The following is a 68253-nucleotide window of genomic DNA, read 5'->3' on the forward strand; positions in this document are numbered from 1 at the left end:
CTAATTCAGGCTGAGTCTTGATTCTCAGTAATTCAAGAATCTCTACTTCATCCCTATGCTGGGTTTTTCTGAACTGGTAGCATGTTCAAATTTTGTTTCATAAGATGCAAAATGGTTTAAAGATCTACAAGGCAGCCTATGGCTACTGTTAAAATCTTAGTATCTGCATTTATCAAGGCAACAGGTCTACAACAGGCACTTAAATAAGGATCATCTCATGGCGTGGAAAAAACCCCCTGTAATATACAAGTAACCTTTCTTGATACTAGAAGTTTAAGAGGTTTTTTTTTAAAGCCTAAGTCTACACTTCCAGTAAAATAGGAGACAATAAACTAACATATATTTTATCTCAGTGAAAATTCATTGAAGCTATAAGCCTCCCCAGTTTTATACATTTCATAGGTGGAAGAGTACTTATGACTGCTTGAAAAGAGAGGAAGATAGTCAGTAAATCCTGGAGTAGCAATGAGCATCACAAAATCTGCAAAAATAGATCCATCTCATCCTCCATAGATGAGAAATTGGTGTGATCCCACTTAGAATGCAAATTAGAAGGGATTAGAAACTTGACCAGACAAAATTGCCTTCCATAAAAGAGGGTTGTGAAATTTGAAATACAATGGGCATTCTCCGGATAAATTATTTACAGCCCTAGTTGTATCTCTACCTACTTAAAGTAAGTTTGGTCTTGGACTCTGGGAACCTGCAGAGGTTAAAAATCCAGAATACTGAAATGATAAATTAGTGCAAGGAATCCTGGTTTTTTTTTTTTTTTTTTTTTTTTTTTACTGAGAGCACAAGTGATTTGTTTTCCCCTGGCCAAACAGGTGTTGAACAAACTGATAGCATTATCAAAATCCAGGGGAAGATGGAGAACCAACAGAATATGTTCTATTAGCCACATTTCTTCTGCCTGTAGTTTTGACAGAAGATCGTGAAACCTGGGCACCCAAAAACTGAAGAATCCCCCACATGTGGATGTTCTTAACTGTTACCTTTAATTATTTAAGAATGTTCTGAAAGATCATTGTTGAAACTCATTACAAATTCATTATTAATCATTATCTACCACCTCTATCTATTCTCAACTCTGGCAAGCTATTTTTTTGTAAGGCCACATACCCAGCCTCCCAGATATCTCCACCACCTTTTCCTAAACAATGAGGCACTGGGCTCTCTCGGGCGTGGGAAGATCTTTTGACCCCGCTGGCCATTTTTGGCCACGTGGCCTCAACATCAGGCTTTCTCCAGCTGCAGCACTGCAGGGAAGTCCTTGGCCTCTTCCGCACCCGTGCCCCGTGGAGGAAGCTGCTCCTGCTATAAATGCCACAGGAAGATCTTAATTTAGGTAATTTACAGCTGGGATTGTCCCAAGGGAATATGATCTTCCTGGTTTATATCTCTAGGATGTCCTGGGCATGTTGTCAAAGGCCTCGTAACAAGAGGCGGTTCAAAAGAGGCCCCTTTGATACAGGTGAAGTGAACCAGGTGGTTTGGCCTGCGGCTGAGATCCAGGTAGGTAGCCGTGGCTTTTGTTGAAGCCACAATAAAAGATGCAGCTCTTTGTCTTTACTTGCAGATTCGCCTGGGTGCGAGATATGCTCCTGCCGGTGGGGAGCGGGGAGGGGGGGGGTTGCTACGCTTTGAGGAATTTATCGGCGCTGCTCGGGATGGATCACCTGGGACGGGAGGAAGAGGAGCCACAATAAAGCAGCAAGGTTTGCATTTTTAATGCTTGGAGGGAGATCCTCCTTGCCTGCAAAAAGAGACAGGCCATCATTCACCTGGGAGGGGACGCGCGACAGCAGGGACAGGAGGACGGCTGCCTGATCCGATTTCTCTGTCCTGAAACGGCCGCCGTTATCCAGGCGCTGCTGGAAACATAACGCTCTGCTCTTGTTCCCTGGAGCATTTGCCTGTTGACAACCTGATCCTCTGCATCCCATCAGGAACAAGCCTTCCGTTGCGAGGGCTTCACTTGGGCTGCAGGCGAGCTGGAGGCCTACCTGCCCTTGACCCCGGGGCCCCTTCAGACACACCCAGAGAGAGAGGGAGAGAGAGGGGGGGGAGAGGGAGAGAGATCAGCCTGCCTGCTCCTAAGGCCGGCAGGGCAAGAGAGGGAGGCTTTGGAACCAAGTATAAAAGAACCCGTAACTGGGAGCCGGTTTTCAGATGTGGCTGAAATACGGCTTCCAGATTCCCTCCTGCTGAGCTACGGAGGGCCAGATGTGGAATCCCGTGGAACATCTGGGAAGCCAGACACCGTTCAGATCAGCTCCAGCTGCCAGGGATAGTATCTTCAAGGACGAGCACAGACCCAGCTCCGGCTGGCTGAGGAGAGTCAGAGGCCGACCCACCTGCCTCCTTCCTTCCCCCCGCCCTGCCTCCTTCCTGTCGCAGGAGGACTGGGGGGCTGCCAGGGAAAACAGGCCCTGGCTGTGCGGATGTCCCCCAATTAATGGAAAGCGAATCCTTCCTCCTGTGATGAGGCCAATCTAAGAATAGCAACACCTGAAAACACGGAGTAGCAAAGATGGGGGGGACCCCGGAGGTCTTCTAGTCCAACCCTCTGCTGAAACAGGAGGCCCTACAGCATTTTAGACAAATGGCTCTCCTATCTCTTCTAAAAACAAAACCCCCAGTAATGGAGCAGCCACAACCTCTGGAGGCACTTCGGCCCACTGATTGATTGTTCTCACTATCAGGAACTTCCTCCTCCGTTCCAGGGTGTTTCCCCCCCACTTGATTACTTTCCATCCACTGCTCCTCGTTCTGCCTCCAGGTGTTTGAGAGCAGTGTTTCTCAACCTTGGCGACTTTCAGTCCTGTGGACTTCAACTCCCAGAATTCCCCCAGCCAGCTATGCTGGCTGGGGGATTCTGGGAGTTGAAGTCCACAGGACTGAAAGTCGCCAAGGTTGAGAAACACTGTTTTAGAGAATAGGTCGGCCCCCTCCTCTTTGTGGCAGCCCCTCAGATATTGGCAGACGGCCATCCTGTCCTGTCCTAGCCTTAATTCTAGCCCAGCATTCTATAAACATCGGATTATTATTATTCTTCAGTGACTGGGCTGCCTCTGGGGTTTCTGTCTGAGTAATTTTGACTGGGAACAAGTTAAAAGTTCTGCCATGTTGTCTTTGGGAAGGGGTGGCCTTGACCTGAAACTCTGAAAGTCCCTGGAAAGGAGGTGGGGGTGAAATGGGCCAGCAGCCCAGCGGCCGAGGACTCCAAGCGGCCTGTTTGTCTCTGAGCTTCCTCGGAACAATGAGCCCCACGCTGAGATTTCCATCAATGCCAAAATCCAAGGAAAAGTCGTGGATTTTGCAATTCGCATGCAGACCAAGGGCCACTGCTGCCCTCTAGTGCCCAACTCTAGTGCTGTTTCTTTTAGTCCAATCTTACTGGACATTGCAAGAACTATGAAGGGATATCCTTGCCTCGCATCTGTGTTACCTCCGAAGGTCAGCACAGCTTTTGAGGGCTAGCAAAGCAGGAGAACTTAGAGGACCCAGGGCAAAAGGCTCCCAGCTTTTCTTGGAAGCCTCCAGCAATGAAGCACCCCCAGCTCCAGGAGGAAGGCTGAGCCATTGCTCCCCCTCTGCGAAAATTCCTCCAGGGTTCCAGGTTGGATCCCTCTTTTTCCACCTGTTTCTCCCTCTCCTGCCCTCTTTGATGCTTTGGAGAATGAATGAATGAGCCTCCCTCCTCCCCTTTCCTGGAAAGCAAGGGAGAGTCGCCCTCTGGGTGCAGATATAAGTCCCAGCTCAGTCGTACAAAGGAAGGAGGCGGGCAATGCCCTGGAGAGCATGGGATTCCAGGAGGAACTCTCCCGCGGAAGCCCCCTCCCTCCCTCCCACAGCAGCCTCCAGCCAGGCCTTCCCAAGGGGTCGTGTGGACTGAGAGTGGCGAGAGATTCCGACTATCCGGACACAAGAGGGGAGGTGGTCCTGCTAGATAATCCCCAAATTATTCGCTTAGCCTGCCGGACCCTTCTAGGAAGTTCCAGACTTCTTTGCGCAAGGACTTTCTCCCTCAGAGGAGCAGCCACTGCCCTGGACACGAGGCCGAGCCACGGGAAAGGCTGAGCAGAGGACACGGGAGGAAGAGGAGGAGGAGGAGGAGGGACGTCCGGCAGGTGACCCTGAATTACCGGAGCTCCTGATTTTGGAGGACAGTCGATGGATCATTCATTTCTCCTCCTCTTTCCTGGAAGTTCCCAAGCAAACTCAGAGAAAGGAGAATTCTCTACTCTTATTTTATCCTAGAAAGCCACACTGATGGATAACATTTGAGGCAGCAAAGATATAGGATGGGAATTGCTTTCTAGAAATGTCCCCCTGCCACCTTCCTTGTCCAAGCAGAATCCTCCTGGGCCGTGTTACCCGTTGCTCCGGCTGCCCAGTTTCTCTCTCTCCCGTGGCTGTCAGAGACGGTACCTGCATGGCTACCATGGAATAGAGAAACACCACGGAAGAAGAACCTCCTTTTGGGAGTGAAGGGGACGCAGGGCGAAGGCAGCGGCCAGCTGGGATCCTTGGCTGTTGGCCGTTGCAGAGGCCTCTCGGCCTCAAGAGAAAGGAGAGCTGCTCCTTCTTCTTCAGCCACCTGGGGCGTCACTCCTGGGCAGAAAGGATGAGGGCCGTTTCTGACGTGCTTTCCTTGGCCAAGCCCTCCGGCCCTCCTCGGAGGGGAAGCACCATCTCCTCTGCCTCCTCCTCCTCCTCCTCCTCGGTGTCAAGGGGCTTCTGCACAGACACAACGCCTGAGGAAGCCAGGAAGGCCATTATCGGCCTTTGGCAAGCGTGGAAGAAGCTCCTCAGAGAGCCAGCGGGGGGACAGAGTCTCCGGCGGGAAGAGGTTGTTTGTCTGCTCCCGTCCTCGGCCATTTCATCGATGGCTCCATCGCCGCCAGGGTCCCCGCTCTGTCCTGGGGGCCCATTTCCTGGGTTTTCTTTGCGTCGTTTGCTCAGCAGGAAATAGGCCAGACTGGTGAGGATCAGCAAGGTCCCTGGAAAAGGAGGGAGGGGAGGGAGGGGATCTTCCTTAGGATAAAATACACAGCAAAATAAGGGAGGAGACCCATCGCCCCTTCTAGCAGCTCAAACGACTTGCTTCTCCAGACAATCGTTCTGATCTTGGATTCCCTCCAACAATGTTCACATATTCCCCTTTTTAAATCAAGACTTCCTGGTGTTTAATCAGCTAATTCCTTCCATCTGTTTGCAGGACACGTGGGGAGAAAGCCACGGTCAGGGTTTCTCCGCCGTGGCAGTCAGAAGACGCCTGGACTTCAACTGCCAAGAATCCATCTCTGGGCCTGGCTCAAGCCCCTCTGGCCACCTAGGCCATCTGGGCTTCCTCCCTGTGCGCCAAGGCCCTTCCCTCCACCCCCCCTGATGAGGCTGAATTTGGGCGCCTTCCTTTGAATCCCCTCCCCCCAATTGCAGCAGCCCTTCCTGGTTTCCGCCCTTCCTTCCCCACTTACCTGGGAGCACCACCTGCCAGATGTGGACGGGGCTGAGGAAGCAGGCGACGGAGAGCAGGGCGTAAGCCAGGAACTTCTGGAAAGCTCCTTGGCGTTTGGCTCGGAGCCAGCAGGCGTCCATCGTGGATCCCCTCTGGGGGCTGCCAAGAGGGAGAGGGGCTGAAGCTGGGAAGGGTCCCCCCCATCCCGCTATCCTCCCTCAGCAAAAAAATATTGTGCATTATCAGGGGAGGGCATCTCCCTTCTCCTCCTTCCCCCCACTCATTCTTTCCTTAGCCTTTTCTCCACTGTCCTAATCACCCCCCACATGCCGCCCTGAATTTCTCGAAAGATGAATGGCTGAAACAGCCCCTGTCCTTGCACTGAAGTGCCTCCAGTGCCTAAGACTGACCCGTCTGGTCCGACACTGAATGACCCTTTGCCTCCCCCCCCCCCACCAGGCCCTGCACCTGGTTGGAAGGACAGGAAGGAAACTCACCTGAAGCAGGAGGTGAAAAGGAGGCTGGCCAAGAACGCCACTTCCCAGAGAAAAACGGCCATCCCTGAAATACTAAAGCATGGAGACCCCTTAAGGGAGGCGTCCTGGGGGCGAGCGAAAGCCCCCTCCCACAACAGCCTCGGCTTCTGCAGAAACACCGGCCCTCCTGCTGGCCGCTTTGGGCTCTGCCAAGGCAAAGCAGGCCAGATGGCAGGACAGGAGGCTCCGGGCTCCCCGTCTCCGCTCACCTCCTAGGGGGGAAAGTTCACATCAAGGGTCAGGAATTAAGCACGGGTAGTCCTCAACCTACGGCCATAATGGAATCTGCACGAACAGGACAGTCATTAAGTGGGTGCCCCTACTTCAGCTTCACAACCTTGAGTGGTTGTAAGTTCAAAGGGCTGCTGAGTTCTTTAAAGAGAGAAGCAACATGGAACTACGGAGGAATTTCACGGCAGGGGGGACCATCAGCCAGCGGAAGAAGAAGAAGCTTCCCTCCAGAGGCCTCAGGAGCTCCATCCCTGGAGATTTCCAAGAAGAGTTGGGGCAGCCACTTGTCCGGCATGGCATAGGATCTCCTGCTTGAGCAGGGGGTGGGACTAGAAGACCTCCAAGGTCCCTTCCAACCTTATTATTCTATGCTCTGCCTATGGTCACTAAGTGAGGACTATCTGTTGCCTTTATCCACAGAGGGGAAGAGGATCATGAAGCTTTCTTCCTGTCCCTGTGTTGCACAACATGAACCTTTGCTCCTCCTCCTCCTCCTCCTCCTCCTGAGGACAGATCTAAAGGAGACAGAGAGAGAGAGATGGGGGGGAGAGAGAGGGGTCTTCCCTTCTTCCCATTAATCGAAGGCTGCTTTTACAGTCTGGATAACATCACAACACAAACTTTTCAAATATGCTTTCACGTTAAATCCACAAATGGATTCCCACAGCCATTTTTGAGATGGGGGTCTAATGTAGCACCATTAATATAGCTAATGGGGAGGGGGAGTTAATGCATTGTGTCCAAGATGTATAAGTTCCACATTTAATCAATCTTGGAAGTCACGGTGGACCCCTCTCCTGCCCCCCTCCGGTGATTTGGCCACCCCCCACCCCTCACCCTTTAGTCTTTCAGGAGACCCTCAAGGCCTGGATTATTACAAAGCCCCCCCCCCAGGGTAGGGTAGGGTAGGGTGCATGGAATGGGGGCATTTGAGTTTGCCGTGGGACATCCTGAGGGGAAGATTACAAAAAGTTTCCTTTTGTTTGATTGTTTTATGTTTATGTTTTACAGTTATGGTTTTACTGCCCTTGTGAGCCGCCTGGAGTTGTTTAAAGTGGGTAGCCACACAAACCTTTTAAATAAATAAACCAGAGCTAGACTTGTTTAGTGACAAGGCTGCTTCCGAGGTTTTTTCTTTTGGGGGTGGTGGGGGAGCCATGGCAAAGTCAGCCATTCCTTTTCCACAGATCACAGAACGTGGGAACCGAAAAGGGCCTCCTTGGCTCTGGGAGTGGAGCAGCATATAAGCTTCACCAATAGAATGAAAATAAAATACTTTTGGTCCAATCTGTGGACATTCCAGGATTAAAAGAGCTGGCTGAAATGGACGTTATTTACATAATCTTATGAAAAATGACATTTCATGTAAATCAATACAGGTTTCTTAAGTAACGTGAGATTTCAGCTCACAATGAGGTTAATGCAACATAATTTTTATTTTGCTTGTCTCGTTTTATTTTAATTACTACATTTTGGGCTCGAACCCACAAGAATATTAACTTAATATGAGTTCATTTGAGATGCATATGTTCCACTTGGCTACACCTCCAATGTTTTCAAACTTTCAAGACGTCAAATACTTTTCATGCCTGGAGGAACGATCAGTAACATTTAGTTAGCATCGGGAGGATAAATCTGTATCACATTCACAGCAAGGGATATTTTCCTCGTCAATATTTACATCAGAGCTTTTGCTTTGCACAACACCAAGGGGGCATCGGGAGGTGGCTTTGTTAGTGATCTCATTTTTTTCTTTGCATCTTTTAGTTTTGATGTTTAGTTATATTAGTTTTACTTTTCTCTTTTGATAGTACTTTTAAAGAGACAAAGAATGTGGAACGATCATGGCTGAAAGCTTTAGAACAAAACTCTCTGTTCTTATGTAGCAATCGGCTTATATTTGATTAAAAATAAGAAAGCACGGAGCAGTTGGAAAGATCCTGGGGGGGGAGAGGTGTTTCCAGAAGGAGGGGGAGACACAGCCAGTCCAGCCTAGTGGTTAAAGGGCTGGCCTCAAAACCAGGCGAATGTGAGTTGTAGTTCTGCCGCTTCATCCCGTTGTGAGGTTGGTGAGCTGTCTAACAAGGAAGGGATGATGGCGAAAGAAGGCAGGAAGGAGGGGAAAAAAACCTCATGTGTTAGAAACACAGTTGGCTTTTGAAGAAAAGAAAGAGACCCAGAAGTCTCGGGTGAGAGGAAATGGCAGCCTTCCTCTTGTGAGATAAAAACCCAATTATCAAGTCCTCTCATATCATTTCCTTCACTCTTGCTGGGCCCCAAATGATTTGCAGAACTTGTGTAAAATCCTTGCAAGTAAGTTCTGCTCCCTTGGCTGTGTAAAGAACCTTGGGAGATGATATTATTATTATTATTATTATTCACGGACATAAAACGTGAAGAAGGCCCTGGATGCTGTCAAGGGAAGCCAGATAGATTCATGGTGTGAAGCCCACCAATGCCCATCGCAGGAGCTGCGTGGAACCTCTGCCTTCAGAAGCTCCCCATTCCTTTCCAGAAGGCCAGGAGGAGATGATGGGCCTCCTTCTCACCTTCTGGCCTTTTGATGGAGGCTCTGCTGTTAACAAGCATCCAGAAGATAAACCCTGAGCTAATTCAGGAGGGACCCTTTTATTCTCCATGCCCTTTTGGTTTTCACTGGATCATAATTTGGAAAGGCAAAGGGCACAGTTGGGCCACTCTTCCCAGGAGATGCAGCCAAGCCAAGAGATGGAGGGGGCCGCAGCCCCCCCCCCCCGATCCGGCAGCCATACTCACAGGAGATAAAGGGCCAGGCTCTGGAACTGCCCCTGCAGAAGCGTCTCGATGCCCACACCGAGGAGCACTGGAAGGCAAAAGAGAGACAGCCGGTGGGAGCAGCCTGGGAAAGGAGTCACCTTAGCCATGGAGTCATCCATGCTTCCGTGGAGAACGAGGGGAGCCACCTGTGGCATGGCACCATGGGGCAAATAACACACATCGCACAACCCGGATTGCTTTTGCGGTATGTCGCAGCACACATATAGAACGTCACTGCACCTCACACCAAACTTTGCACATCACATTTCAGCTGCAGCCATATTAGCCTTTAAACTCCCCGGAGAAGCATTTCCAGAGAAAGGAACGCTCCTGTGATGTCACATTGTCCCCCAGATAATTGTGGCTGCTTCAGAGACTGCAGCGTTCTTGGCAAGGTTTTTCCGAGGGGGTTTGCCATTGCCTCTTCCCCAGGGCTGAGAGAAAGTGACTGGCCCAAGGTCACCAGCAAATGCCACAGTCCTTAAGCGAATCCATTGCCCGGAAGGGATGTGTTTTATAACCACATAAGCACAGGAGGCTGCAAACAGCTGTAAATGCAGGCTGGCTGCTGAACAGCCGAAATCCTTCCCTTCCCCCCTCCCCTTCCCTTCTTTCCTGAATGCTTATGCCTCTTTCTAACCTCAGCCCCAAAAGTCCCTTTGGGAAGCCCCAGGGAAGAGAAGGGGGCAATTCCACCCCGTCCTGCCAATCCCGACTTCCCAAGATTGCCTGGGTGTCTGGTGGAATCCTTCCCAGTTTGCAGAGGGACCTCCTGACGGGTCAGGGTGAAATCAGCTCATTTCAATTACTGAGCAAGTCCAGGAAGGATCAAGTTTAACAACAAACCTCATTATGCAGCCACATTCTTCTTCACTCAACACCTGCAAAAATGTCATGAATTAAGCCGCCAGATCTGGGAGTGACGTCCTTGGCCTTCCAGCCGCATTCCTTTTTGCACTCTTGGTGCTCACGGTTCATGGACCTTCCCATAAAAAGGCTGCCATGGAGGGTGCACAAATCACTAACTTACAAGGAGAGAAATGGCTGAGGTCCCTCCCTGCCATTCTCCCCAGATCCCTCAGCCAGATGTTCTCAACTACCCCCCTCTCCTTTGCTCTCTTTCCTGAGCAGATGGGCACATTTCCAAGCAAGGCCTTCGAGGTAAGCCACAGGTCACCTCTCCTGTCTGAAAAGGCCTCTGGAGCCGGTGTGGAACCCAGAGGCTATTATGGAAATAAAGTGCAACTTAGCTCTGTAAAGGCAGGTTCCATTTATCATTGTTTCAAAGAATAGGAGGGGAGGGGAGGGAATATAGAAGAGAACAGAATAGAATAAAATAATAGAATAGAATAGGAATAGAACAGAACAGAATAGAATATAGCAATAGCAATAGCAATAGCAGTAGACTTATATACCGCTTCATAGGCCTTTCAGGCCTCTCTAAGCGGTTTACAGAGAGTCAGCATATTGCCCCCAACAATCTGGGTCCTCATTTTACCCACCTCGGAAGGATGGAAGGCTGAGTCAACCCTGAGCCGGTGAGATTTGAACCGCTGACCTGCTGATCTAGCAGTAGCCTGCAGTGCTGCTTTTAACCACTGTGCCACCTTGTAGAACAGAATAGAATAGGAATAGAACAGAATAGAATAGGAATAGAACAGAAGAATAGAATAGAATAGAATAGAATAGAATAATAAAACAGAATGGAATAGAATAGAATAGAACAGAACAGAAGAATAGAATAGGAATAGGAATAGGAATAGGAATAGGAATAGGAATAGGAATAGAACAGAACAGAACAGAACAGAAGAATAGAACAGAATAGTATAGAACAGAATAGAATACAGTAGAACAGAACAGAAGAATAGAATAGAATAGAATAGAATAGAATAGGAATAGGAATAGAACAGAACAGAACAGAGTAGAGTAGAACAGAACAGGACAGAACAGAATAGGGTAGGTTATATTTCCTTCACTTTCTTTCTAGTAATTCTTTGGGTCTAAAGATATGGTTCTGTACAGTTTTACATTCAGTGACATTTCTTTTCTTTTCATTAATGATGGGTATTTCCCCCTCTCCATTTCTGAGGATGAAAGGGCAGAAGAATTTAATTAATTAACTTAGGAAATCCCATAGAGCCGTGATTCCCCAGAAGGTTCCTGGTGAATAAAGTGGGCCTCAGACAGGACAGGGAGCGGCCATCAACCTTCTCTCCCAAGACATCCGTTCCAGCTACTGTAGATGACCGTTTATGATGCTTTATTTCGCTCTGTCACCTTGTTTGCCATGGGTTAAGCCATGTTTAAAGATGCTCACTTAATACATGGCAACCCCGCAGCGCCATAACTCCCGCTCCAAGCAACACAATCTGCCGTATTGGGGGCACTGAGTTTTTACCTCCATCGGCCAGAGAGGCTGCCTGTCAATTCTCTCTTCCAGGATGACGAGGGAGGCACTTTCGACTCTCCTGCTTCCCATTTTTTATCCCCTTCCAAATTTGATCCAAATTTCTTAAGGACAACTTAAGCACAAAAACCTCAAGAGGGCAAAGTTAATTGCTGCTCTTTTGTCCCTTCCCCAGAGGCCCCAGAGAAAGGCTGGCCAGTTGCACGAGGAGGAGGAGGAGGAAGCTGCCCCCAGCCCCACTTCTCACCTGCTCCGGTCGAGAGGCCCAGCAGCCGGCAAAGATATTCCAGCACATCCCAAAGCAGCAGGGTTCGCTTCATGCTAGGGAGGCCCTTGGAGGTCCCGGGGTGACCCCTCCGTTTGGGGAACCCCAGGAGCAGCAGCTGGCGTTGGGCTGAGCCTCCTCTTTCAAGCAACTAAAACCACATGGATCCCGAAGATCCCCAACCCAGAAAACACCCTCGAACCTCCTGGGACCGGCTGGAACCGCACCTGGGGTGGGGGGCCCTGCCGACCTCTTCATGCTGCCATTTACTCCGCTTTATTCCAGAGGGCAATTAATAATTACCGAGCAGAACAAACGCACCCATTAATGCCTAAGGCTCTTTGGGTGGCATTGCAGTGCAGGGCAAATCTACCCAGCGTGCCAGCGCCTGGTGGCTGTGGAGCCCAGAGCCAGGCAGATTAATTGCTATGGGAGGAAATCAGAGGCTTAAGCTTTCTCCCCCTCGGGCCCAATACGTGGCTATGGGGCTGGAAAAGCTCCTGTGTTTTTAGCAGGCCACCCGCTCCCCTAATTAATTCTCCTCCTCGGTTTCCAGGCTGGGTCTCTCTTTAATGATCTCCCGTCCCTTATTTCTCCTCCTCCCTCCGGTGCTTTGGAAAACAGGCCGTCCCCGTCTTCTTGCAGCAGCCCCTCAAATGTCAGAGCGCTGCTTTCCTGTCACCCCATCCTTCTCTTCCTTTGGCTGGACGGGCCGAGTTCTGAACCGGAAGGGGGGCTGTTCTGCCTGGGTGACCAATGGCAACTGTTGTTGCACAGGTTACCAGATGGCAATTCGGTCAATGCCGACTGGCGACTACCCGGAGGAGAGCCTTCTCTGTGGCTGCTCCGACCCTCTGGAAGATTCGTACCCTCACCACCCTCCAGGCCTTCCGCAAAGCCCTTAAAACCTGGCTGTCCCGACAGGCCTGGGGTTAAAGATATTGACCCCACCCGAATTGTATGAATGTTGTGCTTTTAACGATGTATTGTTTTATGTGTTTAACATGGTTTGTCCTCCCTCCCCCTGAACTGTGAGCCGCCCTGAGTCCCCCCAGGGAAAAGGGCGGCATACAAATAAAATATCTATCTATCTAATTCCAGCTGCTGCTTGTGGTTTGAAAGACTTAACACAGCTCAGGAGTTGCGTATCCTGGAGACCCCTGGAAGGCAGGGAATACCTACCTCTCCAGTGGGTCCGGGAAGGGACTCCCTTCAGGGTCCAGCTCCAAAGGGGGGGGTCCTCCTCCCCAGCCACCTAAGACAGGATTTCTCCACCTTTGGCCCACGCCTTCCCAGCCTGCCCAACTGCCCCCAAGTCAGACTAGGGTAAACCTCTGTTGAGGTTTAGCAAACGCCTGAGGTCCTTCCAGAAGAGCCCCTGGTGTGATTGGAGCCTCTCCCGCCCTCAGCTAACAGGATTTGCATTGATTTTGGATCTGCACTTCTTTGGCAAGCTGTGATGAGAGAGAATGTTGTGGTTGCGTTTTGCCGGATTTACTGTTTTAATCCTTTCCCCGGTAAACCGGGCGCGAGCGTCTCTTAGAACCGATCGCATTGGCATTTAGGGCTGCAATCCTAAATAAATAAGGATAATTTGATATCCATGAAGTCGCTCAAAGTCAAGCTTGACTTGAAGGAAGCTTTACTTTTGCCCAACACGAAAGCAGTGTTTCTCAACCTTGGTGACTTTAAGTCCTGTGGACTTCAACTCCCAGAATCCCCCAGCCAGCGTAGCTACGCTGGCTGGGGGATTCTGGGAGTTGAAGTCCACAGGACTTAAAGTCACCAAGGTTGAGAAACACTGCACTAAGGGTCTTCTTCTAGCTTCCTTCCTTCAGTCTGTGCACTGGTGTAGATAACTAGGAGGTGGAGTTTACGTGCACCTCCCTGGGTTTTGTTTTTGTTATTAGACCCCTTGAAAGTCCATCTTTCTTCTAAAGCTCACAAGCCTTTATCTGCCCCTCTCACCCGGGCAGGACTCAGCTCCAGGCCCTCCTCATTCGGCTTGCCAAGCTCCAGCCAAGCAGCTTTTCAAGATGGGCCGCCGTCCTTCAGAGGCATGTCGGCCATTATTCCTCATGGAGAATTTGCAACCTCTGCTCTCAAACGCTCTTTCTGCAGCCATAAATATCTTAGCCAGGCTTTGCCAGGTTATATTGTTAGCTGATTCCCACATGCTTCACCCGTATTTTATGCCCTTCCCCTGTTTCCTTCTCCCTTTTTCAAAACCTCTCTCCCCAGACTATAATGCCTCCTCCTAATAGATTTATTATTCTTTGAGATAACCCAGGATTATTTTTACTGCAAAGACAAACACTGGCGACTCCCTGGGAAATTATTTATGGCCGGCATTTAAAGGAATACCGTCTCTCCCTCTGCCACCTCTCTCCTCCTCGCCCCCTTTCCTTCCCCCCCAACGCCCCAATAACTGCGTGTCTGTAAAATGCTCCTTTGCACCTCGGATGAACCAGAGCAGTGTTTCTCAACCTTGGCGACTTTAAGTCCTGTGGACTTCAACTCCCAGAATCCCAGATAACTTGATATCCATGAAGTCGCTCAAAGTCAAGCTTGACTTGAAGGAAGCTTTACTTTTGCCAAACACTAAAGCAGTGTTTCTCAACCTTGGTGACTTTAAGTCCTATGGACTTCAACTCCCAGAATCCCCCAGCCAGCTATGCTGGCTGGGGGATTCTGGATGTTGAAGTCCGCAGGACTTAAAGTCGCCAAGGTTGAGAAACACTGAACCAGAGTATCGGCTACCAAAGTTTAAGTGCCAGCAAAATCGGGCCATGTTTAAGATGCCGCCGCATTTTTTTTATTTGTGCCTCTTGGAAAGCAGGAGGACGTTAACTTCGTGCTTTGCAGGCTGGGGTTGGAAGTCCAGAAGGCAGAACCATTAACCAGGCAAGGCCCAAGGTCAGGAAAAGAGGCTGGCAACGAACAAGACCAAAGTCAAAGACTGCAAAGAGAGTCCAGAGGGGAGCAGCGTCGAAGGGCATCTGGGCCCCAGGACAGAGTCCAGGGAACCGGCGCACCCGGCCTGCGTTGCCCCGGGCAGCCTGGACTCCGGCCAGTCCCTTGGCGCCAGAGACTCCTTACTTATCAGCTGCAGTTATTCACTTAAGAACTGTGGCCAGAAAGGGGGTATAATGGGCTTAGTGACCAAAGTTACAATGGCATTGAAAAAAGTGACTGATGACCATTTTTCACACTTAGCGACCATTTTCACACTTAGCGACCGTTGCAGCATCCTCATGGTCACGCGATCAAAATTTTGATGCTTGGCAACAGATATTTATGATGGTTTCAGTGTCCTGGGGTCATATAATCACCTTTTGACAAAGTCAAATGGGGAAACCAGATTCACTTATGTTACTAACTTATCAGCTGCATTTATTCACTTAAGAACTGTGGCCAGAAAGGTGGTATAGTGGGCTTAGTGACCAAAGTTACAATGGCATTGAAAAAAGTGACTGATGACCATTTTTCACACTTAGCGACCATTTTCACACAGCAGCATTCTCATGGTCACGTGATCAAAATTTTGATGTTTGGCAACAGTTACAATTTATATTTGTAAATTGTAGCTATGTTGAAATAAAAAAAAATATTACAATACTATTTTTGCATTGTATGAAAATTGTTGTTGCTCCGTATAAATTTTTTTAATTAAGACCCCCCCCCCCCCCCCAGTCAAAGGTCTCCCTCTTTACTGAAAATCCGGCCTCCTTCTCCTAAGAGCAGCCCAGGAAAACTGCCTGGCGGCGGGGCCTGCTTTTCTCCCTTGCAAAACCCACCCGGAGACGCGGCAGAAAACCGGCTCTTTTTATCATTTAGATTTTATTTCATTTCCCAAGAGGAGGGGCAGGGGGAGCGGGGAGCCTCGAGCCCATTTCTCTCCCGTCTCTCGGGCGGGGAACCCGCGGGGCCTCGGTGCGAACTTTGCCCGGAGCCACCGGGCGGCTGGAGCGCCTCCCCTCGGCTCTTCTGGCCGCCTCCCGCTCCGCCTCCCTCTGCGCGGCGCCCGAGCGGAGCCGGGACTCGCCCTCGGCCGGCCGTGCAGCGGCAGCAGGGAGGCTCTCCGGGGCGGCTGCATGGCGGGGGCCGGGGGCGCGGCGGGCGGGCCGCGGGTGGTGGTGGTGGGCGCGGGGCTGGCGGGGCTGGCGGCGGCGCAGCGGCTCCTCCTCGGGGGCTCCGGCCGCTTCGCCCACCTGCGCCTGCTGGAAGCCTCGGGGCGCGCCGGGGGACGCATCCGCAGCGCCCGCTTCGGTGAGCGGGGACGGAGGGAGGGACGGAGGGAGGGAGAGGCGCGTGGCTGGCTCCGCTCCGGCGGGGCTTCCTGCCGAGGCGGCTCCGCTCCAGGAGGAAGGCGGCCCCGGCAGAGGCGCCTCCCAAGAGCCGGATCCCTCGGCTGCCCAGCAGGGCTCCCAAGGGGGGGGGGGCGGAGGGGGGGGGTCTTGCTTGCAGGGTCTCAACCAAGGGGGGAGGGGGAGGAGGGGGGCCAAGCCCTGCTAAGGACCCTCATGGCATCCCCTCCCCTGGGTGGGAGAAGAGCCAGCCAGCTCCTCTGCAGGCCTCCTGGGGGGGAGCTGGGATGAAAGAGGGGCTACTTCTCTCTCCCCCCCCCAGGAAAGGGCGTGGTGGAGGTGGGGGCGCAGTGGATCCACGGCCCCTCCAAGGAGAACCCCGTCTTCCAGCTGGCATCCGAGGCCGGCTTGCTGGATGAAGAGGCTCTGTTGGAAGAGAACCAGCAGGTGGAAGTCTATGGGCATCCGCCAGGGCCCTTCGCCTGGTTCTCCAGCCGGGGCCGGGAGCTGGACTCCCAGCTGGTGGACTCCATGGGCAGCTTCTTCTGGGGCCTTCTGGAAGAAGCACGGGCCTTCACGCACCTGGATCAACCGCCGGTGCCCAGCGTGGGGGAGTTCCTGAAAACGGCCATCGCCCGGAAGCTGCAGGAATCCCCGGAGGAGGAGGAAGAGACCAGGCGGCTCAAGCTGGCCGCCCTCTACTCTTACTTCAACATGGAGTGTTGTGTGAATGCCACCAACAGCCTGGACGAGTTGGCTCTGGGGCCCTTCGGGGAGTACACCATGCTTCCTGGCCTGGACTGCACCTTTCCCAAGTGAGTCCCCCCCCCCACTCCCACCCCCAGCCCTGCTTTTCAAAAGAATTCAGGGACTTCCTGTTCTCATTTCAACCCCAACTTCTTCCTGGCTGTCCTGGAGGCTCCATTGCTCAGACGTAGCTTTGGACCTTCCCAGCCAAGAGACGTGTGACTTTCTGTTAAAGTAGAGGCACTTCAGCCATTCCTTTACCTGCCTCGGGCCTTCTGTAACCTCTGGGTGGAATTTTAGGCTTTATTCCCCTGCCCTGTTCTGATGTTTCTCCTCCTTTCTTATAGAGGGCATCTTCTGAGCCTCCAATGTGATAAGAACAGATGGGCTCCGGGGTCCATTTCAGGCTGCTCACTTTTGGGTGTGTTCCTCCTAGCGGTTTCCAAGGCCTCACAGACCACATCATGGCGTCTCTACCCGAAGGCATTGTGCTGTTTGACAAGCCGGTGAAGACCATCCATTGGGGGAGGTCTGACTTGGAGGAGGGCTCGCCAGGCCGGCTCTTTGGCGTGCAGGTGGAATGTGAAGACGGGGAGAAGATCTTGGCCGACCACGTCATCATCACGGTGCCTTTAGGTAAATCTCCGTGGCTCCCTCTCCACCTGGGCTTCTGGCTGGTTTGGGTCCACCTTTTCCCACCCTACGACACAACAGGTTGACTTTTGTTACCTGGCCAATGTTGCCTGGTTAGCAAGCAATCAGCTGGAGAAGGCCACGGCAGAAGCCCCTGAAGGGGAAACACTTGGGACCCTCTTACTTTAGCTCTCGAATTGTAGGATTGTAGACTTGTAGGTTTTTACAGTTTTTTTTGTGTGTATCTTGCCTCAAAATGTCAGGGACGGATGCCATCCATATTAAAACTGAGAGTCAGTGGCCCACATGAAATGGAATTGGTGCAAAGTTAGTCCCTGACATGTAAATTTTATTTAAAAAGAAAATTTAAAAAGAGCGGAGGTGGCGCAGTGGTTAAATGCAGCACTGCAGGCTACTTCAGCTGACTGCAGTTCAGCGGTTCTAACCTCACCCGCTCAGGGTTGACTCAGCCTTCCATCCTTCCGAGGTGGGTGAAATGAGGACCCGGATTGTTGTTGGGGGCGATATGCTGACTCTGTAAACCGCTTAGAGAGGGCTGAAAGCCCTATGAAGCGGTATATAAGTCTAACTATTGCTATTGCTTTAAAAAATTCAGAGTTTATTTAATGTCCCTTTGTTGCTTTATTTTTTTTTTAAATGTGCCTAAGTCGTTTGCTTATAAAAAAGCATGTTCAGTGTATAACGCTGGAACATCTCTGTAGGAACAATAATTGTAAATGTATTTGTTGAATTTATTTTTAAATGGCTGCATGTATGCTTCTGTTTGGGGGGCCTCGGGCTCTAAGCTGCTGATCTCTTAAAGTTTCCTCTGTGAAATCAGGCAGAAAAGAAGTTAATGTTGAAGCAGAAGCCGCCATCATCCCTGGAAATGGAACTTTGTATTCCATTTCATCAAATGAGCTCTTCATTCCCTCTCTTTTCTATTTTGTTTTTAGATTAGAAGACAGAGAAAAAGAAGGCAGGCGAATCAAAACACTTATTTTTCCGCACAAAATAGTGTTTAAGTCACTCTTATTTTTGATATCCAAAGTATTTCTCTGGCCTTCATAATCAATGGATCCTAAAACGCTATCAGGGAAACATTAGATCAGTGTTTCTCAACCTTGGCAACTTGAAGATGTCCGGACTTCAACTCCCAGAATTCCCCAGTGAATGCGAATGCTGGCTGGGGAATTCTGGGAGTTGAAGTCCGGACATCTTCAAGTTGCCAAGGTTGAGAAACACTGCATTAGATCAACACATTTCCTGGACTTCAGCTCCTGTGTTGTTCTTGAATGTTTGCTCAATAAATTCCAACGCGCCCTAAAAAGTTGGCTTTTCCAGCAAGCCGGCCTGGCCTGAATAGAATAAAATACAGGATTAATTTGGTTGTTAATTTTAATTTTAAAATTTTTTATTGTAAATATCAATTGGGGTTTTTTTGGATACTTTATTTAATGTCCCTTTTAATTTTTGTGATATGTGTTTTCTTTTATGTTGTACGCCGCCCCGAGTCCTTGGGAGGAGGGCGGCATATAAACCCACTAAACCTAAATTTATTCAATAAGGTTTGGAGGCATTTTCCTGGTTTGTTCTAATCTGTGCTCTTGTCATTTCCCTCTTGGTAGGTTTCCTCAAAGGATGCCAGGAGTCCTTCTTTTGCCCTCCTCTCCCATCCCAGAAGCGGGAAGCAATACGACGTTTGGGTTTTGGGACTTCCAATAAAATTATTTTGGAATTTGACCAACCATTCTGGAAGCCGGACACTGAAATAGTTGAGGTGCTGTGGGAAAACGAGTCGCCTCTGGAGGAGCGCCCAGCTGATTTGAGAAAGACCTGGTTCCAGAAGATCGCTGGCTACGTAGTTCTCCAGCCACCTGAGAGGTGAGGGGAGGGGGGGGTTGAAATGGGCTTCTTGGGGAGGGAAACTCTCGGAGGAGCAAAGGTCGGATCATGCCTTGAAGCTCAGAGCAGAGGGAGCGGCTGGGCTGAAGCAGGAAGAGCAAACAAGTTACAGTACTCCGTAACCCATAATGACGCTTGCAAGCTTTGTAGAGTTGCTTTTCACCTACTGATGCTGTGTTATTTTTACTATAGATCTTACAACTTGGAGGAGGAATTTAATTTATTATTTATTTATTCTGAAATTTATTTGTCGCCCGCCAGTCAGGTGAAACTAAAGGACCTTCTTGGATGAGAAGTGAAATGTTTCCCCCCCCAAAAAACCAACCCAAAAATCCAGTTTCTTTTTGGAAAAAGCACCTTTGGGACTTGCTTTGCATTGTTTTTCCTCCTGCCTTTGAATTTACAGGCACGGCCATGTCCTTTGCGGCTTCATCCCTGGGAGAGAATCTGAGTTTATGGAAACCCTGTCAGATTCCGAAGTTCTTACAACTTTGGCTCAAATATTTCGTAAAGCAACAGGTATGTGGTCTTTCTGGGCAAGTGACGGATGATGTGTAACCATGCCTTAGCACTACTGTTATTGTCTATTAAATGATACGCCAACCATTTCCCGGTTCGAGGCAGCTCTTGGGGGCAGATAGCTCAGGATTCTGCTAGGAAGGTGGGCCTAAACTTTCTACCCAGTTTGGGAGGGAGGGAGGATTGGAGGACGTCCCACTCGTCCTGCCTTCCCTGAAGACCGCAATTTCCTAGTGGACTCTGTGGGATCAAATTGGCAGAAAAGGTGAAGGTGTAATTCAAATGAATTCCAGAGTAGAAATTGAAAAGATAATTTGCTCTGTTCGTTTTGGTCAGGAAATCCACAACTGGCTCCTCCGAAGAATATACTGAGATCCCGATGGCACAGTGAGCCTTACACCAAGGGATCCTACAGTTACATAGCTGTGGGAAGCTCTGGGGATGACATTGATCGACTTGCTCAGCCTCTCCCCGAGGACCCCTCCGGCTCCGAGGTAACCAAGGTGGGTCTGGAGCCCTGGGCTGAAAATGTTACACTGGAACATGAAAAGGGTTTTGATGGATAGAGAATTGGTTAAGCTTTATGCCACCTTTGTTTAAATAACTCTGGTATGGTGGACATACCCAATACTGCTCCCTCCTCCTCCTCCTTTCCCCACGACATCCCTGTGAGGTGGGTTGCGCTGAGAAAGAATGACTTTCGCACAGCCTTGAAGATCTGGCTCGCCCGTCAGGCCTGGGGATAAGGATAGTTACCCCTCCCGAATGATGAATGTATGTTGCCTACCATTTTATTATATGTCTCTATTTTGTTGTTTGTATCCCCCCCTTCCCAGTTTTATGTGAGCCGCCCTGAGTCCCCTCAGGGAAAAGGGCGGCCTACAAATTCTAATAAAACTAAAACTAAAAACTACAAACTACTGCCTCTAAGTCACCCATCTGGCTTTGATGCTTCAGGTGGGACTAGAACTCCCAGTCCCTTGGTTCCTAGTGAGCTGGTTCTCTGCTTGAGTTTGACAAGCCAGTGTTGATTGGCTGATTATTCTTGTCAGTGTCAGGGCCGAGCATATCGTTCAACAGTGACCCACAAACACTTCTCCATAAATAGAAATGGAATTATTAAATGATAAATGAAATTGAGGAACCAACCTCAGAAGCACCAGGAAAACATTCAGAGAGCAAAGAAAAGGCTTTGGACTTGGGTCTGTGCCCTGAAGCAGATTTCTGCCTGCCTTCCAGTGCAATACTTTGATTGATTGATAGATAGCTGGAACTGTTCTACCTTTGGACCTGGCTGGGCTGGCCCAGGAATAACTTCGCCCTTCCTCCTCCTTCCTCCCAGGTCCTGCCGCAGCTCCTCTTTGCTGGGGAGGCCACCCACCGCTCCTTCTTCTCCACCACCCACGGGGCCTTGCTGTCCGGCTGGAGAGAAGCGAACCGGCTCCTCCACCTCTACGACTCGCTCCTGGAGGCTCCGTGTGGGAGGCTGGAAGCCGGCAAGTGACACAGCTGTGCCTTTTTCTGCGCTACTTTCCTCACCAAAGATCAAGAAACGGTTGGGAATTCCTTTAATTCGCCCAATAAAGTTCCAGGAATCCTTGCACCAGAGTTAATTACTGGCAGTATTTTTGCCCAAAGATACGACAACACTAATATCCCCAACGGTGTTCATTATCCCATTTAAATAACCTTTTGCTTATGTCGCTGTTTCTACCTCATCTGTTCCCAAAATGCTCCTGAAGCCACCAACCGCCATGGAAAATGAGCCTTTAATTGCATTGGCTAAATTTATATTAAGCCACAAATAAGGAAACCATATCTTGGCTTACCTAGTCACTGATACAAGCATTTTAAGCCATTTTGGGAATTATCTGGCTTTGACTTATTACATGAAAGAACCTAGTCTGTATGTAAACCTAGTTTATAGCTTGGTCTGCTATACCAAAGTGATGATGTGATATGGATTTGCACCCTGCACGAACCCACCTGTCAAACGTACTTTTTATAATGTCCCCGCGTTATCTGCTGCCGAGGCCCATCCTTTCAGAGAGCAAGGAAGCCTCTCCGTCAGTTGTCTTCTCACACTGTGCTGAGCAATGCGTGTGTGTCTGTGTTGCTTAACTCTATGAATCCAGTAATTTTAACTACAATCTGTTTGAAACATCTTCATGGGTTATTAAGCTGATTTGTTTGAGAGAAACTCTATTTAACTTTAGGCGGACTTATTCACCAATACAAACCGGGGGTTATTAAAAGCAGGTGTTCCATTCTATATTGCCGTATAGCAGGGGTGTCGAACTGGATTTCTTCGCGGGCCGGATCAGCACTGTGGTTCTCCGGGGGAGGGGAGGAGCCAGGACAAATGCCTCCTGCAGCTCTCTGCCAGCCAAAAACGGGCCCCACGGAGGCCTCCTGTGGCCGCCGCACAAACAGTTTTCGGCCTCCCTGGCCTCCAGCAACACTCTGCGAGGCCACACAACCCATTTTGCCTGGCAGAGTGCTGGTGGACAATGGCCCGTTTTAGACGGCAGAGACAGGAACAAAAAGCCTCTCCCTGCATTTACATGGGACACTTATCCACTGCCAAATAGCTTCCTCAAACCAATTTTCTGATTTCATGTCGCCTCCTGAACATTAAACTAACCACATTGGTGTTTACTAGAATGCAGTGTGGCTGCCTCTCTACGCTCCTTCCCCTCTCAACTTCTGCTCACTTCATGGAAGGATCCTTGTACTCTTCTTCGCAACAGGATGGGCCCAATGGTTGACCGCTGCCTTGCGAGATGCTTTTAGGGGCTCTTCTTCTCCTGGTATTGAAATTCCCTTCTGCTCTCCCATCCAAGTATTAAGTAGGCCTTCTTGACGTGTTCTTACAACCTCTGTGTAGACACACAGGCTGCCTTGGTCAAGAAGAGACACTCAGGGTATTGTCCGCAGAGCTCCATTCTTCTTTCTCATTCAGTGTAATCTCTTCTAGCAAAGTTGATTGAAAGAAAAGGTGGCCAAATGCTATAAAACATTAATATCTGAAATATGCTTTCATTGCTTTCCCCAAAACGGTCACGTGATTTGTATTCTATAAACCAAACCCTTTGTTAGAAATTCTGGTTTTCAGAAACTCAGTGGAAAAACCATTTGTGGTGTAAGGGAGTAAGATTGTGACGCACGTTCATTAATCACTTTTTAAATATTTTATGACACCGTCATTGCTGAGTTAATCTTACAACAGTGATGATAAAGTCATTGTCCACTCAGACTTACAAATATGCAGGGAGAAAAATCTTTTTATGCAAGGCTCAAATTCTTCAGAGTGTCCTGAATAAAGCTTAGAGCATATTTATGGAGTATATTCTTCTCATGGAGAGAAAACTGAGAATCCTCTGGCTGTTATTCTCCTATCGGTCCTTTTGCAGGGCAAAAAGTCTTGGTCTACAACTCCAGCGTTGGAGGAGATGTGCCTTAAATATTTGCCCTGTCACTTTCTTATATTTCCCAGCCTAACCATAGCTGTATTCATAAGACACGCTAAGTCGCATTTTTGTTTGTTTTGTGCAAAATCAGCTCGGAGTTTATAGCCCACAATGTGTGAATCCAGGAAGTTGGGTTCTCTATTACTCAGCTAAGCTAAGCAGGCTTAAGTGCAGAGTGAAATAGAGTCAGAATTAAAAGCAGCAGAAAGAATCTCCACCTGGCGATTTCAGGAAGCGCTGAATGATCACAGCCCCTTACAATTCAAAAGAAGAAAACCAGGTTGGATACAGTGCCAACACCATCCACTGTCAGAAGGTGGCTGGGAATTAGGGAATTATGCTTAAGTCAACCCAAGCAAATTGTACAGCCTATGGTGTGTAAAGCCAGTCACGCTCCCCGTGGTTTAATAACAGCTGCACACCTGGAGCCTGTTGGGAGACGAGTCTTGGAGCCTCAAGGGGGATGCCGGCCCCTTCCGGTCCAAGAGCAGCTAATACCAGTTGGTGCAGCAGATGAGGAACCGGGCGTCCTCCAGCGGGGCCAGGAGCCAGGCTTGGCAGTAGCTCCTGGAGCAACCGGCCTCCTTGGGAGGCACCGGAGGCAGCTGCCCAGGGCTGCAGTCGGCATCTTTCTGGATGGGCTGCTCCTCCAGGTGGGCCTTGGTGGGATCCAGCTCAGCCGCTGCCAAGGGGTCTCCGTGGTGGTCGAAGGAGCTCATTGTGAGGGGCTGGGAGGAGGGAGAGAGAGAGGACGACTAAGGGCAGAAGCCCCACCTGGACTCCACGGGGGGTTTTCAAGCCCGGGGAAGGGGGCTTTGCCCCACCTTTGAAAGAGGAGACAGAGACGATGTAGGTAGGCGGAAGGAAGGAAAGACAGAGAACTATAGTGCAGTGTTTCTCAACCTTGGCAACTTGAAGATGTCCGGACTTCAACTCCCAGAATTCCCCAGCCAGCATTCGCTGGCTGGGGGATTCTGGGAGTTGAAGTCCAGACATCTTCAAGTTCCCAAGGTTGAGAAACACTGCTATAGTGGATGGATGGATGGAGATAGATAATGGTAGATGATAATGATGGATAGACAGACGGGATAGACAGACAAGTCAAGGGGGAATCTCTCTGCCCGGGGGGGGGGGCTGGGCCGAGGGGGTCCCCCAAGGTCATCCAGCCGTTTCCCTGCTGCTGACCCAGCCTGTTCGAGGCCTGCTTGGCGAGGCTCCCGGGGGGTCTCGGGAGGGCAGGTTGGGGGGGGGCTCAGCCGCCCTCTCCGCCAAGGTGGGAGAGCGGCCTCACCTGCTGGTCCTCCTCCCCGGAGGGCTCCTTCCCGGCGCCTTCGGCCTCCAGCGCTGCCCAGCGCCCGCAGCCGCTTCCGCCTCCTCCCACGGGCGACTGAGCGTCACAAGCGCCCCTTCCGGTGGGAGGGGCTCCGCAGACGTCATCCGGGGGCGCCCGCGGGGGCCTCGCTGTCGTCACCCGAGCGCGCCGCCTGAGCCGCAGCGGCCTGAGGGGGCCCCGGGAGGCGCAGGATGCGGCTGGCGGCGCTGCTGAGGGCAGCGGCGGGAGGCGGCGGCTGGCGGGAGCGCTTCGACTGCGGCGGCCGCGACGTGGCGCGATGGTTCCCCGGGCACATGGCTCGAGGCACGGGGCTGGGCGGGCGGCGGGCGGGGAGCCTCCGTTGGGGGGGGGTAGGCGGCGGTTGTAACGGCGGCTCTTTCCTCCCGCAGGGCTGAAGGACATGAGGAGGAGCCTGCGCGCCGTGGACGGCCTGCTGGAGGTGCACGACGCCCGCATATCCTTCGCTCAGGAGAGGCTGGGGAAGGGGGGGAGCCTCCTTGGCCTAGCGCCCTCTGCCCGAGCCTCCGCCTCCTCCTCGGGTGCCCCAGAGAACGGAGCAGGGGCCCCGGAGTGGAGCCGGCCCTGATAGCAATAGCAATAGCAGTTAGACTTATATACGGCTTCATAGGGCTTTCAGCCCTCTCTAAGCGGTTTACAGAGTCAGCATATCGCCCCCAACAACAATCCGGGTCCTCATTTTACTCACCTCGGAAGGATGGAAGGCTGAGTCAACCCTGAGCCGGTGAGATTAGAACCGCCGAACTGCCGAATTAGCAGTCAGCTGAAGTAGCCTGCAGTGCTGCACCCTAACCACTGTGCCACCTCGGCTCTGATATGCCGGCACAAGGCAGCCCTTTATCTGGCCTGGTCCAAGGGCTCCTGGCTTTGGGGCTGGACTAGAGGACCTCCCGGGCCCCTTCCAGCCCTAGGATCCCAAGGCTGCCTCTGCAGGCCACACGGGAGCCCGGAAGTCTCTGCTCGCAGACCCTCTAGGGGCCTCCTGTGCCTGGAAGGGGGCAGAGGGGGCTCCCTCTCCTCCCCCATTGCTCTGCCTGCAAGGGAGACTGGCAGCATATGCTCTGGATTGCCCTGCCTCTCAGCTGCAGAACAGCCACCAAAGGGGCAGCCCTGCGATGGGAGCCGAGCTTCTCCACCGGCATCACTTCCCTCTGCCTCTCCCAGATACCCTGCAGTGTCCACATGGGATAAAACCTCCCTCCACTCCCAGGGTGACCGTGAGGCAGAAGCCAGGTCAGGAAAAGAGGTTCCTGGTAAACCATAGGTAGCCTGCCTTAATTGCTGGGAAAGGAGACACTGCGTATGGGCTCCCAGTCCAGCCTTTTGCTTTTAGAGACACTGGTTGCTCCTTTTCACGGTTTCCACAGCTTTTTATGTTGGTGAGGCAGGATTTACCTTTGTAAGATCCAGGCTGATTTTCTTGAAAGAAACTCTGTTCTTCAGTAGGATTGCAGGCCTTGCTTTCTTCCATTGACTCCCATTTCCACCACCTCCTTTGGAACAGACTAATTAAGGTGGCCAGCCAATAATTTCCTCTGACCTCCTTCCTAAGTTTTGAATTTGAGGATGATAGAAGTCGGGCTCCCAGGCTGCCTTCCCCTCCCAGTCTTCATGGTGCAGGTAGTAAATCTGTGCTCCCCGTTGTGCATCTGGATTCTGGGTCTTTGCTTCCTTAGCACATGCACATTCCACTTTCCGGCCGGAATCCTGCCTTGAATGAGGTCCTGGGGATCCGTCCACATTTGCTGGTGTTGAATAAAATGGATTTGGCAGATCTGACCCACAAGTCGGTGAGTGGGGAGTCTTGGCGGTTTTTCCTCTTTCCTAGATTGTAGCCTGAACCAGAGTTTGGGAAATAAGGGTCCAATTAAGGTTATGTAGGATGGGAAATAGTCCTTTTAGTTTGGATTGCTTGTTAGAATGTTGGTCCTGTCAAACAATTCATGCTAACTTTACAGCAGGGAATTTGAACTCCCGCTCTTGTTATTTGTGTCTGATTTCAGATCCGCCTTTCCCTGTTTGACAACACTTGGCTTCTTCATCTTGTCTTGTTGATTACTTTATTGATTAATCAGCCTCTTGCCTTACTAATACGTTTAGTTAGCCTGGGTGGCTATGAAGGATCTAAATTATAACAACAGTACTAATACTTCCTACGAATCTCTGATCTGCTTTTAGAGAATTCTGGAACTTTTGGAACAGCAAGGTTTGCAGCACGTTGTCTTCACCGATTGCTTAACAGATGAAAATGTCAAGAAGGTAAAATTATATGAGCCTGGACGACAACGAGAGTTCCTTATTCTAGAACCAATCTTCCTCTTCACTGAAGGATAAAGCAAAGCGGTTGGTGCAAAGGAGTCGTGGAGTTGGCAGCCCTTGATGTTTCTTGAATGAAGGAATAATTGAGCTCTGATCAGTTTTATCTTGCAGTAGAGCTGTGGGGGAGGGGGAAAGAGAGAGAGAGACCTTAGTTCCCCCCACCTGAGGACAAAAAAGAGCCGCAGTTCCACTGAATCCGTCGTGTCTTTTCTTGCAGCTTGTTCCCATTCTCACAGGACTTATCAAAAACAGCCAGCGCTATCAGAGGGCGGAGGTGAGTTAAACGGGGCATTTTGGAGAACAAAAACATTGCTGTGCTTTTCCTGCGTGTTCAAACAGCCACTTGGTTCAGAACAACCAGGACCGTCCTGTTCTTTTCTCTGGCAAAGTTCCTGAGGGGTGGAACGGATTCATTTTTAGTGAGCTTGATTGGGCACGCCATTAGATCTGCCCCCTGTACGTACGTGTGTGTGTGTTTGTGCACCTTCACATCGGTCTTGGTGACCACCCTTGTTGTAGAAAAAACAGGACACGCAAGCCAGCTCTTCAGGGAAGGAATAGTTTATTCGCGCAGGTTCATAGCAGCGCCAGCAACGACGGGACCAACACTCCCCGCCCCCCGACGCAATCTCCTTTCATTCTCCGTCTGCCTCGTTCGGGCAGTTGGGGGGCCCTCTCTCGCACGCCACTAAACCACCCGCTCGCCCGCATTCAAACCATCCCGCCCCCTCCTGTCTTTCGGCATGGGCTCTCTGGAGGGGGAGGGAGGCTCTTCCCTCCCCTCCTGCGGCTGGGAAACAGACATTTTTACAGCGGTGCAGAAACAGTCCCGGGCCGTCAGTTCCGGCTCTCCCTTCCCCAAGCAGGTCCCGTTGCTGCTTGAGCCACTTTGCTGAATCCGGTGCGGCGGCGGGACTCTTGCCATCGCTGAGAGCTTCGCTGGCAGCGGCTTCTTGCCTTCGGAGAGCTTTGGAAAGCCTCGGAGAGCAGCTTCTGAAGAAGCCCAGGCGACTGAGAAGAATTTCCCGCCATTACGAAAGTCTCCGAGGCTGCAATAATTGTACGGGGTGTTTGCGCGCAGCTGTGTTTTCCACGGAGTGGAGCCGTGGCGACGTTCTTTTTGGCCAGCGATGACTCCGGAGCCCATCCGCGGGGGATTTCGAGGAACGCAAGGGGGAATCTAAAGTTTAGAGTTCCGATGGTCTTAGCGACCCCTGTGAAAAAGTTGTTCGACCCCAAAAGGGGTCGCAACCCCCAGGTTGAGGACCGCTGCTTTAAAGGATGAGCCGCTTTGGCTTCCGACTTTTCCAGCCCCTGGGAATATCTCTTTTTGAAATGCAGCTTTCGTTAAGAGCAGATGTTCATGCCCAGCAGATGTTCAGAGCAAAGGCTCCAGGACATACGGAGTGGGCCTTTGTAGGTTGCCCCTTTCCAGCCGTACAAACACCTCAACAGAGAGAAGAAATGTTTCCGAGGGGTTGGCCCAGGTCCAGGTTTCAGCCGCCATTGGCCTGAAATGAATGGGACTCTGGATATCGAGAAGGTTGTTTCCATATATGTCACTTTCTAGAAATCTTCCAAAATCTTTTATTTCTTCATTGCACCAAGTGTTACTTTTCAAGGTTACTTTCAACTCTTTCTGATTGGTTCCAGAACGTGGATAACAACATCATGGTGATCGGAGTGCCGAATGTGGGCAAATCCTCAGTCATCAATTCACTGAGAAAGCTGCACCTCGGGAAAGGTATTTCCTGTTGCTTCTGGCCAAGCAAACCGATACGTTCGAATTGAGCATTCAGTAGAATCGGTACGCAAGGAGGAAAGTCGTGAGCATATTTATAATCCTGAAAACACGGCGGTCCGGTTCAAATTTGCAGAATGTTTCACATTAGTGATCAATTCTTTCGAAATTTAGAAATCTAAAAACCCAGCTAAGTAAGTTCTTGGATGCCAAGGAAAGAGTTGTTGGAGAGAGAGAGTTTTTCAGAAATCTGTCCAGCAATGGTGGGAACTGGGTTGAGACAGTTAAACGTGGGGATGGGAGATCCCTGCTTGGTTGCCAGAAAAGGACCGGTGAGCCAAGGAGGAGCCAAGATCTCCTTTTGATTACGGTTGATTATTGGCCTGAAACAAGAGGGACAATTAGTTCCTCAGACAACATGATAAGTTAAGCGCTGCCGTCTTCAATTGCACATCATTGGCTTTTTCTTTTCTTCCTTTCCCTGCGACAAAGGAAAAGCCGCGCCAGTTGGTGGGGCGCCAGGTATAACCAGAGCGGTTCTGACCAAGATCCAGGTAATCTAAGAGTTTATTCAAAATGTTGGTTCTTCAGTAGAGAAGACCTGAAGGCAGGTCTAGGGAGGGGGTGCCTGAGGGAGCTGATCATTTTCAGCAGAGCTCAGCAGATGCTCCCGCCTTCTCCTCCTCCCTTTTGACTGACTGATAATAGGGTTGGTCTTCTTAACTGAGCGGCTTCCTCTGTCACTCCCGTTAGGGAGGACTGCTTGGAGGGATAACGGGGATTAATAACGTGGCACAGTCCAACCCCTGTCGGCTTAGAGGTCCACGTAATTCTAAGATTAAAATGAGGTGTATTTCAGGCTTTTGTGGAAATAAAAGAACGGCAACCAAATCTAGTAACCAATTGTTGCATTATAACAGTTTTTAAAACAATATGTCTCAAACAATTGTGCCTTATCTCCCGAGAGCCACTAGCGGTTAAAGAATCTAGATGATGCTGGGACTTTAGTCCTGTTTTAGGCATAAAAGTTGGTTGAGCAACCTTCCTTTTGTTAGTCATGGTGGGTAATTCTAAAGAAAATGGAAAACAAGTTGATGTCTTCAATCAGCTCTTCCGCATGTCGGAAACCGTCACGTCCTATAATTCTCTGCGGCAGTTTTTGAGGGTACAAAATTGAATCCGATACCTTCCTGTTCCAGGTGTCTGAAAAGCCCCTCATGTACTTGCTGGATACTCCTGGGGTGCTGTCCCCCCAAATTGAGTCCGTTGAGACAGGGCTGAAGCTGGCACTTTGTGGTGAGAGGACTCTGAGTTGTCTTACAATGTGGGATAGGTGGCTGTACACCGATGGGGCTCCTCGTTTTGGAGGTGACTAATAGACCAGTACAAGACCTCACCTCCACCCCGTCTTCTCATTGGGTTCTTTTAGCCATTTCAGCCATCGGTGTTAAGGTTTCAGCTTTTAATGCCTGATGGTTTAAGGTTTGAGTCCTATAATTGTTTCCTTCTTTATTCAGAGTAGGATAAACCACCCAGGGTTCCGTGGTGGAGGGTTGGGTAGCAGCCACGTTTAATAAATAAATGAGATTAAGGACTTGGACCAGAATCGAGACAACTAGATTCAAGTCCCTCCTTCCCACTCCCCTTCCCCCTTGCCCAGATTGTAGCAAGGATCAAACAAAGGAAGACACACACACACACACACACACACACACAGAGGGAAGCTGCCTTGAGCCCTTGAAGAAAAGGCAGGCCGGGCAACTGAACATGAGAATGGGAGCGATGGGGTTGGTGGGCGAGGGAGCCTTCAGGTCCTGCTGGATGAGCACAGGAGGGCCCTGCAGCCGGTCTGCTTTGCCAAGGAAGGAGGCCAGCCAGCAACCGCTTTGCCCAGCAGTTTTGACTCGGGCTTCTCCTTCCCTGCAGCTCTTCATCTGCCCCTTTGTGCAGCCTGTCACTTCCTTGGGTGACACCTGCCGTCTCCACAGCCTTGAGAGTCTTAATTCCCGCACCGTTTGTCTCATGTCTGTGGAGTCCAGGTGTGTTGCATCCTCTCCAAATTGGCATCCGCCTTTAAGCCTGACTCCCCGGCTCTGCTGCTGCTTTGCGTTTGGGGCTGCAGCCGTCGTGCCACTGCCTGCCCTACTTTTCCAGCAGGGCTACCTGTACATTTCCCTGCCCTCCTTCCTTTACTCAGGAGCAATTCTGGATCACCTGGTGGGAGTGGAGGTCATTGCTGACTACCTTCTGTATGTGCTGAACCAGCAGCAGCAGTTCAGGTGAGAGGGGCCCCGGAGCTGCTGCTGTGAGGGCCCAGGGGGACCCTCCACAAGCCTCAGGCCTCTTTCTTCCCCCCTCCCCCACTCCTATTCCGCAGCTACGTGGAGCGTTATGGGCTGAGTGGCCCCTGTGATGAGGTGGAGAGCGTCCTCAAAAGCATAGCACGGCACCTGGGCAAGGTGCAGAAGGTCCGGGTCCTGACGGGCACAGGTGAGTCCTCCTCCTCTGGTCACCTGGGGGGTGGGGGGGCTTCTGAGCAGAGAGGGCAGATTCCAGGAGTGGGTGATGGCAGAGCCCACGGATGGATGCTTAATGGAGGGTCCAGCTTTAGCAGAGCAGGTTCTTCTGACCCTACCAGTCTGGAGGGGTTTGGGGTCTCCCCTTTTGGGGAGGAAAGACACCCCCCCCCCCGGGCTGAGCCCTGAGGCTTCTGCTCCTGTCGGCAGGGAATGTGAACGTCTCCATCCCGAATTACAACGCAGCAGCCTGTGACTTCATCTATGCCTTCCGCAAGGGGCTTCTGGGGAAGGTGATGCTGGATCAAGCGGGCAAGGGCCTCGCCTGACCTGGCCCTTTTCCTCTGGGAAGCCCCCGGGGCCTGCCAGGAGGAAGGAGCCGCACTGCCTTTGAGGAGCCCTTTGCTTTCTTCAGAAGCTCAGCTGGGTTGGGCCTTGCAACGTCCAAGGGGCCATCACAGCCGGGCCTTTTGGGGGGGCGAGAGGTGATGCAAACTCCCTTGGAAGAGTCTCCCCTTGGACCTCTTCTACGACTCATCCTGGATCATTTGGTGTCTGTTGTCTTGCCTGGGCGAAGCAATAGCTGGAGAGATCTATTGTTTGCCTCCCATTTGATTGCATTGCTTTGTGACCTGTTCAAAACACACAAGGCCAGGTTCACAAATGCTGCCATCCTACAATGAAATTAACACCCTGTTGCAAGTTAAACTACTGCTACCCCATGTTTTGTAACAGAGCTGCATCCCATAGTTTGGCTTCCCTTTTTGGATATTACGAATAAACAATTTTAAGATTGCTTTTCCATTGGCATTGCACCAACTTCCCTCCTGCCAAGGAAGAAAGAAAGAAAACATGAGGGATGCAGAAGACACAAAGGATAAAAGCAAGAATGAGATGAAGATGTGAACTGACTTATGAAGGAGAGAAACACCAAGAACTAAGGAGACATTTCCTGAGAGAACAATCAACCAGTGGAACAGAAGTCGTAAAGGCTCCAACACTGGAGGTTTCTAAGAAGAGAATGGACAGGTCTGAAATGGTCGAGGGTCTCCTGCTTGAGCAGGGGGCTGGACTAGAGGACCTCCAAAGTCCCTTCCAACTCTGTTATTCTATCCTGTTTTCCAAATTGCAGCCATTTTTATCTCTGATAAAGTCTCATTTGTATCAAGCCAGCTTTTTGATTGCCTTGTAATCAACAGTGAAATATTGTAAAAGTTGTGTGAAACAGATGGTGACTTTCCTGTCCACTCTTCAAAGTGTACAAATAAAAGAAGCGGTTCCTGAAGTCCCATCCCAAGGTCCCCCCTCAGAGACGGAGTCCCAGTTCAGACAGGCTGATTTTTCTCTGCCAAGAACATCGCAGATTGTTCCGGATGATCTCCTGTCCTGGCTCCTCTCGGCTGCAGAAGGCAGGCCTCTTCCGAGGAACGTGCGGGAGCCCCAAAAAAGCAAGGCCCCCGGGCTCCCTCCACTGCAGCAGTAAAGATCAAAGGGTTTCCCCCCCCCCCCAAAAAAAGGCAACAGGCCTTCCTTGGTATTTTTTCTTTGAGGGCGTTTCGCTTCTCATCCAAGAAGCGTCTTCAGTTCTGAACCCAAGAAGCTCCTTGGATGAGAAGCGAAACGCCTCCAAGAAAAGAAAAAAGCCAAGGAAATCCCATTGCCTTTTGGGGGAAAAGCCCCTTTGGGACCCCCGTGACCTGCCTGACTGAGAATCTCCACCAGGCATCCAAGGGCCGTGGTGGAAGGAGGGTCCCTGGCTGAGGATGCGGATCGTGAAGAGGATTTGGGCTTCCTCCCTGACCAGAAGCGGAATACAAGTCCACAGGGCAGAAGGGCTGCCCCCCCCCCCATCCCAGTGCCAAGCCCCTTCTGTAACTGCAGCCGCCAGTAGTCCAGAGTTCCCACTAGGGCACAGCATCCGGGGCCCTCATGTCCTCCCTTCATCCTTGGAAGCAAAACCTGTGCCTTGTTTCCCCCCAGAGCCTCACAGTCCCAAATACCCCACGTACACCGGGCGATTGTAAGGGCTTTTATTAAAGGAGCTGATCACCAGCAGGTAAAGGGGTTATCAGGGACCCTTCCCAGTTCTTTTTGCACCCAGACATGGGCATGAAACGGATGAAAACGTTTTTTTCTTAAAACATGTTGGAGGTGATAAATTAATCGGATAAACGAGGGCAAAGGTCCATTTGGAGCAGCATTGCGTGTAACACAGGATCCGTTCGGCTGCATCGGGGACAGTTCATAGCCAGGGGGAGCCGCCGTGTCTTCTCTCTCTCTCCGCTGGCCTTGAAGAGATGCGTCTCTTGTACGTAATGCGAATTCATGGCCATCAGGTCTAATAGCTCCACAAATTTGTCTAATCCATTTTATAATCTTCTCAAGAGCCGTCATAATATCTGAGGGCAGCAAATGTCGTATTAACCGCACAAAGCTGTTTTATTGGGCCTGTATCTCCCGAGAGAATTTCTGGGGGAAAACTGGCAAGTTTTCAAAACCCTGGTGGTTGAACGGAAACGGCTGACCCAATTAGCTGTTTCCCCAGAATGAATTTTTAGTGGCCTTTGAGGGCAGAAATCTCCCAGCCAAAAGGCGAAAAAGACATTTTCTGTATCCCCACCACCCCCCGCAGCTGTTGCAAGGGCCTTTGAGAAGATTTTCCCCAGGAAATAAAATCACATTCAGAACAACAACAACAACGGCGGCCTGTGCAGCTCCGCGCCCAGCCCAGCCTGCCCTGGACCCTGGCCACCTCCTGCCTACTTGGAGAACCCGGCTGCCTCTGAGGGATCCAGCTGTTTGCACCAGTGTGGCAGCTGCCCCCTTGAGCCAGTTCAGGACCCAAAGCAAGAAGGCTGCTTGCGTGCGGCAGGCTGGGTTCCCCTCCCTTTGGGCCAAGAGAAGAGCCACCGGCCAAACTCTCCCGGGTCAACGGGATTGAATGATAAAGTGGTTTCCTTCCCATAGCAGCCTTGAACATGGCAGAGCTGATAATGTTGGGCTTTTCTTAGTGGCTCAAGGCAGCCATTGTCCCCTCACTTGAGCCTCACAGCCACCGCCTGGCCTATAACTCGGCCTCCAGAGAAATGAGGAGCCAAAGATTGTCCATGGCAGGGCCTGACTGGTGTCGGGCTCTTCCATGTCCAGCACCTTCTCCACGCTGACCTCCGAGCTCCCGCCTGGGTGGATCTCGTGCGGAATGACCCCAAAGTTAAAAGCTCCTTTGTTGGACAAGGCACCGGAGGGAGGAATCCTTCCCTCTGTACAAAAGTAGCAGTAAATCGTTGGCAGGGGGTCTTTACGTCTCCATCGTCACAAAAGAGCTGCAGAAAGGATTTGGCAGACGGATGAGGGCCCACGTGGAGGAGGCACCTGCAGCCCATCTCAGGATGTCCACCAGCAGACACACTTCCTTCATCAACCCTCCCCCCCCCTCTGGATTGGCCTTAGGATGGCAGTTTCGAGAAACAACTAAAAACGGGGGGAACCAGCCGGGGGGGGGCAGGAGTGGCTTGTCATGGATTTTGGCACCATTGAGTAAGTGGTGGCAGGGACGGTCCCCGTCCCCCCCAATCCCTTGTGGGGGGGCTGAGGGTCAGAGGGCCCAAGGCACCAGGGCCGCCCACCAGAGGGAGGCGGAGGCGTACAGGAGGGGCCAGGGACCGGGGTGGGCGGGGCTTCCTGCAGTGTTGTTGCTCAGCTGCATCTCTCCGTACTGGGGGCCGTCGGGGCCCCCCATTCTCATCCCGGCTGCCGCAGCTGCTGCCGCGGCTCCTCCTGCAGCAGCCGCCGCCGCCACACGCAGGGATGTCCCGGAGGAGCGGTAACGGGGGGCAGACTTGGACCTCCGGGAGGTGCCCCGAGCGCTGCCCCGGGCTGACCCACGCGCTCCACCCCGGCCCCCTTTGCAGACCACGGCCTCCATGAAAATGGCCAGCAGGAAGAGGAGCGTCCAACAGAGGGCGGGGCTGCACTTGACCCTCATGGTCTCCAGGGAGGGGCCCCGATCTGCAAAATGAAGAGGAAAGAGGGGTCAGCCCCCGTTGCCCGGATTCCTCCGCTGGTAGAGTTAACCCTAGGAAGCCCAGCGTTCCTCTGGGTAGACCTGGCATGAAGCCTGGGGATGGTGGTTGCTTGGAGACTGGCCTCTTCTGCTCTGCCTCCAGAAACCATCTAGGCCAGTGTTTTTCAATCTTTTTTGTGCAAAGGCACACTTTTTTCATGAAAAAAATCACGAGGCACACCACCATTAGAAAATGTTAAAAAAAATTAACTCTGTGCCTATATTGACTATATATAAAGTAATTTTCCCACGGCACACCTTACACTATGTCACGGCACACTAGTGTGCCACAGCACAGTGGTTGAAAAACACTGATCTAGGCTACAGCTATGCAGTTTCCCATCAGCCAAGGATGGACGGAATCGGACTGGGAAGGGGCCCCTGAGGCCTTCTAGCCCACCCACCCCCTGCTCAAGCAGAGGTCCTTGGTCCATCCCAGACCAATGGTCACCCAAAAGCTTCTTCCAAGGCTCCAGGAGCAGCCATATCTTCTCCAGGCAACCCCTTCCCCTGGTTCCTTCTTCCCACTGCCAGGAAATTCCTTCCCCCTAAGCGGCTTCTCTCCTTGGGGAGTCCCCCCCACCCCGTTGCTTCTTGTCCTGCCTTGGGGGGGGGGCTTTGTAGAATAAGTGGACCCCTCCTCTCCTTTGAGCAGCCCCTCAGATACTGGGAGGCTGCTATCCTCTCCTCCTCTCCATTCAAGACTGGCCTGACCCAACTCCAACCACCGTCCTGGGCTGGGTACGTTTTAGCCCCCCAAATCCTCTGTGCTGCTGCTCTTCCCCTCCCGGGATTCCTGCCTCTCTTCTTCGCCTCTCCTGGGGAGCAGAAGTGGAGGCAGAATCTCTTCCCACCGGCCCTGCCTGCCAACCTACCTGGCTGCCCTCGGACTGCAGGGAGCTTTGCCTGCCTGCTGAGCTCTAACACGGGATGGGGGTCTTTCTATGCAACCTAAACATGGAGGCTTCCTCGTGTAGGGCTTGCCGTGAAGGGGGAGCCCATCTCCGGGCAGCCGATTGCAAAGAATGGACGCAGCAGGCAGAGACCCCCGACTCCTTTTACAAGGCTCCGCCCCCAACGCCAATTTCGCCCCAGGGGCTGATTGATCCTAGGGATGCCCCCCCCGCCCCCCGAGAACCAGGGCTGGGGGGGGGGGTCTTCGGGAGAGTCTCCCCCTTCGCTTTCCCTGAAGCAGCTGCGGCTCCCAAATCAGCCCCCGACTGGTTGCCCCTTCCCCCCCCCACCCCGGGCTCTGCTACCCGGAGGGCGGCTGCGGAGAGGGACCCCACGCCCCGCGCCCGGAACCGGCATTTCCTTCCATCGCCCGCAGGGGGGACAGACGACCCCCCTCCTCCCTCCCTCCCTCGCGATGGCTCCCCCCTCCCTGAGCCGCGCTGGGGGGGGGGGGCGAGGATGTCTACCCGACGGCTCCGGCGCTCGCTCTCGGTTGCTCCGGGCTTTGCCTGCCGCTGCTCCGCGCTCGCTCGCTCGCTCGCCCGCCCGGGGCTCCAGCAGCCGCTCCGACAGCCGCGCAGCCCTCCTGCGCGGCTCCGGCTCTTCGTCACTGCGCGCCTCCCCCGCGCCGAAGCCCCCGCCCCTCGCGCCCAGATGCAGCCCCCGCCCCTGCGCGCCCCTCGCCCGCAGCCCCTCCTGCGCCCGCCCGGTGGGTGACGGGGGCAAGGACGCAGCCCCGGCTGGCAGCGCCCCCCTCCACGCCGCCCCTGCAAGGATGCGGGTCTCCCGAGAGGTGGAGGCGGGTCTTGGCCGCCACCCTCCCCGGTTTGAGGGGGGCACATCGGAAGCTTGGGGGGGGGAGACCAGGAAACCCTGGGAAATGAAGACCCCCCCCCTTCATCCTTGGAAAGGCTGCCGGGTGGGGGGGGAATCGGGGCAGCTCTCAAAAACTCTGGGGCCAGGAAGGTCCTTCTCCCCGTGGGGGGGCTTAGGGGAAAGCGGGGACTTTCTTTCCATGGCAAGTCATTTGTCAGCCTTGTGAAATGTGTCTTCACTTCGTGTGTTTATGTCTTGGGAATCTCGGAAGCCTTGAAGGAGCCCAGCATGTAAAAAAAGCCCCCCTCCAAAACAAATGCATGAAAAGCCCACCCCGAAGGGCCAAAGGAACGCAACCCCTTTTGTCGGCACCCCAACATTCCCAGAAAACCTCCATCCTGGGCTGGAGGGGAGGAGGAGCAGTGGCTCTTCAGGGGGAGGGGGCTGCAAAGGGGGGGGGAGCAGTGACTGCCCTGTTCCAGAGTCCCCCCCCCCACGGCATTCTCAGGTGGAGTTGAGGGGGCCCTGCAGAGGATAGAAAAACAAGGTTGCAATGGAGGCTAATGGAGGCTACCGTTGAGCAACCGAAGGCAGATCTCGGTATCATTGCGGCCACCATCCTGAGCGGACCGGGTGAAGGTGGGAGGGGTGGTCCCCCAAAGGGAGCCCTGCGGGGCCTTTCAAAGGGGATCATCTCAGCACCTGGAAGACATTCAGAGGCAGCCAGTGCAATGGTGGGAGCCCTCCTGGGAAGGAGGCAGGCAGGGAACACATCTGGGCTTGGGTCAGCTGCAGCCCCACCAGAAGCACAGCTGGAAGGAAAAGAGCCACATGTCCTTCCCCCCTTTGGTCCTCCCACCCCCTCGCCCCAGACCTGCTCACCTGGGTCCCAATTCCTTTATGAGCCACACCTTATGCAGGAAGTCAATCAAAACGAATGGCTGCACTTAAGGACAGCACCAGGTCTATTCGGCAACCAGACGGTCTCCCAGAGCGGCCACTTAAAGATGAGCCGGCAGTGGGTGGCAGCAGCCAAAAAAGTTAATGCAGTCCTTGGTTGCATAAACAGGTGAAGGGTTAATGCCACTTTATAAGGCCTTGGTAATAAGGCCACACTTGGAAAACTGCACCCAGTTTTGGTGGCCACGATGTAGAAAAGATGTGGAGACTCTGGAAAGAGAGCAGAGAAGAGCAACCAGGATGATGAGGGGACTGGAGGCTAAAACATATTGCAGGAATTGGGGATGTCTAGTTTAGTGAAAAGAAGGGCAAGGACAGGCAGGATAGCAGTCTTCCAATTTTTTAAATTAATTTTTTTTCATTTTCATAACACATAACCACATGTATACTGTTACATCAACATAATTTCATATTATTAAGTATTAACATCAATTTGTCTTTCCATCAACTCCCAAAAAACAATTATTGGCTCCTCTGCTCTCCATACACCACATTACCCTGTCCATCACTCTCTTCTCCCTCTCTCCTCTTCCTCCCTACCTCCTTTCTGCCCTCTGCCATTCTTCCCTACTTCCCCTTCCTCTCTTCCAATATCTCAGGGGCTGCCACTAAGAAGAGGGAGTCAAACTATTCTCCAAAGCACCTGAGGGTAGAACAAGAAGCAATGGATGGAAACTAATCAAGGAGAGAAACAACTTAGAACTGAGGAGAAATTTCCTGACAGTTAGAACAATTAATCAGAGGAACAGAAGTTGCCTCCAGAAGTTGTGAATGCTCCAACACTGGAGGTTTTCAAGAAGAGACTGGACAGTCACTTATCTGAAATGATATAGACCAGTGGTTCCCAAACTTGGCAACTTTAAGACTTGTGGACTTCAACTCCCAGAAGAGCAGAGCTGGCTGGAGAATTCTCCAGCCAGCTCTGCTCTTCTGGGAGTTGAAGTCCACAAGTCTTAAAGTTGCCAAGTTTGGGAACCACTGATATAGAGCCTCCTGCTTGAGCATTGGGGTTGGACTAGAAGACCTCCAAGATCCCTTCCAACTCTATTCTGTATAAGTGGTGGGTAGAACATGCAGAGGAGGGACATGGAGTTTGTTTCAGCCTCAACTCTGCTTTGATTGACAGCTGGCTTTTCAAGAGTTACCAGGCAAGCAGTGAAAGGCAGCTCTAGCAGCCGCCGCTTGGCCTGGGGGCAGGGCCAGGTCTGGACAGAGACAGCAAGGGGTCTTAGCCTCCTGTCCAGTGGTGGGTTGATCCTCTGGCCACCATTTGGCCTCTAATCCTCCTTTGGGGAAGAGGCAGAGGGGGCTTCCGTCCCTCCCTTCTGGCAAAATAAAAACAGGGAGGGAGGGAGGGAGGTGCGTGTGTGTGTGTGTGTGTGTAAGTTATTAGAGAATTTATATGGCTGCCCACGCAAGTTCAGGGACTTCAGGCGGCACACAAAAACAATGCACTCCCTGGCCTTCCCCCAAGTAGCAATGAAGTGCGAGGGTCCCTTTTGGGCTTTGAGCCTTCCACATGCAAGCGGCCCCCCCTGAAAGGAAAGCGGGCGGGGGGGGGGAGGACCCGGAGCTGCCCCACTGAAAGGGGGAAAGCGAAGCGACTCGAGTGGCGGATGCCAGAGGCCGCCAGGTGGCGCTCTTCCACCGCCATTCATCCGCCGAGGCTCTTCCCGAGGGCGGCCGGGGGGATTCAGGGGCCGAATTCGGTTGGATTCGTTCGGGCTGGAGAGCGGCTCCTGGGGGGCAAAAGGCGGGGGGCGCACAGGGGCCTCTGGCTCTGGCCGCGTCCCGGGCCCTCCGGGTGGGCAGAGGCTGCTCTGGGGGTCGGCCAGCCAGGAAACTCGCCCGGCCTTAAGTGCTGAAGCCCCCGCCGGAGAGGAGAGGCTTCCAGTCGGTCTCGGAGCGGCCCCTCCAGCCCCCGCGGCCGCCCAGACAGGCGGGAGGGAGGGAGAAGCCCCCCCCCAAGGGCTCCGCTCTTTCCCGCTTCTTTGCGGGGCGCTGCAGACTCCCCGGGGGGAGGGGAGGGGGAAGAGCCGCCGGGGCCCCCAGAGGCCATCTGGACGGGCCCGGGAGCTGCGCGCAGGGGAGGGTCTCTCCTGGGGCCCCGTCTCCTCCTCCTCCTCCGCCGCCGCCGCCTCTTCCTTCCTGCTCTGCGGCCGGGGAGGCTGCGGGCGAGCGCCGTCCCCGGAAGAGGAGGAGCGGCGGGGGCAGCGGCGGGGCCTGGGCCGGGGCGGGCATGGAGCGGCTGCCGGCGGGCGCGGCGGTGGCGCTGCGGGGCGGCTGCCCGGGGGACCCCAGCTGCGGCCCCTGGGAGATGCAAGGGCGGCTGGGCGCCGGGGGCTTCGGCAACGTCTCCCTCTACCAGCACCGGGTGGGTGGGGGCCGCGGGGAGGGGGGGCGGCTGGGGGGGGGGTGTCCCGGGGCCGCCCTAACGCCCCCTCCCCGCTTCCCCTCCGCAGGAGTCCGGCGCCCGCCTGGCGGTGAAGGCCTGCCGGCTGGAGCTGAGCGCCCGACACCAGGAGCGCTGGCGCCACGAGCTGCAGATCCTGCGCAGGTGGGCGGCGGCCCCGGGGCTCCCCTCGCCTGGGGGTCCCTCGGGGGCCCCGGTGGCTTCCCGGGATCTGGACGGGGATCCTCCGGGGGGAGGCAGGGGCCCTGTTTCCCCCCTGGGGGCAGGGGGGGCTGATCCGGATGTTGGTCTGCATGGCCTCTAGGGGTCCCACTTCGGTAAAGGGGGGGACACACCCGGCGCACCTCCCTCCTCCTCCCCCCCAGCAAGCACCCCGAGGGGGGGCTGAGAGAGGGGTGGGGCAAGTGGCCAAACGCCCCCCACCCAAGCAGGCCCTGTGACTAAGGCAGGACTAGAACTCTCCACCTCCCGCTTTGCCCACTGGCCCAGGCTGCCCTCCCTGCGGCCCTTCTCAGCCAGTCCTCTGGGCGGCTGGGGAGGGAAAGGCCCCCCTGCAGCCCCTCTCCTTCCTCTCTGCCCCTCAGCTTGGACCATCCGAACGTGGTGAAGGCCCTGGAGCTGCCGGAGGAGCTGGATTTCCCCGTGAACGACGTGCCCCTTCTGGCCATGGAGTATTGCTCCAGGGGGGACCTCAGGAAGGTAGGGGCCGCTCGGAGCGCCCGGAGGTGGGGCTGGGCTGCTGGAGCCCCCTGGGGGTCCCTTCCTCCCTCCCTCCCGCTCTGTGGCTGCCTGGAGGAGCCCCTGCCGGACGCCTGGTCCTGTCCCAGAGGCAGCCGGAGCCCCGTTTCCACCCGAGGACCTTGAGGTGAAATCCCCAGCAATTGGTCCCTGGGGAAGGGAGCTCCAACTCTTCCCCAATTCTCTCGGGGGTCTCTAAGCCAGAAGCAGAGAGAGACTCTGCTGCGCTGCTACCCTTCTGGGGGCTTCTGGGGCTTAAGGCCATCGCTCCTTTCATGCCACTTGCCAACTTTGGGACCCAGAAGTTGAGCCACAGAGCGAAACTCCGATGGCCCCGGGAGTCTCCCGCTCTTCAATGCTTCAGCCTGTGGTTGTGGTTCATTATTTGGAAGCCGACACTTATTTTGTTGGCCCAAATATGTTCTCCGACACAGCGCTTGCTACAGTCAGATGTTTTGCCCTTTGAGATACATATCTACGTGCTGTATTAACCTCCGTGTGTAATTGCTACCGTTACTCTTCCAGCTGCTGAATGCCCCCGAGAACTGCTGTGGTCTTAAGGAAAGCCAAATCCTTTCGGTGCTGAGTGACATCGGTAGGCCAGCTGTTCTTTTCCTTGATAAAGAGATTTAAAAGTGTTTTCTTCCCCTGTCTTCTTATTGTGCCTCGAAGTTCATTCAAGCAGCCAATTCAGGCTCTGAATGCGTATGGATGATTAATGGCATTGATTCAGATCATAGAAGGGGCATCTTGGGACAGAGGCGTCTTCTGGATTTACCACTCTTGTCAAAATGACGAAGGCCGAATCAGAAAGTGCCTCTTAGTTTTTTTTCTAAACGTGTGCATTTCCCCCCCCATAATTTCCAGGGTCTGGCATCCAGTATTTGCACGAAAACAGAATCATTCACAGAGATCTTAAGCCGGAAAATATTGTCCTCCAGGATGAAGCCGGGAAGGTCAGTGAAACTCCGAGTTTAGAAGGCTGCGCTCGGTTTCCCATCCATTGTTCCAAGAAATGTGCCACGGAAAGGGGGCTCCCTGCCCACTCCCCACATCGGATGGGCGGGCTTTGCCAGGAGAGGCCCCTGATCTTCCCCACCTGCTCTTTTGAAGCACAGGGTGCCCCGGACTTTGGGCCCATCGCCAGGAGGCGGAGAGTTCTAGTCCCACCTTAGGCACTAAAGGGGGGGCTGGGTGACTTTGGGCAGCCCCTCCCTCTCTCTCAGCCCACCTCACAAGGGGGTCGTTGTGGGGGAAACAGGTGGAGGAAGAAATATTAGGTACCTTCACGGCCTTTAATTATACAGTCAATAAAGGTGGGATATAAAGAAGCGTCCCCAGGTGGTGGTCTATAGCAGTGTTTCTCAACCTTGGCAACTTGAAGATGTCCGGACTTCAACTCCCAGAATTCCCCAGCCAGCATTCGCTGGCTGGGGAATTCTGGGAGTTGAAGTCCGGACATCTTCAAGTTGCTAAGGTTGAGAAACACTGGTCTATAGAGCTTGGTTCTCCAGCATCTGAAAAGAGAGTTCGGATGTCCTCCCTTCCTTCCTTCCTTCCTTCCTTCCTTCCTTCCTTCCTTCCTTCCTTCCTTCCTTCCTTCCTTCCCACCCCATTTCCCTGCCCCTCTCATCCATTTCAGAGGCTAGGAGGAAATGGAGGGAACCCCCCCCCCCCTGTCAGTTCCAAAAAGAGGGAAAACATGACTTGGGATGGGATTTCATTGCCAGATAATCTACAAGATCATAGACCTGGGATACGCCAAGGATCTGGATCAAGGGAGCTTATGCACCTCTTTCGTGGGGACCCTGCAGTACCTGGTAAGGCCTGAACCCCCATGGCGGTGGGCCCTGGTCCTAACTCTGGAGGGAGGGAGGGGGGGGAGCCCTGAAGGTGGATTTTTACCCCGATTTCTGCTCTTTTGTTTAAGGCCCCTGAACTCTTTGATAACAACTCTTACACCATGACGGTGGACTTCTGGAGCCTCGGGACGGTCGTCTTCGAGTGCATCACGGGGTTCAGGCCCTTCCTGCACAACCAGCAGCCCTTCAGCTGGTAGGACCCTCTGGCTCGGGGGGCAACGGGGTGCGCCTCACCTTCGCCAAAGAGCCGGCTGTGTGTCTCCGCGTACAGAGGGACACCAAGGCAGCCCCGCTCTCTCTCTCTCAAGGCCCCTGGAGGGAAGGAGGCTCCGTTCCCTCACAAAACGTCCTTTCTCCATCAGCTGGAGCTCCAGGAAGAGCCGTTTTAGGGGAATCTCGTGCCAAGATACGTGGCACACGGTGAGCCCTGCTCACTGGGGAGGAATTCCTCTGAGTTCACCATGGAGCTCCAGTCCCAATTGGGCCACTGGGAGAGGCACATGGGAAAATACCAATAAGACGGCCACAATTGCACAACGGATGCCCCGGCCTTGTTGAGGTCGATCATCTCTGCTTTTTTGTGGGTGATGGTGATGCCTTCAAGTCCATCTTGGCTGCTGGTGACCGCGTTGACCAGTCCCTGCAATTTGGCATTAGGGAGTTGGACCCAAGATGATTCTGAATTTTATTTCTGGCTTCTGGAATATTCCCTACCCTGTTCGATTGTGTGTCATTTGCCAACCTGATATATTGTTCCTCACCCATGCCATGAATGACGTTAAAAATAACACTGGTCGTCTCTGTCCACTGGACACCTCCTTCCAAAAGCTTCCATGAGCTTTTTTCCCCTTGGGAGCAGACGCACCTGCTAGATAGACGAATCTTCTAGCCCACATTTAAATGCACGATTGTTCTGAAGAGCCTTTGTGGACACACCCACAGGGGGAGGCCGAGCATCCCTCTTTTGGGGAGGGGGAAGGAATCACAAGCATTTTGATAGGTCCCAAAGGGTCTCCTGAAGGTCACCCATCCTGCTATGGGCGTCATGGATCCCAAGAGACCAACTGGATTTTTTTTGTTCTCTTTTCCTGCAGGCATGAGAAGATCAAGAAGAAAGACCCCAAGTGCATTTTTGCCTGGGAAGAGATGACGGGGGAAGTTAGATTTAGTGCTTATTTGCCAACTCCAAACAGCTTGTGCAGGTAACCCTCATTCTATCGTTTCTCCTTCATTGGTAGAATTCCTTCCTGCACTAAACCTTCCTTCCTTCCTTCCTTCCTTCCTTCCTTCCTTCCTTCCTTCCTTCCTTCCTTATGTGACCCAAGGGAAGCACCTCCCTCACCTGGGGGAAGAACCAAGTCCTCGTCTCCTTTACATCTTGCCTCTACAACAGGTTGGGGGGGGGGGCTGTTCTGGTTTCAAAGGGGGGAGCCTCATTCCAGAAGTTTGAGCAGCAGAGGAAATGACTTTGACGTTGTTTAATCAAAGCATCCCGGGGCACACACTGGTCCTGCTGGATCAAGTTCAGAAGGCAGAGGATACGAGAGACTGGTGGTCCTTCAAGCAACCAGGCCACAGAGTGGGGCAGGAGGGTGGCAGCCGGTCTGGTGGGCTTACCTTTTCCTTTTGTTTTGTGGCTTAGTACGATTGTGGACAGGATGGAGCACTGGCTTCAGATGATGCTGACCTGGGACCCCCAGCAGAGGGGAGGCGGAATAGACCCAACCACCAACGGCTACAGGTGCTTTCAAGTGATGGAACAGTTGTTGAGCCTGAAGGTAAGTGGGCAGATTATACATTTCGATTAAAAAGATTGATTACAATTACAATAAATAAGCTTTCATTTACTTTGAGTCTTAAAATGCTCAAACTTTGTAACATCAAGACAAAATATCCAGCCTTGCTCATAGGGAATAAATTAGAACCATTTTCCCAGTGCATTTTCATTTTTTGAATTACAGTAAGATGATTGGAAACTGGGGCAGCAAACTCTAGTTGTTACCCCCCCCCCCAAAAAGAACTTTGATTGTAGGTTTTTTTCCCCTCCCAGTTTTATTTTGAGCATCTAAAGCCTGTCTCTCCTAAATGCACCCGGGTTTTGTTTTTTTTTGGAGGGGGGGTGTGTTGCTGGTGAAAAAAGCTTCAAAAACAAACTTTTTCAAAGTATTGAGTTCTTCGCTGTTTCTTTACGGCGTTTTCTTTTCAGATTGTCCACATCTTAAATATGACGTCCGCCAAAATCCTGTCGTATTCTCTGCACCCAGAAGAAAGTCTTCATTCCCTGCAAGTCCGGATTGAATCCGACACCGGAATCAGCTCGGGAAACCAGGAGCTGCTCCTGGAGATGGGGAGCTGTTTAGACCCCCGGAAACCAGCCTCCCAGTGTGTCATTGATGGCGTAGTAAGATTCCTTCTCAAATTCTGACCAACGAGGCCTCTTTATTTGCACATCTTTGATAATGATCGTTCGTAGCAGTCAGGCAGAACATAAGAATTTACTTAAGCTTTCGCTTAATTGCGTTTGAACTTTGCCCCTGTATCCCCTCCCTTCTGTCCTGTGTCATAATTCATATTCTCCAACTAGGCTGTAGACATGAGACGGACGAAGGCATGCATGGAATTTCCCCTTCCATGCCAGCCTGATAATAGTCATGGCAACACTTTAGAAGTTGACATCTAGTCAACAAACGAACCCCACCCACCACCCAGGCTGTTACAACACAAAACAACAACGGACACACAGCCAGCACCAATCAGCACCAATCTACCAATCATGATACAACCACACAACCAATCAATCCACTTACTAAAACAAAGCCAGCACTACACACACACACATACCACACACACACCAAGATTTATAGAAAGACGGCAGCTCCGACCACACTTTTAAGCCGAAAATATGTGTGTGTGTGTGTGTGTGCATGCATATATATGTTGTAACAAATAGAACATTATATATATAATCTATATGTGTGTGTATGAATTTATTCATTTCTTCTGGCATATTATTATTGAATTATTGGTACCTTCTGAAGGTTTGCAAGGAAATGTTTTGATTTCGTAATTTCTCTTCTTTACCAGAAAGGCTGGGATAGCTACATGGTATATTTATTTGATAAGAGCAAAACTACCTATGAAGGCCCTTTTGCTTCTAGGACACTTTCTGACTGCGTAAATTATATTGGTAAGTTTGTCTCAGTTTAGTAATAATTATTAGTTATTCTAAGATTTGGCTACAGCGTATTTAGGAAAAACATTCTGCAATCACCTTTGAGTCCTTATCAAAATATCAAAGTATAAAAAATACTAGCACTAAATCAGTCAGAAGAAGCTTCCTCCTGCCCCATTCCTCATTTTCTTTGACTTTGTAAATAATTGTGTGCAAATTGTAAATATTGAATTCAAAATGGCAAAAATATGTCATGTTCAACTCGGCGATAAGCAGGGATTGTGTCAGCTTTGGTTCCATCACGAATATTCTTAAATTCAGTGCCTCCCTCCCTCCTTCCTTTCCCTTTTTGTAACTTGCAGTTTTTACTAATGAGGATGGGCGTTTTTTCCCCTCTCAGTGAAGGACAGCAAAATCCAGCTGCCCGTTTTCCAGCTTCGGAAGATCTGGGCTGAAGCCGTCCACTACGTCATCGGCCTGAAGGAAGACTACAGCCGCCTCTTCCAGGGCCAGAGAGCTGCCATGTAAGTCCCGGGGCCCCCCGGGGAAGGAGCGCAGCAAAGGCGCGAAGGGCTCGGACGAAGCAGGCCTGCGGGGCCCGATTAGCAGCCCTTCCGCACCTTCCTGTGGCCCCCAGTGGTAGGTAGGGGCGTCCATTGGGGAGTCCCAAATAGCATTGTAGCAATAAGACTTATATACCGCTTCACAGTGCTTTACCGCCCCCTCTAAGAGATTTACAAAGTCGTCATATTGCCCGCGACAATCTGGGTCCTCATTTTACCAACCTCGGAAGGATGGAAGGCTGTGTCCACCTTGAGCCCCATCAGGATCGAACTCCAAGCTGTGGGCAAAGTTAGCCTACAATACTGCATTCTGATCACTGCACCCCCAGGGCTCCCAGCATTAGCAGTAGCCCTTAGACTTATATACCGCTTCACAGTGCTTTACAGCCCTCTCTAAGCGGTTTACAGAGTCAGCCTCTCACCCCCAACAATCTGGGTCCTTATTTGACCCAACTTGGAAGGACGGAAGGCTGAATCCAACTTGATGGGTCAGGATCGAACTTCCTGGCTGTGGGCAGAGTTTAACCCTCAATGCTGAGGGTTAACCCTAAGAGCCGAGGTGGCACAGTGGTTAAATGCAGTACTGCAGGCCACTTCAGCTGACTGCAGTTCGGCGGTTCAAATCTCACCGGCTCAAGGTTGACTCAGCCTTCCATCCTTCCGAGGTGGGTAAAATGAGGACCCGGATTGTTGTTGGGGGCAATATGCTGACTCTGTAAACCGCTTAGAGAGGGCTGGAAGCCCTATGAAGCGGTATATAAGTCTAACTGCTATTGCTAATGCTGCACCCTAACCATGCGCCACCAGAGCTATCTATCCACGGACGTTTATGTGTAGTTATGAGGGGAGATTAATGCAAACTTCTCCTTGTCACAATCTCTAGGCTGAGCCTTCTGAGGTACAACCACAATTTAACCAGCAGGAAAAACAACATGATCTCCACATCACAGCAGCTGAAGGCCAAGCTGAATTTCTTCCAGCAAAGTATCCGCCTGGACTTGGAACGATACAGTGACCAAATGACCTATGGAATCTGTAAGCCTTTGGGCCAGGGACGGCCCCAACATGTTGATTAACCTTTTTTTTGGGGGGGGGGCACCCGCTGAAGGTCATTCCTGTCCCACCCACCCCCAACTTCTCTGGGGGCCTGGCATGCATGTGATCGGGATCCAATCAAAACGTATAACTGAAACTGTTTATCAGCCAGTTCATCTCCTTAACACAGTGTTTCTCAACCTTAGCAACTTGAAGATGTCCGGACTTCAACTCCCAGAATCCCCCAGCCAGCGAATGCTGGCTGGGGAATTCTGGGAGTTGAAGTCCGGACATCTTCAAGTTGCCAAGGTTGAGAAACACTGCCTTAACATCTGCATCCTTTAGGTTTCCTCAATACAGAACCCCAAATTCTTCTTTCCTACCTCTTTCTTTTCTGAAATGTACAAAATATGTTAAATTTCCAAAATTCATCAGTATAACTACTTCTGTTTTGGAGCCTTGTTTTTTTTCAAACCAAGCGTTGCTTATTTTCAGAGAATATGGTGAATTAACCCCAGTCTCTTTCTTTAAGCCTCAGAGAAAATGTTAAAAGCTTGGAAAGATATGGAAGAAAAAGCCTCACTGTGTGAAAAGGTACGGCTCGAAACCAGAGTTTATTGTTCCTCTGGCTTTTACTCTTCTTGTCCCCATCATCCTTATTAAGAGCTTTTAATTCTGAGATAGCATCTTATCTGGGTATAGAAAAAAATAGGAAATCAATCAAAAGTAATGAAAAAAATAAAGGCAGGAAAGTGATGAAAAACTTTCCATTATCCAAAGAGCAATGCTTCTAAGCCACATTTATTGTTACTGTCACCAAATGTTTATTTTTAATTCTGAGACAGCACCTCACATACAGGGAAAGAATCAGGAGCTAATAACAACTAAGCTCCCCTTTCTTCTTCTGCGTTTCATTACCACTAATATTGAGACGATCCTCAGATAAAGCCGTCTAATTTAGAGTGTGCTCAGCCATTGCCACCCCGGATGGGGAGGAAAACCCCACCACCATCCCCTCCCTGGTCAAAACGATGTGTAGGAGGAAGGCTCTGTCTGTAACTGAGTCCGTGAGGAAGACGTTCGGTTTCTCCAAGGCCTCTTAAATTGAGAACATTCAGATCTTTTCCATGTTTACTGTTTATTATTCAGAAAACAGGCCATTTAGCCCTACCTGCCACTTGGGGTGGATGTTTCTCTACCTTAGCAATAATTAAAACCTGTGGACTTCGACTCCCAGAGTTTCCCAGGCAGGAATTCCCCAAGAAGGAATTCTGGGAGTTGAAGTCCATACCTCTTGAAGTTGCCAAGGCTGAGAAAGGCATCTCCAGCAAATACCCATCCAGCTCCAATTAGAAACCCCCGAGTGAAGGAGAGCCCGTGCGGCAAATCCTTTCATTCTGTCCGATGGGAAGAGGCATCCAGCTAGGTGACTATTCAGTGCAAAAGAAATAATCAGACCTTCAGCCTGTCAGAGAGGGGATTTCATTTCTCCTTTGCAGGTGGCGGATATCGGCTCCCTGGATGAGCAGATCATGGCGCTGCATACCGAAATTGTGGAGCTGCAGAGAAGCCTCCACGTGCGACGTCAAAACGATGTAATGGAAAATCTGTAAGAAAACAAACTTTTCTCATTACGCCACTGGCTTAGCAGGAGGAGGCCTTATCATTGTTAATTAAGCTCTGCTCAGCACTGTTCATAGCACCTAGTTAATAAACCTTGAATATGCCCCAAAATAGCAATAGCAGTTCGACTTATATACCGCTTCATGGGGCTTTCAGCCCTCTCTGAGCGGTTTACAGAGTCAGCATATTTGCCCCCAACAACAATCCGGGTCCTCATTTTACCCACCTCAGAAGGATGGAAGGCTGAGTCAACCCTGAGCCGGTGAGATTTGAACAGTTGAACTGCAGATAGCAGTCAGCTGAAGTGGCCTACAGTGCTGCATTTAACCACTGCGCCACCTCGGCTCATGCTAGAAGTAAATGTACCGACCAACAGGCAGCTGGAGACCGAAGACGTTTATCTGGTTGATTTGGCCACTCGGAATCTCCTCTGACCAGGGTCCCCCATAAATATTGCCCCCATAATCCCCTGCCTCCCATGCGGGGCAGTTCCATGTTGCCAGTCTTCTCTGCTTGACTCTTGGGAGGGAGAGGCTGAGACCCAGGGGCAGAAAGGCTGAGGTTATCTGATGGACGGCCGAGAGACCACGAGGGATAGGAGATGGAAAGCTGAAAGGCAGAAAGGGCTCCCTTCTTAATCAACTTGGGACCAGTTGCTTTCCGATTGTTGGAGGTGACACAGACCTCCCGGTGGGGGGGGGATGAAACATGACTGGGTTCCAACAGCCATGCCCCCCCCACCCACTCAGGTGACTCTGCCCTTTGCAGTGTTTCACTTGCTAAGACCGTGTTTTTAGAACAGTTTTGCCAAAACTGGCATTTATTTCTGATTTCCAGCAAAATTGGCCCGCACAGCCGTCACTTAACCGCCACTGCAAAATAGGTGATAAAATCAGGTCAGTCACACGGGTGATCCAGTTTACAACCGTCACAAGATATGACCGAAAGGGCCTCATTCCATTACAGTTGTCTCTCAAGGATTACCTCTGTTTAAAAAAGGATCCAGTGTTTATAGTTTTAACAGAATTCTTGAATTAAAGGGGGAAGTCTCTGCCCGCTGATTCCTTTTCTGATGAGTTGCGGTGTTGAAATCCACATTGGTGCTATTAAATGGCCCACTCATTTGTATCTTTTATCTTACATTTTTAAATGCTTTTTATCTTGCCTGTAAGCCGCCCAGAGTCCCAAGGGAGTGGGCGGCATACAAATTTTATTAAATTGAAATTGAAATTGGCCTGAGGGGAAAGCCGAAAGTTTGGCTGAGTTGAGCGTACTAAACATTTACAAACCAAACATTGCCCAGCCTTGAGAGGATCACTTTTATAGTTTTGTTGCTGCTTCTCCTAATTGCACATTTGTTCCTGGATGGAACGACAAAGATTTCTTCCCTTTGAGAGCTAGCAGATCAAATATTCCACCGTTTTATTGAGGGTAAACACGTTTAAGCTCCCACTCTTACTAACAGAAGCCATTTGTTATACCTGCATTCGGCCTTTGTTGAGCCCCAGAGGGGAAGCGGGGAGGGAGGGAATCACGTTGACAGTTGCCCCGTCTCTCCACAGGGAGCAGAGAGCCATTGAACTCTACAAGCAACTGAAATCCAGGCCTCCAGGTAGGTACGTCCCCCATCCTTCTCCCAGGGAAGAGGCAGGAGGAGGCCCGGGAAAGAGACGGGCCTGTAAGCAGAAACTTTGTAAAGGAGCCTGAACAGATGGACTCAGAGGCTTGGGAACACACAAGATTTGCTCTGCCTCATAAAAACAATTCTTTTCATGAGTTGAATCCTCTGCCTCTTTTTCAGGGTGCAGCTCTCTTTAAAGCAGTGTTTCTCAACCTTGTCAACTTGAAGATGTCCGGACTTCAACTCCCAGAATTCCCCAGCCAGCAAATGCTGGCTGGGGAATTCTGGGAGTTGAAGTCCGGACATCTTCAAGTTGACAAGGTTGAGAAACACTGCTTTAACAGTTTCCTAAGTTTGTACGGTCGTTTCTAGCTATTCGAGGGTAAAAATTTAGAATAGACAGGCTGTTCCTTCGGGAATGTTATTGATTCCTATCTAGTCAAACACCCCCGTTACCCCCTTAAGTGGAGCCTCTGGAGCCCTTTGGGTTGAGGACGTATTAAGAGGTATAATATTGGAAGTCTTGTTCGAGGATGACAACATTTTTCAGCCCTGTTTACTAGGATTTCCGATCCATCCAAACAGTTAAAAATATATTATTCTCATGATTAATGCTAGTGTAAAGTCTTCGGCTTTTCTTCTGAGGTAGAATCTGGTTGCCAAATGCTTTCTGTCTGTGGAGGAAGTTTACCCTCTGGAGAGATCTGTCTTTCAGACCACGTCTACAGCGACAGCACAGAGATGGTCAAGATCATTGTCCAGACGGTCCAGAGCCAAGACTGGGTCCTCAAGGAGCTCTTCAGGCACCTCAGGTAATCGGGCAGGCACACCTGTGACCCAGCCCTGCTCTCCTTCCCCAGCCCTGCCCAGCGCCCAGGTAGCGGGATGACCAGGACCCAAGGGGCATCGCTTGGACTTTGACTGGCTTCATCCCTTTGTTCTTCATTTATAAAAATACTCAAAATGTGGAACTAATCCTTTCCAGTGTAGTTCTGGTCGATCCAAGCTTGTTCATAGATTCAAAATAGGCTTCCTTAGATTGATCTGCTGCCTCTTGCAAAAGAAAGAAACCCCTTTGGAAAAGCCTGGCTCTGAAGCCCCCAGTGGTCAGCCCGGGGGCCAAAATGGGCTCCAGAGGATACGGGATGTCCAGGGTTGCAAGGCAACCGCAACAGGTCCTCCCGGAGAAACTGGTTAAAAAACATTTCATCATTGGCAGATTTTCCATTTGATTGCCAAAACAGAGAATTCGTTTGTTAAAAAAACATTGCTGGAAATGAGCCGAGGTGGCGCAGTGGTTAAATGCAGTACTGCAGGCCACTTCAGCTGACTGTTATCTGCAGTTCAGCGGTTCTAATCTCACTGGCTCAAGGTTGACTCAGCCTTCCATCCTTCCGAGGTGGGTAAAATGAGGACCCAGATTGTGGGGGCGATATGCTAACTCTGTAAACCGCTTAGAGAGGGCTGGAAGCCCTATGAAGTGGTATATAAATCTAACTGCTATTGATAGACGGAATTTGCATATAGGCGTGCAATTTCATTCCATTTATAGTGTGTTAACGCTTTGTTACTATTTTTAGCTTAATTTTAATAATGAATTTAGTTTCTTAATGTGGTTTGTTTATTTATTACTAGTTAATGATATTTTAGAAAGCGATTGCGTGCATGACATTTAAATTCCTGCTTTACTTAGCTGACTTATTTATCTGTCTTTTATTCTTTTTTTCATGCGTTCCCTTGTGTTGGTTCGCCATGCGTTTTCTTTAAAATGTTCGCTAAAGGGGGGGAAAGCGGGAGAGGCCGTGAAGCAGGGGCCACTCTAGTCGCGAAGCCCCCAAACACCTTTTTTTACAGGTGGACTTCAAGAGGGGGGCAATAATTGTTACTGTCGTTGGGAGGGAAGCCGAGTCTGAGAGAGTCTTTTATTGTTGAAAAGATGGCTAAGCACTGAGCCCAAAGGATTTGCGTGAAAATGTTGGAAAAAGAAGGGGGATTGAAGGAAGATTCCCTAGAGAAATTACTCTTGTCTGCTCCTTGGCTGTTATGAGGTCACGGAATCCCTAAAAGTATTCCTGAATTTGCCCTCGATTCTCTCTGGATCACCTAGTCCAGGGGTGTCAAACTCTTATTTCATTCATCAGGGTTGTCTTTCCCCTTCGGGGCAGGGGGTCGGGGGGGGCATGGCCAGCTTGACGTCACTCATCGGGGCTCTGTTTTCAGCCACGCTGGCCTCCTGCAGCCCTCTGCCAGCGAAAGTGGAGCCCAGGCAGGCCACGCCCAGCCTCCTCGTGCTCCGTTTTCACTGGCGGAGGCACTGCGGGCCAGTCCTTTGCTCTTTCCAGGGTGGGTCTGCAGATCTAAGCACCCCGTGGGCTGGATCCAGGCCGCGGGCCTTGACTTTGACACCGCTGGCCTAGTACCACCGCAGAGGGAAAGGATTGTTGCCTGCCCTGTTCTAACCATCCCTCTCCTTTTTGAATCACAGCAAATTGCTGGGCTGCAAACAGAAGATCATCGACTTGCTTCCCAGCATCGACGTGGCTCTGAACAGCATCAAGGAGGCCGACAATTCAGTCATGCAAATGCAGGGCAAACGGCAGAGAGAAATCTGGCACCTGCTGAAAATTGCTTGTGTAAGGATATGGCTCAGCCAGGCCGCCTCGATGAATATCCAATACAACCCATCATCCTTACATTATAAATAAGTGTTGCATTCGTCTGTTTGGCGACATTGCTAACATATAAGCAGATTTTGGTTCAAATACCAGCCTGGGTTAAGCAGAGAGAGAGAGAAATTCTCTTACAAATATTCGGCCATTTTTCTCCCCAGAATCCAGGGGTTCATTGTACACCATCTGGAAAAGCTGAGGACAGATTTGGACAACAGAAGGCAAGGCAGGGGGGGCCGCTCTTAAGGCCCCATTTGATACCCCTAGATCAGGCAGGGCAAAAAGGTTTGAGCAGAAAACCACACATCTGAAAATGTGGGTGTCCCTGACTGATGATATTCAGATGTCAACCTGCCCCACCCTTGTTACTGGTCACCTCAACATCATCATCATTATCTGTTAAATATCAACTGTGGGTGGGTTACACTGTCCTGTCTCCCCTCATTTCCCCCAGCTGTTTAAGGCTTGAGAGCCTCAACATATCGGCCATCCTCTCGGCCGCGTTCATAAGACAGAGATGACCCAGCAATTCTTAATGCCAGTCAGTTCATTCAACCTTCGAATGCCAGCAGTTCAACAGCTGAGTGCAGCTTTTAAGGTTTTTCTCATTTGCGGGTATCCCGAAGAAGGAAATGGGGGGCACCATCGATGCTCCTGATGGGGGGAAAGTGACTTAACGCTCTTGAGTGCTGCTGTCCAGAGTTTTATATATGCCAAACAATTCCAGAGTTTGGTCACTTGGACCAGTTTTTTCTGCTGGCACAACAAACGATGTTCCTCTCGACCCATTCGCAGCAGCCTCCTCCCGTCAGAGTCACTGGGAATAAACGCAGGAGGCAGGGAACTCCGCCAAAGGCCTCCGTGTCTCTTCCTAACACCTCCTATTTTTCCTTTTCCTTGTAGACCCAGAGTTCGGCTCGATCGGCCGGCTCCGCCGTGGATGGTCCCGTCCCGTCTTCTGTGCCTGCCTGGCTCTGCCAAACTGCACCGGCCCACGTGCTGCAGCCGCTGCCTTTCGTGGAAGCCTCTAGAAACGCGTAAGAGATGGGGGAGGGGGCTCTTCCTCCCTGCTAGAAACCCCCCTCAAGGCTGGCAGTTGACCCTCCTGTCAGGAAATGCAGCACTTTGTTTAACGAAGATGGCTCAATTAGTAGAATAAGGGACATCTGCCGTACAGGACATGACCTTGAAGTTTAAAGGAAGAAAGAAGAGAATGCTTGAAAATAGGTCATCATTTAAGACCATAATTGTGGGCTTAATTGTGGTTGTAAGTCGGGCGCTAATTGCAATTCATATCGCAAAATTTCATCCTCCAAAAAGAAAATACATGGCATTAGGATTGCTGAAGAGAAGGAAGCTCTCCGGATTTTGATTCGTGTATTTAAATAGTTTCCTATTTTTTTTGTCTGGAGTAGCTGGAATAGAGAACAGCCATCTTTGTTCTTTTCTTGACAGGTTGAATTTTGCACATTTGTTGGAAGAAAATCTAAGCTATCTTGACAGTTTTAGCGCCGTTATACACGAAGCGAGGCATGACCAGAATAGCAGCATGATGGTGAGTTGAAGCTTCCCTTCGGCATACTTTTAATAAATAATTCATTTATTAAGAAGAAAAGACAGCTTGGAAAGTGGGTCATTCACTAAATTCAGCAAGAGAAACTCCTCTACTTTAGAAGAAAATGAAGATATCCAAGCAACAACTTTGCATAAGCATTTTGGTAAGGAAGACATTTGAGGCTTCCTTCCTCTTTTATGAGTGAGTTTCCTTAAAGGAATTTTGAGGGACTCTGAAGGAATTTTGCAGCTCGGTGGGTGATCAGTCTCATCCTGTGAGTGAAAGAGAATAATAAAAGTGAATTTTCCAATATCCAGTCCTTTTAATAAGGCCAGCAGTGGGGAAAGCACAATTCTCTTTATTTGGTATTTTAAATGCCCTCTTCTGTGCAAGAGAACTGTACAACAGTAAGGAAAACACAGAGATTGTTCCTCAATTTTACCAGTTTGAATTTCCGTCTGTTTTATATCGATTACTGCATAACAACACTGTGAGTGCTTCAGATTATTCCCTTGTTTTCTTTTGCAGAGTCTGGACTGGAGTTGGCTGGGTTAGAGAGTCCGTGTTGCACAGCCGCATTTGCAAAAATGGGCCTTTTAACTTAAAATACATCTTTCCTTTGAATTAAAGAAGGACCAGATCGCAGAGTTTGCATCTTCATCCAGTTTGTGGAGGTTTTGGGAAAGAGGCCCTGCTTTACCCTCTTAAAGCATCCCAGATAGAATATCTCCCATCACAGGATCTGTCATGCACTGTAATTAAATAACCCCCAAAAGATCACGTTGGCCTAAGACAGAAATCGTGAAAGGTGCAAAATAAATTATCGGTTATATACTGTATTAATAGAAGAGAATATATGTAGCTCAGGATTGAACTGCGAAATCTTTTAACGCTCTCGGGGTTTGTTTTCTTAACAAACGTTTCGTTACTCGGGGAATGTCATCAATGACGCACTTATGATGGTACCTATCTGGGCAAACCCCACCGTCTTCTAGCACTGATGGTGTTACCTAGTTTGGTAATGAAACGTCTCCAAGCAAATGACCAAACTCTTGAGAGCTCCGTGACTCCATAGAGCAGTGTTTCTCAACCTTGGCAACTTGAAGATGTCTGGACTTCAACTCCCAGAATTCCCCCAGCCAGCATTCGCTGGCTGGGGGATTCTGGGAGTTGAAGTCCGGACATCTTCAAGTTGCCAAGGTTGAGAAACACTGCCATAGAGTTTACTACACGCCTTGTTAACTCTTCTCTTTTCTATCATCCTTGCGGAAACTTATTCATAGTATATTTCTAATGAACAAAATTGGGAGTATTTTTCTAATACATAAAGATTTTTTTTCCTTTTCACTTTGAAAATATCTGACCCTTGCCCTCCCACCTGAAAACAACAGCTTAGAAATGTCACAAATAATCTCAACAAGGAAGAAATCAGTTTTGAGTCTTTTTATGTTTTTGTTAGAAAATTAGAATAATGTATTAGAATGAGTTTCAAACCATCTGTGAATAAAAGGTTTCATAAATGGTTCTCTTTAAGATTTATTGAGAGTAATTTTGCAAAACTCTGCCCTGTTGACTTTATGGGAAGGGAGAATGTCCGGCACTCATCCCACCAAATATTGCCCTGAGGTTCATGCCGGTCAACGGAGGCTGAACCAGAAGCGGTAATTAAAGGGCCAGGCTAGAAACTGAGAGATGGTGAGTTCTAGTCCCGCCTTGGGCACCAACCGAGCCGAGGTGGCTCAGTGGTTAAATGCAGCACTGCAGGCTACTTCAGCTGACTGCAGTTCAGCAGTTCGGCGGTTCAAATCTCACCGGCTCAGGGTTGACTCAGCCTTCCATCCTTCCGAGGTGGGTGAAATGTGGACCCGGATTGTTGTTGGGGGCAATATGCTGACTCTGTAAACCGCTTAGAGAGGGCTATAAAAACACTATGGAGTGGTATATAAATCTAAGTGCTATTGCCCTTCCTTCCTTCCTTCCTTCCTTCCTTCCTTCCTCCCTCCCTCCCTCCCTCCCTCCCTTCTTTCCTCCTTCCCTCAGCCTTCCATCCTTCCGAGGTGGGTGAAATGAGGACCCGGATTGTTGTTGGGGGCGATATGCTGACTCTGTAAACCGCTTAGAGAGGGCTGAAAGCCCTAGGAAGCGGTATAGAAGTCTAACTGCTATTGCTAACCAAGCCAGCTGGGTGACCTTGAGAGCCAGTCACTGTCTCTCAGCCCTAGGAAGGAGACCGTGGCAACCCACTTCTGGGAAACCTGGCCAAGAAAACTGCAGGAGCTTCTCCGCGCAGGCTCCAAAAACAGAATCTGAAAAAAAAAAAGGGGGGGGGAGGCTGAGTGACAAGGAAGGAATTCAAGCAGTGTTACAAATACTGTGAACTACATTTAAGGAGCTTATGGGATGCTTGTAATATGATTTTTCTCTCCGTCCTTTGTGGCAGGCTGGGGGGAAGGGCCAGTGAAGGGCTGCTGGAAAAGCCCCATCGGGTGTCAGCCCTGCGAGGTAGGCCAGCCAAGCAGCACGCCCAGAAGGACCGGCTCTGGCTTTAAGGTTACATTGACAGAGTATTTTGAAAGTACATTCCTCCCCCTCCGTGCCCCCCCCACCGCCCTAAAAACCCCAACCAACCACAAACCCAGAAACCAGGCAGGGAAGCTCTCTGGGAAGCCTGTAAATGGCATTTGGGGGGCCTCGGATGCTGCAACGATTGTCAATACGTACCAGTTCCCAAGCGCCCCAAATTTTGATCCTGGGGACCCTGCAGCAGTCGTAAGTCACCTTTTTTTCCACTTTGAACAGTCGTTAAATGAATGGCCGTAAGTCGAGGATGACCTGTGGCTCCTCTTAGTTCAAATGTGTTGTGCAATCTAAGTGCGTTACGTAGAGAGAAAGGACGGGATGGATGGAGGGAAGGTTTAATGGTTTCTACAGGAAGCTAACTGAATAGTTTCCGTACTACTAAAATAGGAGACTGGCTTCTCTCTCTTTTGTTACTGCTGCTACTTCCTGCTGTGTCTTCGGAGCATCCTTCCGTACGCCTTCGACACAAGACGCAGGTCTGCAGCTTCCTTCGAGGGCTCGGCGTCCAGCTTCTTCAATGCCGTCTTCACGTTGCTCAAGATTTTGCTGATCTTCCCCAGCACGGAAGGCCTCACCAGGTGATCCCGGGTTCCGTGTTGCTGAAGGACCCAAAGGGCACCTGCCTCCTTCAGCTGCCAAAAGACAAAAAGACGGGTTGAGAAGGAGCTGAAGCATTGGGGGCCGGGGGGGGGCACGAATTGTATCGTTACAGCATCATTAATCCTGAATGTTAACACCAATCCTTCTTTCTTCATTATCAATACATATGCCGCCTTTCCAGCCTCAGAGCTGCCTGCTAACCGACTGGTTTTATCTTTTTTGCAACTCGGTTTTTCACACTGACCAAACGGAAGTCTTCCTTTTCAAAATAATTTGGAGTCCACTGAGAGCTAAGAATCTGCTGCTGTGACATTTCCAAGAGCCAGGTGAATTTTTAATAGTGGAATACAAAAAAACCTCAACATACATACGCAAAATTCAACAGTGGTTATAAAGTAAGGAAAGAAAAGCTAAATGTGATTGTAGTGATTAAAAGTGGAGTGAGAAGAAGAAAAACAAAGACCCAGAAAATAACAAAATAAATTATTTTCATCCCAGAATTTTTTTAAAAAGTTTATGCTATAGACCAGTGTTTCTCAACCTTGGTAACTTGAAGATGTCCGGACTTCAACTCCCAGAATTCCCCAGCCAGCGAATGCTGGCTGGGGAATTCTGGGAGTTGAAGTCCGGACATCTTCAAGTTGCCAAGGTTGAGAAACACTGCTATAGACAATATTCCATAAATGAAATGAGGCCTTTTCCAATACCACCTTATGAAAGGCAGCCTTGTGAAGCATCCAGAAATATTTCCATTTTGAATATGCAGTAAAGATCATTTTTCTCAGCCTCCTTCATTGGAGGGTGTGGCTCCCTTGTCATATTATTTATTTATTATTTTATTCATTAAAAGTATAGAGCCACCCAACTTCTCCCGAGCACCGTACGTTAAACCCCATTAAAAGAAGCCCCCCCCTCCCCCCAAGCAGCAACCACACAATCAAATCAGCCTCTTGAATGGTACTATTCCCACTTGGGTCCCATTGACAAAACCATATTTTCAGGGCCTTCTGGAGAAGCAGCAGGGTGGGGGCCAACTGTACTTCATGGGGAATGGCGTTCCATAAAGAAGGGGCCACCACCCAAAAGGCCATCATTCATTCATGGTGTAACTCTGAGCAGCTTACAGTTGCATATGCAGTTATTAAAACATAAAAGGAATTAAAAGGGATATTAAAACCAAGGACACATGGGGAGGGGAAGGGGAGAATCTTATTCTCCAATCCCCTCCATTGTGCCCTTCCCCCACTGGAGCCCATCTTGAGACCTTCATGAAAAGATAGGAGGGTTGGGGCCAGCCTCTCCTTGGGGGGTGGGGGAGATGTTCCAAAGGACAGGGACCAGAGCAGAGAAGGCCCTCCTGGACGCCACCAGCCGGCAAACTCGGGCGGAGGGGACCCGCAGCTGGCCGCCTCTGCTGGCCGGAGTGGGATGGGCCAGTGGGGCGAGACGGTCCCTCAAGTAGCCTGGGCCCCCACCATGAAGGGCTTGGCATGGGGTGACGGAGACCTTGAATTGCACCGGGAAGCAGACGGGTAGCTTTTCATGGTCCTCCCAGAGGACGATCCCTTACCCGCCCTGCCTCCTGGTCCTTGGGAGCTGGGTGGGTGTAGTAGGAGGTAGGTTACCCCGCTTACCCCTTGCAAGAGGGGAGCCCCTGGCCCTTCCTGTGCAGGCAGCCTAGATCTCCACCCATAAGCAACAATCAAGAGAAACGGCCCCCCAAAGTCAGCCCCACTTACTTTCAGCCGCGCCCCAACGTTGAGGTGGAGACAGTCGTGAACCTTTGCAAATGTGAGGAAAATCTGATCTTGGGCTTTAATTTTAACCTGGATATAAACATTGAGTTGAAGGCAGATGGGCTGGAAAGGGGGGGCGTGAACGTGGCCCTCGGGGCCCCACCAGTTCCAGAACTTCTGCCGTTGGCCTTGCTTGCCAAAGAGGGAGCCGTTGCAGACGTCCAGGTGCAGCCTGAGGCAAGAAAAAAGGAAATTAAGCAGGACTGAAGGGGTGCTTGGGATCTCTAGTGCGGAAAAGAGGAAGAAATGAATAGAATAATCTTGCACTGACGGCCTCCGTTGTTTTTATGTTTTAGGACATATGCCGCTCCCTGGAACTTGTTGAGATGGGGGGCTACAGAAATCAAATAATGAAATGAATCAAGCTGGCGTGAGGCCAGTCACTCCCTCTCTCTGGCCCAGGAACAGCCAGCCGTTCCTAAACCAAAACCTTGCCCGGAAACTGCAGGGAGTTTATTACTTACATCTGCCATAAAAAGCTTTGCAGACCTTTGAAATGGTTGCAAGTAAATGCTGCATTATTTTGCTGAAAACATGACATCTGTGTGCTCCACGTTAGGAAGATTTTTTAAAAAATATATACTTTTGGCTCTCAAAGCTTTGCTCCTTTTCACCGGCAATATGTGCAAATGTAGTCATAACCACCCATATTCTTTGTGATCACAATCCAAACCATCTGAATTCTGATTTATACAGGCAGCCCCTTTTCTTTAGTAACCATCCCAAGTTGCAAAGAAGTTATAAGGGTGGTGATAAGTTGGGAATAGCAATAGCAGTAGCCATAGCAGTTAGACTTATATACCGCTTCATAGGGCTTTCAGCCCACTCTAAGCGGTTTACAGAGTCAGCATATCGCCCCCAACAACAATCCGGGTCCTCATTTCACCCACCTTGGAAGGATGGAAGGCTGAGTCAACCTTTGAGCCGGTGGGATTTGAACCGCTGAACTGCTGATCTAGCAGTAGCCTGCAGTGCTGCATTTAACCACTGCGCCACCTCGGCTCTATAACCCCCCGAATCTTCCAGAACGCCTCAGGATACGGAATAACCGGAGCCTGGTCAGCAGGACGCATGCAAAGCCAGTAAGCACATTGTGGGTTTCCCTTCAGCCTTCTCCTTGTCCCGTTGGATGCTGCTTAAAGCTCCTCCCTTCCTCTCCTCACCTGAGCTTCTCTTTCTGCTGGTCATGTGCTGCGTGGCCCTGGTTGGTGAAGAAGGCCAGAAGCTCCTGGTACCTGCTGTCTCCTAGGATGCTGTAGGTGAACTGGGTCTCCCTCAGGTAAGTAATGAGGATGGCAAGGCGGCCTGACGGGTAATTGAGAAGGAGCTAAGGAAGGAGGTGGGGTTTTTGTGGGGGGGGGGGAGGGGGCAGGTATATTGCAATATTATGGACTCAGCAGCAGAGTCTTCATTTAGCTGATTTTTATTTATTTTTATCGACAGAACTATTCCTGGATGGGCTGAAGCTTTATGGAAGAGCCCGTATGGACATTGACTGGAGAAAGCCCTCAAAAGAGTCTCATCCTGGCTTTCTTTCCACCGAGCCAAGAGTTCATCATACCCACACCTGGAGGGCATGAGGAATTGCCCCACCCAGCAAGGCTCACCACCAGGCCCCCCCTATGGCGCTGGTGTCCCCCGGAGAAAGGACTTTTGAGCCGAGAGACCTCTCCAAACCACCCCTCCATCCTTTCTCAGCGACTTTTAAGACGGGTGAACTTCAGCTCCCAGAATTCCTTGGCTGGGAATTCCACCAGTCTTAAAGCCGCCGAGATTGGACCCCCCCCCCTGCCCTAAATGACATTTATTGGTGGATATTAGACTTGGCCCGTTCCATCCGGAAACAGAAGGAAGAAGATCCTTCCATCATGATAGTATCTTTTCACCGGCTCAGAAGGGTGGCAGAGCTGAGGAAGAAAGCAGAAAAAAAACAGGAAAGGCAAAGGAGGTCTTCTGAAACATGGCACACGCGTGTGATCGCATGACGTCCCTGCACAGCCACTGAAATGAAAAGGGGATTTTATATCTCTCTCTCTCTCTCCAACTTCTTTGGTCTCAGATATGACAGTTTTGGGTTTCTGAACTACCAGAGCCTTGGCCATCCGTAGAAGTTGAATAAATAAATAACACAAGGAAGTTAGACTTCAAGAAATGGATATTTAGGATGAAAATAAAGCATCCGTTTAAGAGATAAGATACGGGGAGACAGAGGTTCCCTGGAATTAATCATAGCTGCCTCCTAACTAGTAGGAATCAATTACATGAAAACAAGAGATTAACACCTGGATGCAAAAATCCAGATGACCACTAGAGAGTGGCAGAGTTATTTTTCCCAGTGGCCGCCTGAGTGATTGACACCCAGAACTGGAAGTGGCAGACTAGAGGACAGGACTTCTGCCTCTTCCACTGGTGGCCACAGAAAAGAGATTTCTGCCATGGGGGTTTTCCTTTTTTCTTTCTGCAGAAGCCTTTTGGAGACCCACATCGGCCAAGGAGTCTTATCCACCCGCCTGGATTAGGAAGACCAGCCTGAGAGAGCCCAGCTGCCAGAAAGGAGCCTGGTGTCCATCCCCACTCAGTCACCGGAGCTCCCCGAGGGACTTGGTCCCTTCCTCTCTCCCGGGGCCTTTGGGGTGGAGGGGGAAGCTCTCCCAAGGCTCCTGGGGGCTCCTGGGCCAAGAGGCTGGGCAGAAATCCACCAAGTGCGTGGACAGACTTCAAGCAGCTGTGTGTGTGTGTGCGTGCCAGAGGAAGCCCACAGCACTTTAGGTTTCTGTTGAGCCAAAGAAAGGGGGAGGAGGGGGTTCCCTCCCCTTTCCCAATGAGCCTGAGCTCCCTCTGCCTTTAACGAGAGCCCCCCTACCTTCAATTGCTCCGCTCTGAATTCCAAGTCAACCTCCAGGAGCTCTTTGGGTTCTGGAAGCCGTTTCTTTAGGACGGGGGCTTTCGGTTGGGGTGGGTGCTCTGACAATTCGAAATGGATTGTGGTGCCTGAAACACGTTGAAGAGCAGATGGAAGCGTTGAGAAGGTCCCAGGGGATTTCCAGGGGGTTCGTCTCCCTTTGCCAAAGGGGCTTCCTCCTCCTCCTGGCGCCTCTGGAGAGGCAGAGGAGGGAGGCCTTATTTGGGGGTGGGGGGGAGGCAGGGGGCTCCGGAGGGTTATACTCACATGGGCCAAAGTGGATGTATTGCATAAATATCTCTCTGTATCGCTCGATGCCTCGCTCTTCTAACCTAGGAGGAAAATGGTTGGAAATAAGCCACCAGGAGGCAGGCATTTATGCCCTAAAAGCAGCAGAAGGAAACGGGCATCGGGGCAGCCAAGCACAGAAATCCATCCCATCCGCCAACAAGGCAGGTCAGAGAAAGAAAGCAGGCGGCACCCGGTTCTCCTACTGGGCCAAAGAAACAGAGAGGGTCTCTGGGGCCCTTCCCCGTCTTCCTTTATCCGAAGGTCTTTTCATTCAGTGGGAACAGGGTCCTTGGCAAGCATCAGGCTCCCCCAACTGGGCTGCAGTAATCTGGACGTCTCCTGCCTTCCACACATTTGCAGCCCGGAGCGAATAACGTGGCCCGTTTATTTAGATAGTTCCTCCTGACCCTGTTTCTGTTCTGACCCGGCCAGACTTAAATGTGGCCACAACCAGGGCTTCATTTTGGAACTGGGTCTGCCTGACTAAGTCACACTAAGATGTGGGAAAACATTTTGCAGGGCAGGTTGGAAAGGAAGCAATAGCAATAGCAGTTAGACTTATATACCGCTTCATGGGGTTTTCAGCCCTCTCTAAGCGGTTTACAGAGTCAGCATATCGCCCCCAACAACAATCCGGGTCCTCATTTTACCCACCTCGGAAGGATGGAAGGCTGAGTCAACCCTGAGCCGGTGAGATTTGAACAGCCGAACTGCAGAACTAGCAGTCAGCTGAAGTAGCCTGCAGTACTGCACTCTACCCACTGCGCCACCTGGGCTCAGCCTTCGGTGTGGGCCACAGGAGGGTGGCAGCAGGGAGCTAAGAGTTTCAGAGAGGCGGCTGGGAGGCCGTGGCTTACTCTTCTATTAGCATCCTTTTCGTCCTGCTCTCCATCTTTGTAAGGGACACTCGGCCATGAGGACGGATGTCGATCTCGCTGCCTCGCCTCTCCATCAGCTCCTGTACCACATACTGGAAAACCTCTTTGTAGGTCCTGCAACACAGAAACTACAAAGGAGCCCAGGGTTCAGAGAAGGGAGGGGGGGGCGCCTCGACCCCTGCTTAGCTCTGCCTTCTGCCTTTCGGGGGGTCATGATCTCCCGGAGCGAATATGCTGGTTTCGTGTCCTAACGTGGCTCATGGGAGCCTCCTGGTTTTTCAACTGGGAGACCATGGATTCGCCCAAGGGCTGTAAGAGAGGGGCCTCCTCAGCCCGGTCAACGCGAGCCCTCGGCCTCTGCACTGCGGCTGAGAGCCGGGTCCTCCAGAACTGGTTTCCTGGACGCTTTCTGCACTGTTGCTGATGGTTCCCCTGGAGGGGGATTTCCCTGGAGGTCTTACGCTTCATGGTCTCCTCAGCCATCCCTGATCAAGAATCCCAGCGGAGCTGCTAATAGGCACTTACTTTATATACTTTTATCTATGTACAGCATACACAGGTTGATCTATTGCCTTCATCCCATGGGCAGTATAGGCAATATGCAGGTCATCCTCACCTTTTAACGACTCCATAATCCCTTGCAGGGTGGAGTCTGGGCAACTGAATGGAGCTAGCACAGTGTTTTCATGGCCAGATGCCCTTCCCTGTCGCCAGTGCAGAGTTTTTGTTCAGCAGATAAATTCTCAGCGTCTAGGCAATGTACAGACGCCACGTGTGATAAAAAGGAGCAAAGGCAACACTGAGGACCAGCAGTTTTAGCTCTGCTCCCTTTCTAGAGCTAACAAACAGCTCTGTCCGCTTCCTCCTTCTTTATTCTTCCACTTAGTGAAAGAAATGGTAGCACACAACTATCAGCAAATGCTTTAAAATTTCAAATTTGAGGAATAATTACAGAGGGTAAAGGTTGTTAGCAATAGCAATAGCAGTTAGACTTGTATACCGTTTCATAGGGCTTTCAGCCCTCTCTAAGCAGTTTACAGAGTCAGCATATCGCCCCCAACAATCAGATAGATGATAGATAGATGATAGATAGATAGATAGATAGATAGATAGATAGATAGATAGATAGATAGATAGACAGACAGACAGACAGAGATATAGAGATAGATAGATAGATAGATAGATAGATGATAGATAGATAGATAGATAGCAATAGCAGTTAGACTTATATAGCGCTTCCTAGGGCTTTCAGCCCTCTCTAAGCGGTTTACAGAGTCAGCATATCGCCCCCAACAACAATCCGGGTCCTCATTTCACCCACTTCGGAAGGATGGAAGGCTGAGTCAACCCTGAGCCGGTGAGATTTGAACCGCCGAACTGCAGAACTAGCAGTCAGCTGAAGTGGCCTGCAGTGCTGCATTTAACCACTGCGCCACCTCGGCTCTTCTTCATGTTAATCAGTTTTAATTGTGGGTGATGTGATTTCCCCCCTGTCTAATGTGGCACAGGCTTCTTATATATAAAGTTTTTAGGAAGGTGTCATTTTTAATGGTTAATTTTTTTTAAAAAGTCCATTATTTTGCATTGTCATCCCTCCTCAATTGAAAACATGATGTCTAGTATCCTAGGCGTTCCTGCTTGCCCGGGTCCTGATGAGGCGTGGCAGTATAAAAACGTAGTTAATACACATTTGAAATTTAAATGCCTCAAGTGTTTAGGATTATGTACGCCCAGAATTTTTTAAATCTTGCCTAACATTAATTATGGTAATAGGAGTCGTATTACAGACAGATATGCAAATACGAATTTCCACTCGAGGAATAAAAATTGCACAATCCTTCTCTTGGATGAAGTACAGGCAGGGCTGTACAAGTTACAATCGTCATGGAGCCTCTCCCTCACGGTCGTAACTTTGGATGGCTAGAAAACGAGTCAGTCGTGCGATTGACCTGATTTTATGACCTTTTTTGCAGCAGTCATTAAGTGGATCAATAAACTGCGAATGGGCGTGGTTTTACCAAAAACTAGAAATAAATGCTAATTTTCAACTAGAGGAGGCTGCAAATGGCTCGGACGTGGCCGGGTTGCTGAGTGCCCAAAGGGGGGACTTTCAGGGCCTTGAATCTGAATGGTAAGTTGCCCCACCCCCAGGCAGCTCCATCAGAACTTAGACTGGTCACTAAGCCAGTGTTTCTCAACCTTGGCCACTTGAAGATGTCTGGACTTCAACTCCCAGAATTCCCCAGCCAGCGAATGCTGGCTGGGGAATTCTGGGAGTTGAAGTCCAGACATCTTCAAGTGGCCAAGGTTGAGAAACACTGCACTAAGCCATCGGCTGTAAGTCAAGGACCAGCTGTGTCTCTCCACCTGTCGCCCAGCGGTGAACAGGGGTTTTGAAAGCCAATGCGCGCGATTTTGTCTCCTCCAAAAATAATGATCCTACAGAGAAGCTCCTGATGCCATCAGCAATGGGTATTTTGAGAGTTTCCTATGGTATCAGCTTCCCTCCAAAGTTTTATCAGGGAAAACCCGGTTCTCCGTGCAACGGGTTCATTAGGAGATCAGGGCCGCCAGAGAGAGAGAGAGAGATTCCGAAAGAAAGACCTACTTGCTCCATCTCCTCCGGCTTCTCCGCCAGCTCCTCCGGGGTCGGCAAAGGCTTCAGGAAGGAGTTGCAAAACTCACAGCGGCCCATCAGGCACAGATCGGTAACCGGATGGTCCTCAAAGACACAAAGGCGTTAATCTTTTCCCCTCAGATTGAATCAACGGTGAGGAAGTTTCCCAGGTGAGCTTCCTCTACCCAGCCCATCTCATTCAGCAGGAACCTGACATTGGCAGCTGGGTGGGAAAGCGGTGGGAGTTGTGGCTGAGTCAGAGTACATTGAAGGGGAGACCTTGGAGGAAACGCCCAGCAACCGTTAGCAAAATAGGAAGATATCCCTGGAAATCAGGAGGCGGTGAGGAAGAAAGTGAAGGTTGCCCCTCCCTGACTGTCTTTGGTGCAATGGGAGAGAAGGGACACAGGCCGCTCAAGGCAGGGAGGGAGGGAGGGAGGGAGGGAGGGAAGGAGGGAGGGAGGGAGGGGAGGGGGGTTCACAAGAAATGCTGCACCTACACTTTTATCCAACGGGACCGAGACCTTGCCGTAACTGAAGGCAGGCGGAGGAAGGAGCCGGTGGGTCGATGCTTATTGGAACTGGGAAAGGGATCTGCCTGAGACTTGGCTCCCAAAGTTTGGCGGGCTTCAGGCTCCCGGTGGCACCCTCCTCTCCCCTCCTTTGACACGGCTGCCCCCAGAGGGCCCATGGAGAGGAGGAGGAGGAGGAGGAGGAGGGGGATGCTGCTACTTCCAGATGAAGGCCAACGGGAGTGCAGGGCTTTGCCTCCATCGAATTAAAGTGTGGTAGAAAAGCTGCACGGCCAGGCCCACTTTTGAAGGGGGGGCAAGGAACCACCACGGCTGCAGACTCCTTCCCTGGCAGATGAGGCAAGCCAAAAGGGGGTGTCATCTGCTCAAGCCCCCTCAGAGAGACTGCTAGGCATTGCCTGCCCACAGTCAGCGGGTCCTTGCAGAAGAGCTGAAGAATTAAGAACCTCTCAGTTGCGCCCAGAGACATCCTGCTCCTCTTCTCTACGGAACCCCCCCCCCACTTTATTGGCGTCATTACTAGAACTTTTATTACTCTGTTGCTTTGCATGGACTCCGAGAGCTTCTGCCCTGGACACAAATCCCTTGCATGCCTTGTCACGCTTGGGCAAATAAACAATATTCTTATTCTATTCCATCCTATCCCACCCCGTCACGTCACATCCTTCTGTTCTGTTCTGTTCTGTTCTGTTCTGTTCTGTTCTACTCTACTCTACTCTACTCTACTCTACTCTACTCTACTCTACTCTACTCTATACTCTACTCATGTGGGATGCTCTCTTCTATTCCTAAATAATCGATTCCC

At 50.9% G+C, this 68253-nt stretch overlaps 4 protein-coding genes across 5 annotated transcripts; 3 read left to right on the forward strand and 1 right to left on the reverse strand.

Moving 5' to 3' along the window:
• Nucleotides 1-4611: 4611 nt before the first annotated feature.
• TMEM72 (transmembrane protein 72) lies at nucleotides 4612-12029 on the reverse strand. The gene is made up of 5 exons (XM_087726734.1): nucleotides 11682-12029; nucleotides 9007-9073; nucleotides 5962-6033; nucleotides 5484-5623; nucleotides 4612-5006 (listed from the first exon to the last, which is right to left on the reverse strand). Exons 1-5 carry the CDS (start codon nucleotides 11752-11754, stop codon nucleotides 4612-4614), a joined length of 747 nt encoding a protein of 248 aa, XP_087582860.1. The 5' UTR covers nucleotides 11755-12029.
• Nucleotides 12030-15778: 3749 nt separating this feature from the next.
• Nucleotides 15779-21411, forward strand: PAOX (polyamine oxidase). The gene is made up of 7 exons (XM_087726839.1): nucleotides 15779-15968; nucleotides 16329-16821; nucleotides 17190-17389; nucleotides 19015-19270; nucleotides 19698-19810; nucleotides 20147-20304; nucleotides 21153-21411. The coding sequence occupies exons 1-7, from the start codon at nucleotides 15794-15796 to the stop codon at nucleotides 21312-21314; spliced, it is 1557 nt and encodes a 518-aa protein (XP_087582965.1). The 5' UTR covers nucleotides 15779-15793; the 3' UTR covers nucleotides 21315-21411.
• A 3340-nt stretch (nucleotides 21412-24751) lies between these two features.
• MTG1 (mitochondrial ribosome associated GTPase 1) lies at nucleotides 24752-32375 on the forward strand. The gene is made up of 11 exons (XM_087726245.1): nucleotides 24752-24916; nucleotides 25003-25066; nucleotides 26316-26421; nucleotides 26810-26890; nucleotides 27168-27224; nucleotides 28604-28694; nucleotides 29184-29245; nucleotides 29891-29987; nucleotides 30889-30970; nucleotides 31069-31181; nucleotides 31418-32375. The coding sequence occupies exons 1-11, from the start codon at nucleotides 24805-24807 to the stop codon at nucleotides 31534-31536; spliced, it is 984 nt and encodes a 327-aa protein (XP_087582371.1). The 5' UTR covers nucleotides 24752-24804; the 3' UTR covers nucleotides 31537-32375.
• A 7834-nt stretch (nucleotides 32376-40209) lies between these two features.
• CHUK (component of inhibitor of nuclear factor kappa B kinase complex) lies at nucleotides 40210-55896 on the forward strand. Of its 2 annotated transcripts, none has more exons than XM_087726911.1 (21): nucleotides 40210-40374; nucleotides 40463-40557; nucleotides 40998-41112; nucleotides 41677-41746; nucleotides 42019-42107; nucleotides 42882-42971; nucleotides 43082-43206; nucleotides 44108-44215; nucleotides 44656-44791; nucleotides 45220-45414; nucleotides 46098-46200; nucleotides 46586-46709; nucleotides 47632-47783; nucleotides 48316-48377; nucleotides 49283-49392; nucleotides 50969-51018; nucleotides 51677-51839; nucleotides 53513-53660; nucleotides 54600-54733; nucleotides 55152-55251; nucleotides 55780-55896. In XM_087726911.1, exons 1-21 carry the CDS (start codon nucleotides 40240-40242, stop codon nucleotides 55804-55806), a joined length of 2331 nt encoding a protein of 776 aa, XP_087583037.1. In that variant the 5' UTR covers nucleotides 40210-40239; the 3' UTR covers nucleotides 55807-55896. The 2 variants fall into 2 exon arrangements, with proteins under 2 accessions (XP_087583037.1, XP_087583038.1); XM_087726912.1 differs by having other exon boundaries at nucleotides 51743-51839.
• The last annotated feature ends 12357 nt before the right edge of the window (nucleotides 55897-68253 follow it).

This window comes from Thamnophis sirtalis, unplaced genomic scaffold (genome assembly GCF_051295495.1).
Source record: "Thamnophis sirtalis isolate CommonGarterSnake01/CBP01778 unplaced genomic scaffold, rThaSir2_p1.2 scaffold_12, whole genome shotgun sequence".
Classification (NCBI taxonomy): Eukaryota; Metazoa; Chordata; class Lepidosauria; order Squamata; family Natricidae; genus Thamnophis; species Thamnophis sirtalis.

Coding starts and splice junctions, on each gene's coding strand:
- TMEM72 (XM_087726734.1), bottom strand. CDS start 11,754: ATGAAGCGAACCCTGCTGCTTTGGGATGTGCTGGAATATCTTTGCCGG. Junction 5,624..5,961: donor CTTTTCACCTCCTGCTTCAG/GTGAGTTTCCTT, acceptor CCCTCTTGGCAG/CCCCCAGAGGGGATCCACGA. Junction 5,007..5,483: donor CTGGCAGGTGGTGCTCCCAG/GTAAGTGGGGAA, acceptor CTCCTTTTCCAG/GGACCTTGCTGATCCTCACC.
- PAOX (XM_087726839.1), top strand. CDS start 15,794: ATGGCGGGGGCCGGGGGCGCGGCGGGCGGGCCGCGGGTGGTGGTGGTG. Junction 19,811..20,146: donor AATATTTCGTAAAGCAACAG/GTATGTGGTCTT, acceptor CGTTTTGGTCAG/GAAATCCACAACTGGCTCCT. Junction 20,305..21,152: donor AGGACCCCTCCGGCTCCGAG/GTAACCAAGGTG, acceptor CCTTCCTCCCAG/GTCCTGCCGCAGCTCCTCTT.
- MTG1 (XM_087726245.1), top strand. CDS start 24,805: ATGCGGCTGGCGGCGCTGCTGAGGGCAGCGGCGGGAGGCGGCGGCTGG. Junction 26,422..26,809: donor CAGATCTGACCCACAAGTCG/GTGAGTGGGGAG, acceptor ATCTGCTTTTAG/AGAATTCTGGAACTTTTGGA. Junction 27,225..28,603: donor AGCGCTATCAGAGGGCGGAG/GTGAGTTAAACG, acceptor GATTGGTTCCAG/AACGTGGATAACAACATCAT.
- CHUK (XM_087726911.1), top strand. CDS start 40,240: ATGGAGCGGCTGCCGGCGGGCGCGGCGGTGGCGCTGCGGGGCGGCTGC. Junction 51,019..51,676: donor ACTGAAATCCAGGCCTCCAG/GTAGGTACGTCC, acceptor CTTCTGAGGTAG/AATCTGGTTGCCAAATGCTT. Junction 55,252..55,779: donor ACCAGAATAGCAGCATGATG/GTGAGTTGAAGC, acceptor TTTCTTTTGCAG/AGTCTGGACTGGAGTTGGCT.